The sequence below is a fragment of the Myxocyprinus asiaticus genome, chromosome 19, assembly GCF_019703515.2.
Source record: "Myxocyprinus asiaticus isolate MX2 ecotype Aquarium Trade chromosome 19, UBuf_Myxa_2, whole genome shotgun sequence".
In the NCBI taxonomy this organism is placed as follows: domain Eukaryota; kingdom Metazoa; phylum Chordata; class Actinopteri; order Cypriniformes; family Catostomidae; genus Myxocyprinus; species Myxocyprinus asiaticus.
In genome coordinates this window covers 46,768,459-46,840,547 of record NC_059362.1, presented here as the reverse complement: position 1 = coordinate 46,840,547, position 72,089 = coordinate 46,768,459, and the positions used below count along the sequence as shown (strand labels likewise).

The following is a 72,089-nucleotide window of genomic DNA, read 5'->3' as shown; positions in this document are numbered from 1 at the left end:
CAATAGTTTGGGTTCCCTCGCAATAAGTTTTGCGTTCTCTCGCAATAGTTTGGGTTCCCTCGCAATAAGTTTTGCGTTCTCTCGCAATAGTTTGGGTTCCCTGGCAATAAGTTTTGCATTCTCTTGCAATAGTTTGGGTTCCCTCGCAATAAGTTTTGCATTCTCTCGCAATAGTTTGGGTTCCCCGGCAATAAGTTTTGCATTCTCTTGCAATAGTTTGGGTTCCCTCGCAATAAGTTTTGCATTCCCTCGCAATAAGTTTTGCATTCTCTTGCAATAGTTTGGGTTCCCTGGCAATAAGTTTTGCATTCTCTTGCAATAGTTTGGGTTCCCTCGCAATAAGTTTTGCATTCTCTTGCAATAGTTTGGGTTCCCTGGCAATAAGTTTTGCATTCTCTTGCAATAGTTTGGGTTCCCTCGCAATAAGTTTTGCATTCTCTTGCAATAGTTTGGGTTCCCTGGCAATAAGTTTTGCATTCTCTTGCAATAGTTTGGGTTCCCTCGCAATAAGTTTTGCATTCTCTTGCAATAGTTTGGGTTCCCTGGCAATAAGTTTTGCATTCCCTTGCAATAAGTTTTACGTTCCCTCGCAATAAGTTTTGCGTTCCCTCGCAATAAGTTTTGCGCTCCATCACAATAGATTGGGTTCCCTGGCAATAAGTTTTGCATTCTCTTGCAATAGTTTTGCATTCCCTAGCAATAAGTTTTGCGTGCCCTCGCAATAAGTTTTGCGTTCCCTCGCAATAGATTGGGTTCCCTGGCAATAAGTTTTGCATTCTCTTGCAATAGTTTTGGGTTCCCTCGCAATAAGTTTTGCGTTCTCTTGCAATAGTTTTGGGTTCCCTGGCAATAAGTTTTGCATTCTCTTGCAATAGTTTGGGTTCCTGGCAATTAGTTTTGCATTCTCTCGCAATAGTTTGGGTTCCCTCGCAATAAGTTTTGCGTTCTCTCGCAATAGTTTGGGTTCCCTCGCAATAAGTTTTGCATTCCATCACAATAGATTGGGTTCCCTGGCAATAAGTTTTGCATTCTCTCGCAATAGTTTGGGTTCCCTCGCAATAAGTTTTGCATTCTCTCGCAATAGTTTGGGTTCCCTCGCAATAAGTTTTGCGTTCTCTCGCAATAGTTTGGGTTCCCTGGCAATAAGTTTTGCATTCCCTCGCAATAAGTTTTGCATTCTCTTGCAATAGTTTGGGTTCCCTGGCAATAAGTTTTGCATTCTCTTGCAATAGTTTGGGTTCCCTCGCAATAAGTTTTGCATTCTCTTGCAATAGTTTGGGTTCCCTCGCAATAAGTTTTGCATTCTCTTGCAATAGTTTGGGTTCCCTCGCAATAAGTTTTGCATTCTCTTGCAATAGTTTGGGTTCCCTGGCAATAAGTTTTGCATTCTCTTGCAATAGTTTTGGGTTCCCTCGCAATAAGTTTTGGGTTCCCTCGCAATAGTTTGGGTTCCCTCGCAATAAGTTTTGCGTTCCCTCGCAATAAGTTTTGCGTTCCATCACAATAGATTGGGTTCCCTGGCAATAAGATTTGCATTCTCTTGCAATAGTTTTGGGTTCCCTCGCAATAAGTTTTGCGTTCTCTCGCAATAGTTTGGGTTCCCTGGCAATAAGTTTTGCGTTCTCTCGCAATAGTTTGGGTTCCCTGGCAATAAGTTTTGCATTCTCTTGCAATAAGTTTTGCGTTCCCTCGCAATAAGTTTTGCTTTCTCTTGCAATAAGTTTTGCGTTCCCTCGCAATAAGTTTTGCTTTCTCTCACAATAGTTTTGGGTTCCCTCGCAATAAGTTTTGCGTTCCATCACAATAGATTGGGTTCCCTTGCAATAAGTTTTGCATTCCCTCGCAATAAGTTTTGCTTTCTCTCACAATAGTTTTGGGTTCCCTCGCAATAAGTTTTGCGTTCCCTCGCAATAAGTTTTGCATTCTCTCGCAATAGTTTTGCGTTCCCTCGCAATAAGTTTTGTGTTCCCTCGCAATAAGTTTTGCGTTCCCTCGCAATAGTTTGGGTTCCCTCGCAATAAGTTTTGCATTCTCTTGCAATAGTTTTGGGTTCCCTCGCAATAAGTTTTGCGTTCCCTCGCAATAAGTTTTGCGTTCCATCACAATAGATTGGGTTCCCTCGCAATAAGTTGAGTTCCATCACAATTGTTTAATTGTCTGATTCATGAACAAATGACTCTTTTGAACCGGATGAATCAATTAGAGTGGTTACTAAATCAACATTTGGCTCACTTACTGAACTTGTGATTACTTTCAGAGCTGTTTTGTAAACTTAAGATTCGTGAAACTTAAATCAGTATCACTGACCAGTCGTTCATATGACAAAAAAACATTTGCAGTAAGAATGATTTAATTATATTTAATTATAATTTTAACTAATGTTTTATTTTCTATTATTAAAACAAAAATTATATTGTAAAGTTTAAATGTAATAAATAATATTTTAATAAAAACAAAATATAATGAAGCAGAAGTCTGAAGAGAATCTTGCAAGTTAGCTGAAAAGTAGCTCGCTGAATAATAACAAATGAGTTGGGTTTCGATTATAATGACATCACAATACGTAATGGCATTGTAATCATCACATCTTTTGGCCTTTAAAACTGCTATTGGGTGATTGAAATGCACTGTTGACACTGAACAAAGTTTTAGACTTTAATTTCTAAAGTCTAATCTTAATGCTGAGCTTCTTTTTATTAATTATTATTTCTGTGCTGCATTTCTGGTGCAACATCCCACTGATATTTACCAGTTTTTAGTTCGGCAAATGAAAGAGAGCACTTGGATGAGATAATTTCAGTTATGTAAAGTCCTGCATTTGCTCTGTCAGATGCAACTGGCTTTCCCATTGGGAGCTCTTTAGCATCTATTCAAAGCAACAGCATTTGTCTCTTCTGTACGGAATAAAGTAGCTCTTCTAATGGAACCGGCATGATGCCCATAATCAAGACACAAAGCTGGCAGCTCTCCTCAAATCTGTATCTTTGCTCTCCTCCCACATGCCCAGAGGTTGCTTTGCATAACTGTGACGCATTTCCTGCGGCAGCTGGCTGGGAATCCTGTGGAGGTGGAGAATCCCTGGAGACTTTGTGCTGCAACATGTTGTAGACGAGCACACTCGGCTGTCTAACGGCTTTAATGCACTGAGAAAATCTGCTTATCTCCTCTGATGACCCCGGACATGACCCCTGCGCCTCTGCATTTTATTTTCAACCATCTGTAGCACTTCTTCCTCGTCTGGGCAAGCCGTGTGGATTATGTGCCACCCACCCGTGGGAGTTAATGCCGAACTTCCGCCATACGGTCACGGTATGAAGCCGTGAGCAAACTGGCCTGGTGTGAGGCGTGTGAAGGTTGCATGGTTGCGCGCTAAGCACACCTGGGGCTTTTACTTGGCACGGCTGACAAAATCCTGTGTCCTTACGTGACTTCGGCTATGCTGCAATGACTCACAACAAGAGTAAACAGGTTCCTGGCATCTTCAGTGTACTGAAGTTGCTGTTTCACTGCGATGCAATCAAAACAGTGACGTCATTATAATTCAACCTTTTCCTTTTATCCCATACTGCAAAAAAATAATAAAAAAAAAAAATCTGATCAATATATGTATATACAGTATATATATATATATATATATATATATATATATATATATATATATATATATATATATATATATATATATAAAAATTTGATTTTTTTTTTTTCACACCTTCAAATGTCAAAACATATTATACAATGTATTCCCCGGGCAAGAGAATACATTTCCTTTATTAAAATACATATTAGATATAAATGGAAATGTATGTGATTGTGAAGTAGAGCAAACTGTTTTCCCACTTTATGTGTGTGTTTCCACCCTTTAAAGAATAAAAAAAAATAAAAATCTACAATATGAGGTACACAATGTACAATGACTATATATAAACTATCTTACAAATTAAACTCAAGCCATATGAAGATTTGAAAATATCCCAAAAATTGCCAAAAATGAATCAAGAAAAATATCTAAATATATTCTGAATACTCTTATATACATTTCTTTTCAAATCTATATTTGCAGTATTTTTTCCTAATACATTTGGAGCACTTTTTTGGATATTTTATAATCTTCACATCACTTGAGGTTTCAATCTAAAATAATATTATATTTTTTTTATAAATAATTTTTTTAAAAAATTTTTTTTTACATACTTTAACAAAATATAATGTTTATGCATATATACTCTATTGGATTCCTGGGATAAAATGAATGCAATTAATGAGATCGCTCCTTTCCATGGAGTTACGCATTGGAAATCCGGTTCACTGTAAGCTGTAGTGTAACATATGTTTGTTTGTTTTTTTCTTCGTTCAAAGAGAGGTTCTGTGAGGTTAACCTCGTTTATACCGATAACATCCATTAATCCAAAAGCCACAGGGAACATCACAGCAGATTTAAGCAGTAATCCAGCTGTGAGCACGGGAATCACACTTGATCCTGTACTCGCACAACTCCTCCTGCTAACCTGGAAGTCACCTAATAATACCACTGGCCACTGAGGTCACGACCTTAAACACCATCTACACTCAGTTAGCTTTACTAATATGTCAAATGCACCGTCTTTGAATGATAATAGCTAACGAGTCTTCTCTTGCAGTTCATGGGGGTAGTTTGTTAGTCACACTTGTTTCCAACAAGCAGAACAAGCCTCCTACACGAGCAACTGAAAATTAAGAATCAAAGACAAAGAGAATTTATGCTTCTTGAATTACAGGCTAAACAGACACGGCTTCTCTACGGTGTGAAATCGCAACAGAGTGATGAAGAGCTCACGTTCAGACACTTGCATGCTTTTTTTTAATTTAAGTTATTAAGAAACTGTATGTCAGCATGTGTAGACTATATTAGGCACATCTTATTTTGTGGTTTAATTTATTTAACCTGTACAGTACGGTGCTATTATAATCAATAATCGAATATGGAGCCGTGTGCCACCCTAGAGAACGCTGCAACACTATAATACAAGTCCTCAACACATTTATTACATTAATTTACAAATCTATACATTTTATAATGTAGTTGCACAGGGCATTTGAAGTGTACAGATGATTTGACCGATGGGGTGAAAACTATTTTACTTTGATAGTGGATTGCAGAAATGATAAGAAATAGGCCGATAAATTACCAGAAATATGTTTGACAAATTGTATGTCAGTTTTATCAACACATGTGATTAATAATATGTTATTCATTTATAATTTGAATCATTTCAGCTTATTATTAGGGCTGTCAATCGATACCAATTTTTAATCAAATTAATTGCATGGTTTGCCGATTAATCGAATTAATTGCAATTATTCATATAAAATCGTATAAATATTTGCTGAGAAAGCCCCTCAAATAATAATTCAATTTAGAATGATTAAATAATTATAAATATATAAATTATAAATAAAATACTAATATTATAAAAAATAATAATACAGATAATTAAAATGCATTACATTATTGTGGCACACGAGTAATGCGTTAAAAAGACGGTAACACTTTACAATAAGGTTCCATTTGTTAACATTATTTTACAACATTAGTTAACATGAACTATCAATGAACAATACTTTTACAGCATTTATTAATCTTAATGTTAATTTCAACTTATGTAATCAAGTTGTGCATAGTTAATGCAATATGAACTAACAATATTAATAAATGCTGTAAACAATATTTTGTTAATTGTACATTCATGATACCTAATGCATTAATATTAACGATTGTAAAGTGTTAACAAGAAGACAATATAAAAAGTGGCTTTAGAATGCAATATATTGTTTATTTGCATATTATTGAACATAAACCAATCATTAGCCTACAGTTCACAGCAGGGCCGGAGTGGGAAACATATTCAGTCCGGGATGTCCAAGTCAGCTCATACCCAAAAGGGGGGTGGGGGTTGGCGGTGAAGATGATAACAATAAAACTAGATCACAGAAAAAATTGCAATATATACAATTACTTAAATTATTTAAGCTCACCATGTCATTATACCACACACGGCATTCACTACGATTTTCACTTTCTGATATAAGACTTCATTGTATGTGTTGTAAAAATAAGTGACTGTTAAAGGGATAGTTGACCCATCATTTCCTCACTCTCATGCCATCCCAGATGTGTATGACTTTCTTTCTTCTGCAGAACACAAATGAAGATTTTTAGAAGAATATCTTGGCTCTGTAGGTCCATACAATGCAAGTGAATGAGAAGCGGTGAGAAACAGATCAATAATTAAGTCATTTTTGTCTATAAATCTCCACTTTCACTTTCACAAGTGCTCTTCTCTCTTTAGAGTTCTTCTTCTGTTTTTGGTGATTTACATATTTCATGCATATCGCCCCCTACTGGGCAGGGAGGAGAATGTATAGTGAAAAATATATTGCTTCTGAAGACATGGATTAAACCACTGGAGTATAATGGATTACTTTTATGCTGACTTTATGTGATTTTTGGACAGTTTGAGTTCTGGTCACCATTCACTTGAATTGAAAGGACCAATAGAATTGAGAAATTCTTCTAAAAATCTTCATTTGTGTTCATCAGAAGAAGGAAAGTCAAACACATCTGGGATGGCATGAGGGCGAGAAAATGATGAGACATTTCATTTTTGGGTGAACTAAGTTGTACAGGCTCACACTTTAAATGGTCAGTGCTTTGTATTTTAGATCATTAAAACAGCAACAGATCCAGTGAAACAATGAAGGTTGAGTGATTGTTTTTACATTTTTACATGCCACTCAAAAACGTGCCAATTTACAACAATAAGAGTGAAATAAATAGGCTAAAAATAACACATTTGCACTTTGCCTTTGTTCAGGACAAAGGCAAAATGGTTACTGTCCCTTTAAGAGGGTTTTATCGCATGATACAATATTACATTGAGTTTAATCTTTTGATAGCCGTAAAGTCCCGTTATTTTCATACCATGTCGTGATCCCTAAATACCGGATGTTACAGTGTGTTGGCAACTGTTATGCGACACATGATGAAAGTTTGTCAATCAACATGCGGACATATCCAGCCCAATTTTTGACCGGCCCAGTGGGAATTCTCCCAATCTTCTCAATTAGCCACTCCAGCCCTGGTTCACAGCAATCAGTTTTGCAACTGAATTCGTCAATCAGTCCGAAATGTATTACAAGGGTTTTTCTAAGGACGCATCAACGTACACCTGCGTCAGACGGACGCTTTTGGAGCGTCTCGGTTGCGTTGCGTCACAAACGTACCTTTTTTTAGGTCACTGTGTCGAGTTAAACATAGTTTGATACTTAGAAAAACACGTCTTGAGATCCCTGTGTTCGGATTTGCGTTCCATAAAGGAAGAACGTGTTCTCATCTTGTGTTTTCTGCTGAACGGTTGGTTTGCTCTCTGGATAAGCTGCGCATTGCCTATACAGCTGGAGTTTCGCTTACTGCCCCCTGGAGAAAACAGGTGGTACTCCAAGCTTGAATCGCTCCATGTCAGGTAACAAGTAACCACCAAATTATTTTTTTTGAACCGGATACTTTAAATTAACTGTTCGAAAGAACTGATTCTTGAGCACCTCTGTAATCAGGCAAAGTTAAATAAACACAGAGTTCCCGTGTCTCTTGCCCCCCTCTTTCCTCTGGCATTGGCCGTTGCCTTCAAGACAGCTGTTCTGCCTGCCCTGTTGATTGGATTACTGAAGAAGAGACGACAGAGGCTTTAGTGCTTTTCTGCTTCCTTAACTCACCCTATTCCTGACCCATCCTCACCTCATTAAGACAAATACCTCACCTTTCCCTGACCTCCATTATTTACGTACTCATCAACAGATTCCCTCCTTTTCAGACATCAACACTCTTAAAAATAAAGATGACTATTTGTAGCACCCAAGAACCAACACCATTTTCAAAAGGATATAGTGTTCTTGGGTGGACTACTTGGTTCTTCGGAGATTAAAGGATATTTGAAACCACCCCAACATATGCCAACAGGGTAAATACACTGATCCAACAAAACAACCGTATGCAGTGTGAACTAACCTTATAAAGTTCCTGATGTTACATTATGAGTTCTTCAGATCTGTGTATTGGTTCTAGGTATCAAACAGTACATCAACAGAGACAAAGAGAAGCCCTCTTGGGTTCTTTAAAAGCACCATTATGTGCTTCATTGATGGTATTCTAAAACAGTCGGTTCTCAATAGCTTTGCTTCAAAACAAAGAATCTACAGTTGCCAGCCTGATCTCATGAAATGTACGTGACAATGGCAATATTTTGCAAAACGAAATGACATGCTTCATTACACGTTTGGCTAGTGGGGGGCGCCAAAAGCGAGTGAAATGGTGTCGTAATCAGACGATGTTTTTAAGGTGTTTTGCTTTCATGCACAAAAGGGATGCAAGATAATTACAAATGAAATCTTTTTTAAAGAGAAAATAAGGCTTTGATGTTTTAATTACATTTGTGCTCATCCACTAATGACTCGAGAGACTTCAGAAGACATGATGAAGTTTACAGTAAGGGAACATTGTGAGCAATGTAACGCCGTGGTTTTTGCAGTGTGTTTTGGGAATTTTTAAGGAGAGAACTGGAACGGTTTTGCGAATGGGACAGCCCTAGAAATATCCGACTCCCTGGCCAGCTGGTTAAGACGCACCCACTGCTGTTCACAATCAGAACAGACCTGAGACCCTATTTTGGCTCGCGACCTACCAGTTAGACACAGTTCTAAAGAACCATAGAAATTAAAAGGTTCTCATGTGTCATCAAGCTGTTAAACAAGTTCAGGACCTTTATTTCTTAAGGATGTCCTTCACTGCATACTCCCCCACACAGTCAAACAAACCAAACTGGACTGTTCGATACTCACGTCTCGAGTCATCCATCTGAAGCTAATTTGGGATGTAACTTCATGACCTCCATCATAAGGGGAACCAACAGGGCAATACATAATGCAGCAATCAGCCATAGAGACATAAATAAACCAATTTACAGTCGGCTCACTGTTGCCTACCTAGTTCCACATTTACTACTTGATCAACCCACAGACCTCCCATGATGACTTTGCAAAACTTCTGGGAAGTTTGTGCATTCTGAGAAGGCACATCACAAGTGCATTGCAACAGGGAATTTGCAACATTTGGGGAATGCACGTCACATTCCAAGATTCCCACTCTGCTTGTCTTGGTTTTGTATTGCAATGGATGGACCTCTAAAGCGGTGCACCAAAGTTCCTTTGCTGAAAACCTGTAGGAGATTTTACAGGAATATTTTAAATAAAGCAGCACTTCTGAACAGCAGGTAACCCAATAAAGAGCTGAGCTCAGAAGGTATAAGCGGAGCACCTCCTAGTGGATACAGCAGAATTAGCCTTCACCGTCCAGTGCTTAGCGTTTCATTTAAAATTTATGTTGAGGTTTTTGATCTCTCCTTGATCATTTTCAGTTGTTTTGAACACCTCTTCAAAGGCCATCCTTTTGATAGCAACTGTGCAAATCCTTTTGAATGATGATGACTGGGCATCCAAGGACTTTTTTTTTTTTTTAACAAACTCCCTGCCTTGAATCAGGGTTCCCAAACTTAAAATACAGGAGATATAAATGTATTTTGTGAAATGAGCTGTGGTGCATGAAATTAGTTAGTTGAATGGAAATAATCTGAAAATGACAAGTGATTTAAGAGGAAACAAGTCTGCAAGAAAAAGCTACACGAGTGCATTTAAAAAGTGTTGCAAACCTAATCTGACATTATGGAAAGCCAAAATGTGTCGGTTCAATACTGTTTTGCACTATTGAAACTTAAGATTTCTAATGTGTACATGAATGGGGCACAGACTCGCAGAGGAAAGCGTTATTGCTCTAAAGTGTGGTCACTTTTACCGTACATGTCCACTGGCACGTGGTGAGCGAAGGTGAGCGAGAGTTTTCGATTCATTCCTATGGGGATCCAGCGGCATGCTCAGCAGGGGATTGTGGGATTACACAGGCATGCTAAGAAAGTGTTGAAAGTTTCTCAAAAAGTTGAGACAATTTCAGCCTTATGCAAATGAGGAATGGAAAACGCCGGGCACCAGCCAATCACTGTGAGCCGAAGCACTTCAACGTCTGAAGATAATGCAAACGTTTTTGCTTTAATCACAAACGGACTTCAAATGATGATATCACGCATTCATTGTGGCAATACTGTGGCTGGGTAAAAAGCAGTGTTGTAGCCAAGTCCAAGTCCAGTCCGAGACCAAAGGAGGTCGAGTTTGAGTCAAGACGAAGACCGGAGAGGGCCGAGTCCGAGTCGAGACTGAGACCAGAGTAGGTTGAGTCTAAGACAAAAGTTTTTATGAATGTACTAAATGTATAGTTTAAAGAACTAGTGAAACCATTCAATTCTGATGACATTGAGAGACGTATTTTGACATTTTCTTCAGTATGTGTAGCATTCATGTAACTAGTGGCTGAAGCATTTCTAAAAGACTTGAGGCCGTTCAGACCAACGCAGTGCAATGAACCCAGATGGCACATGTACGTCTCAGAGATGTCTGTTTTAGATCTTTTCATCTGGAAAGCATCTAAAATATACAAAACATCTTAAAAAGATCAGATTTACAATCATTCTAAATCATAAACGTCTCATTTGCTGAATGTCTTATTGACATCTCAGACATACTTATTGACATACGTCTTATAGATGTTTTTGCAGATGAGCAAACAACGTAAAATAGACGTCTTCCAGATGTAAACACACACACACACCAAATAGACGTCTGGGTATTGTGCATGTGCAATCAGGGAATAGAGGATAAAGGTGTTTTGAGACATGTTTTTAACAGAACTTTTTAAAAAAAACTGCATGAGATGCCAAAAACAGAGCGATATGCGGTGCAATGGACAACCATCCATTTTTATAAAGAAAAACAGCATGGATGGATGCAACAACGCATTTGGTGTGAACAGCCCCTTATTAACAAGGCACAACACCAATGGAAGTTTCTCAAATTTACCTCTCAAAACAGTCTTTTGTTGACTGTTGGTAAATATCCACTTTATCCAACGATTAGTTCGATTTCCGTTTTCTAAATATCCCAATGCTGTTTTAATGAGTGAGAAACAGATAGCAGTACGAATTTTGGCCAGTTCGCTGAAAAGAACCGAGACAATAGAATGATTTATTTGTGAACTGGGCATCACTAGTTCTGATTCTACACAGCAGACTGAAATGCAGGAGAAACGTCAAGATCTCTGATATTGTCAGTCACAAAGGTTTGTCAGATAAGTCGAAGCTTTCACTGAATATTTTTTTTAAAAGGGACTCGACGGGATGTCTGGGTAGCTCAGCGAGACTATCACCCCTGGAGTCACGAGTTCGAATCCAGGGCGTGCTGAGTGACTCCAGCCAGGTCTCCTAAGCACCAAATTGGCCCGGTTGCTAGGGAGGGTAGAGTCACATTGGGTAACCTCCTCGTGGCCGCGATTAGTGGTTCTCGCTCTCAATGGGGCGTGTGGTAAGTTGTGCGTTGATCGTGGAGAGTAGCATGAGCCTCCACATGCTGTGAGTCTCCGTGGTGTCATGCACAATGAGTCACGTGATAAGATGCACGGATTGACGGTCTCAGAAGCGGAGGCAACTGAGACTTGTCCTCTGCCATCCGGACTGAGGTGAGTAACCGCGCCACCACAAGGACCTACCAAATAGTGGGAATTGGGCATTCCAACATTGGGAGAAAAGAGGATAAAAAAAAATATATATAAATAATTTCTTCCCAAATATATTTAACATTTGTATTGCACTGTATCTGAAATGTATAAATTCACTATGGGTACACTGAAATCTTTTAATGCATTTTCACAATTATTCCTAATTTTAGTAAATGTCTGACTAGTTCTTCTGCTGTTGTAGCCCATCCGCCTCATGATTCGACGTGTTGTGCATTCAGAGATGATATTCTTCTCACCACAATTGTACAGAGTGGTTATCTGAGTTACCGTAGACTTTGTCAGCTCAAACCAGTCTGGTCATTCTCTGTTGACCTCTCTCATCAACAAGGCGTTTCCGTCCACAGAACTGTCACTCACTGGATGTTTTTTGTTTTTGGCACCATTCTGAGTAAATTCTAGAGACTGTTGTGTGTGAAAATCCCAGGACATCAGCAGTTACAGAAATACTCATGCCAACAATCATGCCACGCCCCAAATCACTGAGATCACATTTTTTCCCCATTCTGATGGTTGATGTGAACATTAACTGAAGCTCCTGACCCGTATCTGCATGATTTTATGCACTGCACTGCTGCCACACGATTGGCTGATTATATAATCACATGAATAAGTAGATGTACAGGTGTACCTAATAAAGTGCTCGGTGAGTGCATGTATTATATGTATAAATGATGTATATTTTTAAAAATAAATCTGAAAGAACAACTTAATATCACCACCAAAACAAATATGTCAATACCAAAACAACCATAGCTTGTTCGGTAATGACAAAAAAAACAAAATGTTCAAGCTAATCTTGTCCTTATATTAAAATGTCAGCACAGCAGAATTCTAGACATTACTCATTTGAATGAGGAAAGTCATGAAATTTTGCAAGATTGGTAATGACACTTTTTAAAAACACATCCAGGTTTCCTGAATTTACAACACTATTATTTCAAAATGTTAAAATACATCAGCTCACCACATGGTCCAGGGAGGGGAGATTGCATCATTTGTCTTCCTGGTCACATAGTTTGTGGTATAGTTAAGTTCTGCTTCAGTCCAGAGAGACTTTTTGAGTTTGTTTCGGTATTGACAAAAAAAATGGAGGAGAACCATTTTTCACTCTAAATAAATTATTATTATTATTATTATTTAAAAGGCAGAAAACTCATGTCAACTAAATTTCAGTAGGACACTTATGTTTAAGTGTTTAAAAAATATGAAAAATCATGTAGGTGTTTAATTTTTACATGTATTTTTCGGGGTTACACTGGGGGACATGTGCCACCCAATAGAAAAGAACATATATAAACCACTATTTTAAAAGATTTGTAAAGTTATTACATAAATTATTTCTATTGCTTCTTGTAGAACTCAACTTGACCTTTTTATAAATGTGTCAGTTACCTATATATGTCCTTTTAAATATACGTATATACTATATATGTGGGGGTCAGTATTTTGCACCACTCCTGTAGAATGACCCATATATCATATACAGCATCTACATCAATGAGCATATATTTACAAGAACATTAGTGTTAACATCTTCCGTATTTCATGACGAGCAAAATGCAGATAAACGCGAATATGTTTTGAGCGATGACGTGTCACTTAATTGCGTGTCCCCTGATTTTTGCAAAGCTTTATGAGTCACCAAAAGAGTATTGACTGGAGGCATGTAATCTTGCACGTCTCTTAATCAGTGCTTTTTTCTTGTTTTCCAGTAAAAACATTAAAACATCTTATAATTATGTATCTTGAATTAAGTAAATTTTTCTTACCCCACTGACAAATTTGTTCTTGCTTTACCTCTCTACATTTTGTTCGATTTATGCTGCAAGACGAGAAAGAAGACAATTTAATTGCTCTGAAAACACGTCTTAATGTCTTTTTGTGCTTCAAGTAAATGTATCTTATTTTTAAGGATGCTTAGATAGGGCCTGGGTAGCTCAGCGAGTATTGACGCTGACTATCACACCTGGAGTCACGAGTTCGAATCCAGGGGTGCTGAGTGACTCCAGTCAGGCGTCCTAAGCAACCAAATTGGCCCGGTTGCTAGGGAGGGTAGAGTTACATGGGGTAACCTCCTCGTGGTCGCTATAATGTGGTTTTCGCTCTCAGTGGGGCACGTGGTGAGTTGTGCGTGGATGCCGCGGAGAATAGCGTGAAGCCTCCACACACGCTACGTCTCCACGGTAACGTGCTCAACAAGTCACGTGATAAGATGCGCAGATTGACGGTCTCAGACGCGGAGGCAACTGAGATTCGTCCTCCACCACCCGGATTGAGGCGAGTCACTACGCCACCATGAGGACTTAGAGCGCATTGGGAATTGGGCATTCCAAATTGGGGAGAGAAAAAAAAAAACCTGGAAAACAAGACAAAACACTGATTAAGAAAATGATTTTTTTGTGCAGTACATTCACTGTATCTTTCATGGTTCCTTCCTGTCGCCTCTCTGAAATCACCTCATGAGTTAATGTCAAGGTCTAAATAAGTGCATCTAAAAGCCATCACATAAGCGACAAGCAGAAACTAGGTCAAGATATCCTCGGCTGACTGAGATACGCGGCTCTCCGCTGGTGATTGTGCAGGTCTGGGTCACAGAGACCCGAGGCAGAGTCACGTTTGTGTAACCTTAACTGAACCTTCAGTGATACAGAGACTCCTCGGCTTTGTCTCGCTCGGTCTCTCTCCTCCAGGGATGCTGTCTCGCTCTCCTCGCTTTCATCTGGATGTGGAGTGTGTCACGCTGAGTCACCGAGCGATAGGAGAGAAATGCTCTCAGATGTGAGAAAAGGGGAGAGAGGATAAAGGAGACACTGAGATGGAAACAAAGCCATTACTTGCAGCCTTTTTGCAACTATTCAACAACAGTAATGTGTTGGGAGATCTGATTGGTCAAGCAGGATTCTGATGCTTGCTCTTGACTAGGGGGTCAACCAGTATGTGTTGTTTAATGGCGTATGCTGATATAAAGTTAATAAGATTTAATACATTTTACTGATAGCAAATGAGATGCACATTAAATAATTTTTCACGCATTTTCTAACCCTAACCTAACCTTTTTTATTTTTGCCAAATTCACTAAAATTAACATTTAAAAATGGAAAAATATGCATAGGCAAGGCTAGTGGTAAATCTTGGAACTGACATTAATCGGGCACAGTTTTAGCCGATGCCAATAATCTCAAAGTTTTAATTGTAAAAACTGACTGTACAACTTAGTTTGTACATATTTTGTGTACTTTTGATGAACAATACCAAAAAAACCTAGAAGACATGGCTTTGAAAAAGTAATTAAATTCAAATGCAATATATTTAACCCTTGTGCGTCAATAAAAATAAAAAAAAAGGTATTTAGAGGTTCTTAGAGGACAAAAATGTCCACGTCAAAAAACTGCCATAATAATATTATATATTAATATTATTTTCCACTTTCAGTGAGTTAATTTTTTTAACCAACATCAGTCCTGATCATAACTACCAAATATTCATTCATTTTCAGGATTTTAACCCTTTAAATGCCAGTTTGTTTACATAACGTCACTGTTGTTTTTTTTTACACACACACACACACACACACTTCTCAATACACATGTACAAAACACACACGCACAATTTTAGCCGCCATCATTTATTCAATTGTCCTGCAGTGCTCTATAATACAGCAAACAGAGAATAGGGGAAAAGCTTGTATTTGCTCCATAGGCTAAACATGAGAAAAATGGCGCCATCTGGTGGACAATATTTAAATGTAAATGTTGAAGACAGGGCTCTTGAATGAAAGCATAATATCATAGAATTCATGATTTTATGCTTTAATGGCACTGGGATCAAATATTGCAGTTTTAATGGGTTTCAATGGGAACATTTTTGTCCTGAAGGTCCTGAGTGTAACTATTTTGTGTACACAGTGTATTATAGATGTATTATAGGAACCGAGGTTGAAATATCAACATTCCCCCAAAAATACACACCTTTGACCAAATTTATGCCGTTTGCATTAACACAACAAAAATGATCGAATAAACAAAACTGAAAAAGACAAAAATGTCCCAAAGGTCGCACAAGGGTTAGTAATAAATTGAGGTTGCAAAAAGAGACACAGGTTATAATTAGTGGTTGACCGTTACGGGTTTTTCAATGGCCGATATCTAGACGATATAAATGCCGATAAACATAAAACAGCAAATCAAGACGTACTTACAATTTCTAAAAGTTAAACAACCACTTATTGTTACTCAAATTTGCATAAACTTGAAAAGAAAAAAAACCTTGAAACCAGAAAGCGTTGATTATCCATTGACAAATCTATTGGTAGATTTTGGAACTGACACAAGCGAAAGTTAACACTTCTGTAAATCGGCCAATGTTGATATTTCGGCCGATATATCCGTCTATAACTAGTTATGAAATACTAAAAGGAAACATGAATAATTAAAAAAAGTAAAAATATGTGGGTAGTTATTCTGAGCTAAAGATAATCAACTGGAGGGGGGTTAACAATTAAACTCTAAGTGTTTATCTTCATGTGTTTTCAGGTATCTTGACTTGGTAAGTGACTCTAAGTGGCCCTGCAGAACCTCAGTGTTGTCTCTGTTTGTGTCTAAAGTGCTTCAACACAAATAAGTGCTTTGTGTCTTCAGTGAACAAGTTCTTATCTCAAGTGGTTTCTGTTGCCCTCAGGCCTCTTTTAGATCAACGTCCCACATTACCTGCTTTTTCTTCCTTAGAAACTCAAAGCACAAACCCTTTCACAAATCACTTTTTACTACTTTTAAAATAAACTATGTGCAAACAATACAAACATAACTTAGAAGGGGGGAATATATAATCCAAAGAGTTAATTGCCATTATTTTATTTGTTATTTTTTCTTTCAGAAAGCCTCAAGTTTGTGATGTCCACCGACCTTCACCTGTATATTTCTGTACATATTCTGTACACTTGGGGCAAAAGGCCCCTAGGGGGTTATAGTGATATCATGTGATATAGGGGCAATAGTTATAGTGCTCAATTTGTGCATTAATGCAAATAATTTTGAGACAGCAAGATGCTTTTTTTGAGATAAGATAACAACTACTTCAGAAAAGGGTGCAAGATTTCTTGTTAATTTCAATCACATTTGACATTTCGTTACATATCTAGCATTCTATAATCAAATGAATCCCCATTGTGATTGGATCAGTCAATGTGAGCCCACTTTGAACAAATCTGTTCCCCTCATTTAAGAAAAAAAGATTTTATAGGGGCCTTTAGCACCTGAAACAGGGGGGCGTTTTACCCCAAATGCAATCCTGTCACTTACTGGACAGTTATCAAAAAAACTTTTGCTTTAATGATCTTGAACAAAACTGAAAATGATAAATAAGTATTTTTTGTTCATTTCAGGTATTTTCATTAGCTACATAAATTCGCAACATTTTTTAAAATATAAAAAAATGAGTTCAAATTGCCTAAGAATCAAACTTTAGACACTGAACACAAAGATCTTATGGATCAGGAATATTTTGTAGTGTATAGTGACAAACAGGTGTTTAGGAAAGTTCTGTGGCACTTTTTGTTGCTATTTAGTATTTTTGGAGAAAATAAAATCAAAGGAGCCTTTTGCCCCGTTGAACCCTACATGCAATTTTACAATAAAATTCATTTTAGAAGAAAAAACAAAGTACGATTTTATCATATGGCCTATAGTTTACTATGGTGATTTACAGTACACTAAAAGATTTTTTTAGGTCCAGTACGTTGGTATATTAGCATTATATATATATATATATATATATATATATATATATATATATATATATATATATATATATATATATGGTAACTTTCCATAATGCCTGAATTTTTATGATGAATTTCTGGTACAGTTGCCAGTTTTCCACATGAACATTAAATTGAACAGGAACCACAATTATTCCTAACGTGGTAGTTTATTTATGGACATTAACTTCACCTGAGCCGAGACAAAAGAACCATATGATTTAGGTTTTGATAATCACTTTGAATGGTGGAAACTTGTTTTTAAAGACGAGACTGTCTCTGTATCTTTGTAGTCTTGAGGCTCCATCTTGTGGCACAATAAAGAACAAGAAATTATGCAAAGATCAGTCACTAATCTTTACTGTATCTCCAATTTACATGTTCCTCCAATTCTATATTGCATTAATCCCAGTAGTGGCCTCCGGGGGGTTAGTGCGGGCACCCCGTGCCGCCCCCCGTCAAGGTTTTACTGCCCATGTCGCCAATGCATAAATCCGCCCCTGATTAATCCAAAGATGTCTTTGGGATACAGTAGTTCATATCTCAAATTCTGTACATTCTGGCTGTATCCAGAATGTGGTGTTTCATCTGTGAATCAAATAAAATATATATATGTGGCGTAAAACTTGTCCCACACTGCTACAAACATGAATAATACCTCAAATCATGCGGCTTGTTTACGAGAGGTGAGCTGTCACTTTTCTAAGCAATCAGACTTCTCGCCTGTCAGACGATAAAACAAATAAAATGACAGATTAACATTGAAGAATGGACCCAAGCCATCTCTGAAGTCCAGAAAACCACTCAGAACACCTTAGCAACGCCCTAGCAACCACCAAAATCACCCTAGCATGCCAGCGGGAAAGCACCGTTCTCATTTTGTTCAGACAATGTAAACCCTTTAGACCATGGTCTATATATTTTTCTGTGTAATACTTGAAAATGTATTTGGGGAAATATAACGGTAAATGTTGTTTAATTATTAACATATATTTAGTTTAATCCCCTTCATCCACAGGTTTAATTAAAAGATCTTTGTTTTCCACTCTGAGAGTACATTTTCCTTTCATTTAGCCTGATACGTAATTTCAGTTGATTGATTGTATGACTTGAAAATGTGGTTTGATTAATTCGCTGTTGTCTGAACAGTCACGGTAGATGTACGTTTGATCTCTGAACTGTAATAATCAGTTATCTTTGCTAAGACGGTGAATGTATTCTTGAGGGAAATCAATACAATAAGCTACACTGAATCTGGATCAGTAAAGTGGATTGTGGAGATGCATTACTTGTTTCTTTGAAGATGGATGTCTAAGTCTTGGACTCGTGTTCTTCCTCTGGGGTTCGGCTTCCTTGAAGATGGATCTTGAAGTCAAAGACTTTTGTCCTTGTTCTGTGGTTCTTCCAGGTGTCTTGAGGTTGTGTGCTCCATCTGTGGGAGAGTTGCTTTGGCAGAGCATCCTTTTTACCCTTTCAGTCTGATCTTGTGCATTTGTTATGAGTAGACTTCTCTTGTTTTTCTTTTTGTTAGTTTTGCTAAAACCTCTTTCAGAACAAAATCAAATTAGAAAATGGATACTGTCCATTGTGTTTTTGTTCCCTCCTCGTTATTATAAGCAGTTATGTTTTGTATTACAAACACTTGTAGAAAGTCAGGGACAAAGAGGGCACTAAAGAAACAACATTTTTTATTTTATCCCCTTTTCTCCCCATTTTGGAATGCCCAACTCCCACTACTTAGTAGGTCCTCATGGTGGCGCTGTTACTCACCTCAATCCGGGTGGTGGAGGGCAAGTCTCAGTTGCCTTCGCTTCTGAGACCATCAATCTGTGCATCTTATCACGTGACTCGTTGTGCATGACACCGCGGAGACTCACAGCATGTGGAGGCTCATGCTACTCTCCACGATCCACGCACAACTTACCACACGCCCCATTGAGAGCGAGAACCACTAATCATGACCACGAGGAGGTTACCCCATGTGACTCCACCCTCCCTAGCAACCGGGCCAAATTGGTTGCTTAGGAGACCTGGCTTGAGTCACTCAGCACGCCCTGGATTCGAACTCGCAACTCCAGGTGTGATAGTCAGCGTCAATACTCGCTGAGCTACCCAGACCCCCACCACCCCCCTTTTTTTTCTTAAATTATTAACTATTTATGTAAAAATATATGCTAAATAGATAGGATATCTCCACTGACAAAGTACCTTCAAGTAGCTAATATGTATGAATATTCAGTACGTACATACAATCACTGTGTTACGGTACTGACAAAAGTCTCCGATTTTGACACTTATTAACAATGAAGGTGATTTGTGGAAGAAAAAAAACAACCTATTGAATTCAGTATTGTATTGGGGAAAAACATGACTTAATGTCTTACACTTTCAAACCTCCTGCTTTTCAGATGAAGATCAATTCATCTCATTGGAACAGTTCTTTGAAGATGAAAGACCTGACAGTTTCGCTAATCAAAAATCGATGCAAGCGTTTGAAAATCACTCTCTTTCTCCTAATAATTTAATATCTATTCACATTCAAAAGTCGACATATTTGATCTTGAGATAAAAGTGTCTTACCTCAGTATTCGCGCCATTTCTGTCAAAGTCGCTGTGCGCACGTTCTGCTGGAGTTAAGCGTAACTGGTCCTGCTCGACCCTCTCCGAGCGGGATTCGAACCGGGGTCTCCGGCATGGGAGGCAGGCGTGCTAACGAGGAGGCTAAAGGTAGCGTCAGTTGCAAGTGTGCCTCTTGAGGCCAGGTAAGTGAGGTTTACACACTGCACTGCTACCTACCAGCTGGCTCCCGTTACACTCACCCCCCTAAACCTCACTCCCATCCGGGTCACGGCACCACTGTAACCAGTCCTGCTCGACCTGCTCCGAGCGGGATATGAAGCGTCATCTCCGGCACTGGAGGCGGACGCGCTAACGAGGAGGATAAAGGTAGCATCAGTTGCAAGTGTGCCTCTTGAGGCCAGGTAAGTGAGGTTTACACACTGCACAACTACCTACCAGCTGGCTCCCGTTACAAAAGCACACAAAGTCACGTTTTCAGGTGGGGGGGGAGGTTTGACATTTACGTGGAATCATTTTATATAACACCAAGATTCTGTCATTTAAGGATATAATCAATCAATACAAATTGCATTGCCTTGCAAATTGGAAAAATAAATGAATAGCCTAAATCTCTCCTGCATACACACACACACCGCGTGGGCTTGTTTGGACTAAACGTAAATTTACATAAATTATTTTTAGTTATTGAATCATTGTTTAATAATTTGTTTTAATTACAGATCTGCTTCTCGTTCAAAATCCAGCACCATCAATTTTGTTTTAATGCATCATATCTAACAATAATTCAGTGAAGACTTGGAAACTGAGGAATGTACATTTACCTCAATATTTTTTCTTGCATTTGAATGAATCGTGAATGTAGTAATTATATATAGTTGCGAAAAGGTCTTCAGCATGTCAGAAATGTGTGATGCAGCGGTTTCCTTCAGGATCAAAGCACGTTTATCGTGTTCAACTAAAAATAATGAAGATCCATTTTTTTGGGCAACAAGAAGTGGCGTAATTCCGAAAATGTACTGTGATAAGCCCTTTGGTCATTGGTTTCATGAAAAAAAATTATCGGAACAAAAAAGCATTTAAAAATAAAGTTTTCACTCTGGAACATTTGAAAGGGACTTTGTTCCCATTTTCGATTACGTTCTGCCAAAAATTTCGTTTGTTTTCGGTTTTCGTTCATTGAACGATTTTTAGTGCCTGAAAGGAACTACAAATATTGGTATAAAAACTTGCTAAAAGGGTGAATCTCACGAAACCTGTCAAGAACATGTCCACATCATATTTCATTCAAAATAAATTTTTCCTTTTGATTTGGGGGTGAAATTAACTTTTTTGTTTTTAAGATTCACCTAAAATGTCAAAATCAGGCGAATACAAAAAAAAGCGACATAAAATATTCTCCACATACTTTTATTTTCATTCTTTCCAATTATAAGGGAATATTTCCTCTATAAAAATAATTATATTAATTTTTTTTAATTATTTTTAGATTAAATTAACCCTTTAAGCTCTGAAGGTGTTTTTAAAGATTTCCTGTTTCAGTGGCAAATTTTTGTGTTGATACGACAAAGCAATAAAAGTTATAACATTACAAAAATAATTTATCATAGTGTCTAAAAACATCTCCAAACAAATAAAACATAATAATTGTACATAAGAACTAATTACTCAAGCAAACACAACAATGATTAAAGGTTTGCATAGCATGCAGACATGATATTAGTAATGAGATTTCACAGAATGAGTTTCATTCTGTGTCATTTGAGTCATCATTGAGTCTGTGTCATGTATTTGGCGCCATCTCCTGGTGGTCATATGTAACATTGTGCTTCATGTGGATTATCTAATGATCTATGCATCTGATTACCTTGTGTGTGGACTCGTTTGAAAGATAATCACCTCCTCTAAATAATGTTATGTGATTATTTATGTTCCGTTTATTTTTCATTAAGTTATAAGCGAAAACGCGGCATATAAGCAACAAACATAATTGTCAAATACATATATTTAGATATTACTCGCTATATTTTGGTTTGTGAGTAAAACAAAGAGGCTGGTTGTATTCATCTAGCACAGTTTTGGTCATAATGTCTACATGCATTGGAAAGTAGAGCTTCAAAGCTTTCAAACGATACCTATTTTGTGTTATTCAAGACTGTAGTTATTAATATTTTGACGATTATTTTTGTTTTCCTCATGGGCCCATCCGAGCTTAAAAGGGTTAAACTCTAGGTACTTTACCAATAATTCTGAAATTGCATGACAAGCATTCATTTCAAACAATACATTAATACTTCAAGCTTTTTGTGTCTAAATACTTTGCTATTTTGTACTGCACACAACGTACGGCAAATGAAGCTTTCATAAAGATCGGCAGTACTATACATACTATAAAAAACACACAAATGCAAACACAATACAAAATGCAATTAACTCGTTCTAAGATGAAAATATAAAACACGTTTTCTTTATTTCCTGTATATAGACATATACCACTTGAGAATTGGAGAAAAGTACATATGAAGGCTATTTTATGATGGATTTCATCAGACAGCTGAATGCAGAGACAGAATTGTTCTGAATTACAGATTAAAAAAAACAAAAACAAAAAACATTAGAAATTAAATTCTAAACGTTTCTAACGCAGTTACAGAAGTCTGTCAAATACCAACGGTCTGCAAGTGGCTAATAACTGTTTTCATCTGTACACAAGAAATATTTATACAAAATAAGAGATCTACCATTCAATAATAGATGGACCATAACAGTACATAATATGTACAATATCAGATGAAGCCATTTAGTATGGGTATGCGTACTAAAGGACACTTTGCCGTTTTATTTTTCACTCATGAACTGAAAACAGAAACGGTGAGTGAACCACAATAGAAGCTTCTAGCTGGAAAACAAACGAGTTTTAAAGTTATTCTATTGACACTGGCAAGAAAAAATCATTTTAAGAATATATTTTTAGATTTTATCACTACATTCAAAATATAAGAGGGAGAAACTTAAATTAATAACAGAAAACAAGTTAGAGAGGCTGGAATAGAGAAAAATAATGTGTTATCTATATCTATTTAAATGTGCACATTCAAATCGAACATCAATACGTTTATCTGGGCAGAGAATAAAAAAATAATAAAAAAAAGATTAGGGTTAGGGTTAATCTTTAAATCACGTCACAGACATACGCAGAAAGAGAACTGCATGTAGTTCCAACCAGGCGAAACATAATGGATGTTCAAACAATGGTTTATAGGAAATAATTATAAAACAAACGTAATGAAAGCAGACACTGAAAGTTGTTCAAGTTTATCAGGAAATGTTTCTTTCTGTCCTTTGTTGGGCTTGTCCAGGTCCCAAAAAAATCCACCACGAAAAATCGCTCATTCTTACGTCATTCTCATGTGTACAGAAAGACGGATGCGAGTAAATGTACAAACAGCAAGTAACGGATTTTCCAACGGAAAATGTAATATAGGTAACACTGCTAAGCATGACAGCACGTTGTTTAGGTTTTCCTAAAAAGGCACTCTATGCAAATGAAGGCTTAGTCGAAAAATGCACACGTAACTGGGTAAAGAAAACGTTTACGTTAAATATTGCCCATTCGAAAGCTTAAACTATACTGTATTTCTATCTGCGATTATGGAAAAACAAAGTGGATCGACAATAAAACCATTATAAGGCCATTCACCATTGTTTGAACAACCAATATCTACTTGGACAAACTTATTGCCAACTGTAAAAATATTAACATTTTAAAATTATTCCGAAAAATGGAAGGGTATTTGCACTGGTTAATAATTCGAAAGACAGACCAGCACGTTTTGAATGCAAAATACACATACACGTAGTCGGTTTTCGTTAAGACTAAAATGACAGTTCCCACAGCGGAAGTGAACATGAAACGTCACACATAAAAAGACACGGACCACCGAAGACCGAGGCCGAAAGCTAAGACCGGCTGTCATGGCGTCTGGGCTTTGACATTGGCCCAAAAACGCTGTTCTCTCGGCCTCCGAACAACCTGAGAATCGCTCGATCACTCTGGACACAGTCGACAGCTACACTTCAAGTGCTCTTTGTCAAAAATGACCTGTCCCAGTGCCTGAATCGAGTCGGTACAGGCACGTAACATCTTAAAAGAGAGAAACAAACAAAACAGAAAAGAGTCGAGAATGGAGAGATGACTAGACTAGCAGGGGATTTTGGACGGGCACTGGTGCAGTTCTGGACGGCAGAACTGGGCGTGTTTGTGTGTCACACCAGGGCTTGTCCAGTGCCACTGGCATCAGTGCTGTATGGGGCCGGCTCTTGCGCGGCAGAGTGAGACTGGGCTGGTTTTGGGCATTTGTGGTCCTCTAGTGGCCGTCCTGGGCAATGATCATCTCTTCAGCGCGCCGGTGCGTCTCCAGAGCTTTCACTGTGGAGATATCCTGAGGCAGCTCAGACTTGCGTCGCATCAGGGGGCGTTCCTTACGCTGTTCTCTGTGCAGCTAGAAACAGTTTAAATACAACTTAGTCAACATTATAGAGCATTTTCAATGCATTGAACTTTAATGAAGTGGCCTTGGTTACATCAGCAGAAAAGACTTTCTTGGAATTTGTTTCAAAGGTTAACTTATTAAATGTTGGAGAATAGGAAAAAAAAAAGTGAATCATGCAAACTAAGACCCGAGATAAAGTTAAAAGTAAATTTTATAATTACTGTTTCATGTCTTTAAATTAGAATATTAAATAATTATGTTCTGTAAAGTGGCTGAATCTCAAGAAAACATGGTCACCTTTCAAAATCGAATTTCACGTAAAACTATTCAAAATAGTAAAAATCATTTTGATAAAAAGCCAATTTGCTAATTAATAATTTAGACAAATTAATTTATTGAAACCGCTCACAAATTGGAGGGGGGAAAACGGCTTTTCCAGGACTTTAAACCACCTGCCTAATATTGTGTAGGTCCCCTAGAATAGCATTCAGAGATGATATTCTTCTCAGCACAATTGTACAGAGTGGTTATCTGAGTTACCGTAGACTTTGTCAGCTCAAACCAGTCTGACCATTCTCTGTTGACCTCTCTCATCAACAATGCGTTTCCATATAATATACAATATAACATAATAGGGTAGCTCAGCGAGTAAAGACGCTGACTATCACCCCTGGAGTCGCGAGTTTGAATCCAGGGCGTGCTGAGTGACTCCAGCCAGGTCTCCTAAGCAACCAAATTGGCCCGGTTGCTAGGGAGGGTAGAGTGACATGGGGTAACCTCCTTGTGGTCACTATAATGTGGTTCTCGCTCTCGGTGGGGCGTGTGGTGAGTTGTGCGTGAATGTCGCGGAGAACAGCGTGAAGCCTCCACACGCACTACGTCTCCGCGGTAACGCGCTCAACAAGCCACGTGATAAGAAGCGCGGATTGACGGTCTCAGACGCGGAAGCAACTGAGATTCATCCTCCGCCACCCGGATTGAGGCGAATCACTACACCACCACGAGGACTTAGAGCACATTGGGAATTGGGCATTCCAAATTGGGGAGAAAAGGGGAGAAAAAAAAACAAAAAAAACAAAAACAAAAAACAGTATAATATAAATAAATATTTGTTAATTTTCATAAACCCTCAACTGCAATAATATATAAATATTTATTAGATATTTAGATATATATAATAAATATTATAATTATTAATATTAATATTATTATTATTATAATAATATGAAAATGAAAGGAATATATTTACTATATATATTAATTATGGGAATTACATTTTTTGGTAAAACTTTACAGTACGGTTCCTTTTGTTAACATGAACTAACAATGAAAAATACTTTAACCAAGATTAATAAATGCTGTAAAATGTTAATTTCAACATATACTAACATTTTTAAAATCAAAGTTGTAAATGTTAACATTAGTTAATGCATTAGGTTATAAACTACCAATGAACAATTATTTTTTTACTAACATTAACAAAGACTAATAAATAAAGATCCAAATAACTTTGTTTCTTTTGATTTTGCCATGAAATAATGCTTTCTTTACTGTTTTCCTTAGTAAGATGTTTGTTTGGTAAAAGGCCTGTAAACCTAAACGGATTTAAACGCAGTGATTTTAATCCTTTATAACAGGTGAGGATATCGTGTTTACCTGAGTGGCTTCTTCTACTACGGTCTTTTTTAGCATCATGACATCATCGATCATCGGTCCATCTGTCTCCATATCCATTGGACTGCCGAGGCTGCCGGAGTCAATGTACATCATGAACTAAAACATAAAAGTGATTTTAGGGTCATTTAAAGGGATAAAAATTGTGTATAAAAATGCACTTGCATTGGAAGTCTATGGTACAACTGCTGTACACTTACCCCACAGACGTCCATTGAAAGTGCATAACTGTCCATGCATCTTTAATTTTTACATCATTTTAATGTCCATATAGCTGAACTCGGAACATTCCTTTAATATTTATAATATAAATCGCATTCAAACGGGAATGCTGATGACGCAAGTAATTGAGATGGAGAATGTTTCTGTTCTAGAGTGTTGATTGACATATGTTTTGCATGTCTACATGAGTAATACTGCACAGTATCAGAGCCGTTACCTGCGGGTTTGATTTGGCGAGACTCTCGATCTTTATCCACGCCTCCTCGCGCTCTTTCCACTTCGCTTTCTCTCTAACGTTGACAGAGATAGAAACTATTTAGTAACACAATGGAGAAAACAACGATCAACATATGAAAGGAAGTCTGTGAAAAAGTTTTGTACTTGTTCTTCTCGGCTCTGAACTGCTGTGTGCAGTCATCAAACAACTTCTGATTCATCTCCATAAACAGCTTCAGTGCGTTATAGATAAGACCATGAATCGTCCTGACGACCAGAAGAGAGATTCATTATTGATCACAACATCAGACTGACACGCTACACACTCGACTGCACATACTAGCACAGAAACTGACTGCATGGAGCAGTGCATGCTTATTACACACGACACATTTTAACGTGTACATATTTAAATCATTACAATACACTGATGAGCCAAAACATTATGACCACCTGCCTAATCTGCTGTTGGTTCTCCATGTGCCACCAAAACAGCGCCAACCCGCCGAGACATGGACTCTACAAGACCCCTGAAGGTGTCCTGTGGTATCTGGCACCAAGACATTAGCAGCAGATCCTTCAAGTCCTGTAAGTTGCGATGTGGAGCCGTCGTGGATCGGACTTGATGGTCCAGCACATTCCATAGATGCTCAATCGGATTGAGATCTGGGGAATCTGGAGGTCTTAAACTCTTCATCATGTTACTCAAACCATTCCCGAACAATGTGTGCAGTATGGCAGGGCGCATTATCCTGCTGAAAGAGGCCACTGCCATCAGGGAATACCATTGCCATGAAGGGGTGTACCTGGTCTGCAACGATGTTTAGGTAGGTGGCACGTGTCACTGACGTCCACGTGAATTTCCAGACCCAGGGTTTCCCAACAGAACATTGCTCAGAGCATCACAACATCTCTGCACAGTGCTTCCTGGTGCCATCACTTCCCCAGGTAAACAGTGCACACATACAAGGCCGTCCATGTGATGTAAAAGAAAACAGGACTCATTGGACCAGGCGACCTTCTTCCACTGCTCCAAAATCCAGTTCCGATGCTCACGTGCCAATTGTAGGCACTACCGGCGGTAGACAGGGGTCATCATGAGCACTCTGACCGGTCTGCGGCTACGCAGCAGGGTACGATGCACTGTGCATTGTGACGCATTCATCCCGTAACCATCATTAAAATTTTCGGTGACTTGTGCCACAGCAGACTTTCTGTCGGTTCAGACCAGACGGGATAGTCTTTGTTGCCCTCACACATCGATGAGCCTTGGGCACCCAACACTCTGTCACCGGTTTGTCCCACTTCAGACCACTGTCGGAAGGTACTCACCACTGGTGTCCTGGAGCACCCCACAAGCCTTGCCATTTCAGAGATGCTCTGACCCAGTCGTATGGCCATAACAATTTGGCCCTTGTCAAAGTCACTCAGGTCTTTACTCCTGCCCATTTCTCCTGCATTCAACACATTGACTACGAGAACTGATTGTTCGCTTTCCATCTAATCTACCCAGACCTTGACGTGTGGCCTTGATAGGAGATGATCAATGTTATTCGCTTCACCTGTGAGTGATCATAATGTTTTGGCTCATCAGTGTAAATGATGTCTATGATGATGCATTTAATCAATGTATTAATACAAATTCTCGAGATTGAGAATATATTGACTAATACCCTTAAAATGAAATTAGCATCAAGTGATAATATGTATAACAAGGACTACAATAGAATATATTAAAATTAAAAAGAGAAGAATTTCACTTTTGGATTATGGGGGCATGTGTCACTTTTTGTAACATTTTTGCCCCAAGCACCCCTTAATTTCAGACCCAGATAATTTATGTATATATATATATATATATATATATATATATTTTTAGGGATGCAATAATATATTATTGGTCGACAACCGTGAAAATTATAATGGAATTACCACCAATATTTTTGCCGATCATTTGTTACTGATTATTAGCTTGCGGCTGAGAATCTGATTGCCTACGGCTTCTTTCCTTCAGGCAGAGACTCGGGCAGCCTCAAGCAGAAGTGTGCCAACTAGAGCCAGACTGGTGTTGCAAACCAACCTTGCGTCTCTCTGTGAGGATTCTTTCATCCTCGTTACGTTATTTTCAAACTGCTTTTAATCGAGATCATCTGCTATAAGTAATGACATGCCATTTCCCATATTCTGTTTGAGTTTCATGAAGAAAACGTGACAAAAACAATGCATGTTATTGGGGGCAATCATTATCGCATTAAGAAACATCAACAGAATATTAAAAACAGCATATTCGGGGCCTGGGTAGCTCAGTGGTAAAATACGCTGGCTACCACCCCTGGAGTTCGCTAGTTCGCTAGTTCGAATCCCAGGGCGTGCTGAGTGACTCCAGCCAGGTCTCCTAAGCAACCAAATTGGCCCGGTTGCTAGGGAGGGTAGAGTCACATGGGGTAACCTCCTCGTGGTCACTATAATGTGGTTTGTTCTCGGTGGGGCGCGTGGTGAATTGAGCGTGGTTGCTGCGGTGGATGGCGTGAAGCCTCCACACGTGCTATGTCTCCGTGGCAACGCGCTCAACAAGCCACGTGATAAGATGCGTGGGTTGACGGTCTCAGACGTGGAGGCAACTGAGATTCGTCCTCCGCCACCCGGACTGAGGCGAATCACTATGCGACCACGAGGACTTAGAGCGCATCGGGAATTGGGCATTCCAAATTGGGAGAAAAAGGGGAAAAATCCCCCCAAAACAAAATGGCATATTCTTTCTTACAGCAAAGGATCACAGTTAAAACAAGCCCAAACACAAAGTAACATGGTGCATAAAACTTGAAGTAATCCTCACAGAGTGACTTGATGGCTAAAAATGCTAGTTTGTGCTAAACATAACTCAATCGACATTTGATGTGTATGATGGTTTTACCAGTTTACATTTACACTGAAGTTCTACATTGAAACTGCCACAGATAAGCGTCTTTGAATTAGACATGCGTGTCCATATTGCGCACATACATAACACACACACAAACCAGCGCTAGCATAAATATTACACCACGTATACAGAGACCAGAGGCTTGTATTGTGCGTTTTGTTGTTGCATTTTCATTACATGCTGTTGATTGCCTCATTTTGGTTTAATGGATTACTACATCTCTTAGAAGTTCATTATTTGGTCTCTAAGTGATTCATCAGGATCACTGTAAAGACTCATATAAATGGGCACCATAATGCAAGTGTATTGTTAATGATTTCTCATTCAAATCAGCATACATCTGCAATATAGGCACATTTCTGGTTCATAGCAAACCTTAAATAGCAGCTGTTTTTCAAATGAGTAGCTTTTAATGAATTACCTAGCAGTTCCAGGTTGAAATATTACAAATTAAAGCTTAAAATATTTTTTTTAATTATCGGTATTGGCCACAATGACCTGTAAATTATCAGTTATCGTATCAGCCCAGAAATTATTTATATTTTCATGGCCATTTTCCATCCTCTCGGAGCATTACAATTAAACGGGTTGTTTTTGCTACTGTACCTTTAAGACTTCTATATGTAAATGACCTCTGTTATGAACAGCTATCCTCTCCACGTGTGAAATTTTAGCATGTTTAACGGTGTGACTCACTTGTTCCAGTGGGTTTTGGAGTTTCGGTACAGTGATGGGAACATGATGGGCAGAATCCTGGCAGCGTTATCACTGATTAAACTCATGATGTATTCATTATTCCAGTAGTAGAGGGCACGCTCTGCAACCTGGGGACGACATCGGTACAAATCAGGACATTTGATAACAGACAATAAATAAAGACATTAAAATCTGAATACTAGTGTAGTCTTAAATGTTCACACAGATTTGTCCAAACAATTGCTCTCTAAAATCAGAATGTCTCTCCCTCTGAATTATTAATACCACCTGCCTCTAGCTATATAAATGAGCAAATCACTGTGCATGGCTGTGACGAAAACAAAAGCCTATAAACGAGAGACTCAGACTTCCTGTTTCAATAGGAAATACATCATCGAGGAAAGAAAACCCCTCATCAAGTCTTTTCATGAGGTGTTTAAACCAACTACTTTCATGGGCACTCTAGAGATATATTAGTCAGGGTGAATGAACCTGGAAGTGCGGGCTGGAGACACATTTTGCGAGCTGTCTGAAGAGCGGCTCCATCACTTTCACAAACTCTGACGGCTCAATGACGTCCAGGATCTCCTCCAGCTCATTCAGGAACATCACTTCCTTTGGACTGTGAGTCTTTGGCCAGTACTTCAGCAGAGCCATCACCACCTGAAGAACAAGCAAACATCAAAACACCTCAGAAACTTAAAAGAACATTGAAGCAATAATAGAGCACAATCAAATGGGTCAAGTGGTCCAAAAATTGTAAAGTTGGTTGATTGACCATTTTTAATTGTCCTATCTTTTTTTTAAGTGATTACCTCTATGTATTGGTATTGCAAAACCATCAGTTTATTTTACTTGGTTTAAATACGACAGCCATCTTTGTGTCATAGCACAGGACAAATTTTGATTATACAGCTGTTTACGGAAACCTCAATATCTCGGCTCAGGATGGTCCTAGCTCCTTGGAACAAAAACTGATGTCTAGAGCACATGACAAGGTACATTCTTGTTCTTAAAACTTAGAACTTAAGTCCTCATGTAATGCTCAAGATTGCTCAAAGTTCCACGTTTGGGGTTTATAATGGGAAGGGTTCGAATCTCAGTCCTAATAAATACATTTTTAGGGGGTACCTAGGTAAGTATAGTGTGCATGCAGAACATTTCAGGTTAGGCTAGATAAGGCTAGTAGAACCCATGAATAAAGTAGACTTTTCCCAAGATTTCTACTAGCCCTAGCTCTGTAACCAGTCGAATCTCAAACTCAATTTTTACAGGAGAATGCGACTATAGAGGACTTATTTCTGTGATGATTTCAGGTTGCTATCTGGTCATCCACCAGAGATAATCAACCCGAAAGTGAGGGGAGTTTAAAAAAAAAAATTGCACTTTCTCGCCACCATAAAAAAAAAAAAAATAAGACTAATAAAATAAGAAGTCTCAAACCTGAAATGTTCTGCATGCACACTATACTTACCTAGGTACCCCCTAAAAATATTTTAGGACTGAGATTTGAACCCTTCCCATTATAAATTGACCCTAAAAGTGGAACTTTGAGCAATCTTGAGCATTACATGAGGACTTAAGTTCTAAGTCTAAGGAACAAGAATGTTTATGTATATGTACCTTGTCATGTGCTCTAGAGATCAGTTGTCTTTCCAAGCTGTATAACATACATTTGTTGTGTGCCAGGACACAAAGACGTCCGTCGTGGTTAAACCAAGTAAAATAAAAATAAACTGGTGGTTTTGCAATTCCAATACATAGAGGTAATCACTAAAAAAACAAAATTGGAAAATTAAAAATGATCAAGCAACCTATATTGGAGACACTTGAGATGGACTGACCCAAATGTAAAAAAACAACAACAAAACAAAAACACTGACATGCAGCTTTAAAAGAGGTATAAATGAACACATGGTGGCGCTGAAACTCACCGGCTCAGTCAGTGTGCTATCCTTCTCTAAAAACTGCACCACACAGTATGCCAGCTAGAAAGACAAACATTCACAACATTAGTCACATTATCAATGTTATTATTCATATAGACATTCTGGTGATTCAATATACAAAAATTGGGTGAATAGTATTATGTATATGAATGATGTTTTAATATAATTATATTAATGGCTATTAATTATAAATAGTAAATAGTAGTATTTATGGGAATGCAACCACGTTGACATTTGTTATAGTATTATTTATATGACCAGCGTTAATATGAATACTGTTATAACTATATCAATGGCTATTAATTATTTATAAATAGAAAATAGTAGTATTTATAGGGATGCAACCATATATACAATATTTTTTATAGTATTATTAATATTATTTATATGAAGTGTTAATTATATTAATAGCTATTAATTATTTATATAAAAAAGTAAATAGTATTTATTTATATTTTTTATATGAACAGTGTTTATATGAAGAAATTTTTTATAGTATTATTTATATGAAGTGTTTATATGAATAGTTTTATAATTATATTAATGGATATTATTTATGAATAGTAGTATTAATAGGGATGCACCCATATAGACCTTTCTTAAGAGTTTTATTAATATTATTTATGAAGTGTTATAATTATATTAATAGCTATTAATTATGAATAGTAGTATTTATAGGGATGCACCTATACAGACATTTTTATAGTATTATTAATATTATTTATGAGGTGTTACAATTATATTAATAGCTATTCATTATTTATAAATAGTAAATAGTAATATTTATATATTTTTTATATTAACTGTTTATATAAATATTGTTATAATTATATTAATAGCTATTAATTATTTATAAATAGTAAATAGTATCTATAGGGATGCACCTATATAGAAATGTTTTATAGTATTATTAATATTATTTATGTGGTGTTATTATATTAATAGCTATTAATTATTTATAAATAGTAGTATTTATAGGGATGCACCTATATAGACATTTTTTATAGTATTATTATTATTATTTATGAGGTGTTATAATTATATTTATAAATAGTAAATAGTAGTATTTATATTTTTTTTATATTAACTGTTTATATAAATATTGTTATAATTATATTAATAGCTATTAATTATTTATAAATAGTAAATAGTATCTATAGTGATGCACCTATATAGAAATGTTTTATAGTATTATTAATATTATTTATGTGGTGTTATTATATTAATAGCTATTAATTATTTATAAATAGTAGTATTTATAGGGATGCACCTATATAGACATTTTTTATAGTATTATTATTATTATTATTTATGAGGTGTTATAATTATATTTATAAATAGTAAATAGTAGTATTTATATATTTTTTTTATATTAACTGTTTATATAAATATTGTTATAATTATATTAATAGCTATTTATTTATAAATAGTAAATAGTAATATTTATATATTTTTTATGTTAACTGTTTATATAAATATTGTTATAATTATATTAATAGCTATTCATTATTTATAAATAGTAAATAGTAATATTTATATATTTATGTTAACTGTTTATATGAATATTGTTATAATTATATTAATAGCTATTCATTATTTATAAATAGTAAATAGTAATATTTATATATTTTTTATGTTAACTGTTTATATAAATAGTTATAATTATATTAATAGCTATTAATTATTTATAAATAGTAAATAGTAATATTTATATATTTATGTTAACTGTTTATATGAATATTGTTATAATTATATTAATAGCTATGAATATTGTTATAATTATATTAATAGCTATTAATTATTTATAAATAGTAAATAGTAATATTTATATACTTGTTAACTGTTTATATGAATATTGTTATAATTATATTAATAGCTATTAATTATTTATAAATAGTAAATAGTAGTATTTACATATTTTTTATATTAACTGTTTATATGAATATTGTTATAATTATATAATTATTTATGAACAGTAGTATTTATAGGGATGTGCCTATAAAGACATATTTTATAGTATTATTAATATTAACATGAACAGAGTTTATACGAATAGTGTTATAATATAATTATATTAATGGATATTAATTATTTATAAATAGTAGTATTTATAGGGATGCACCCATATAGACATTTTTGATAGTAATATTTACATTATATGACCCGTGTTTATATGAATAGCATTATAATTACATTAATGGATATCATGAATAGGGTGAATATATAATGTTATACAATTTAATGATTGCACACAAGATGTACATAAAAATGCTGAAATTAAAATTTGAGCATTTTACTCCATGTTTATTCAAAACTGACAAAAAAAAAATATTAGAAAAAGAAAAATGTTTATTATACATTGACAAGCTGTTAGTAGGTTTTGGAAATGACACAAAAAGGAACTCCAACTTGTGTTAAATGTCCAAGCAGGAACATGTTATTGTCCGATGTCAATAATCTAGAAATCTTTGATATTAGCAATAAAGCGCAACAGTTTGGTTCCGTAAGTAAACGGCAAATTGGTAAATTGATGTTTAACGATAAACATCTTTAAAAGGAAGTCCTACCATGAGCTCAGAGGTTGTTAATCGATGGCATATGCTTCTGTGGAAGCCACAGTGTGCATTATTTCAAGTTTATTTTAACAAAAGTGTGCTTATTAGCAGAGTTCCTGGTGGAAAACTACACTACCCATGATGCAGCTGAGAAAGACCTGTCAGAAGAAGTCCCACTCCCTACACTCTCAAACTACTTATGTGTATATATCTGAATATTTTGCAACAAACTTCATAAATCAATAGTTTTTAATATTTCCATAGTTTTTAATTCGGCGTGAAGTACACAGTCTTGTATCTTTGTCTTTCTGTCAGAATTTCAAAATAATTTTTTTGCTTCAAATCAAAGTTTGTGATGTCGTGATTCTCCTCGGAGCTGGTTGGTTTGGTTCATGGTGCACAACTCTTTTATGAAGGATTTTATGAAATCCCAATGGAAGAAATGAATGGGAAAAATACTTCCGGAACCAAGACGGCTGAAAAAGCGGGTGCACACTGTTACACTCTATTAATTGGTCTGGCCGTATTTCACAACTGAGGACTAAACTCAGTAAGACATATAAGATAAGATATAATCATAGTGTTCGTACCTGTGGGTGATACACACTGAGCGACTTCACTTTGTGCAACGGTAACAAAACTTTTAGCAGGAAGATTTTGTGCTCTTCTTTCAGTGGTAAGGCAAAGCCGTTAATTATGCTAGTGAACAAGAAAAAGATGTGAATCACTCTAAAACAACCAATAATTATATTGAAACACTTTAAGCACAGACAGCTGTCAGATCGTGAATGAACGTGCTGCCTCCACAGTAAAAATATTCACCACAGTAAAAGGTCAAAGTGATTTACACAACACTGTGAACACTAGTAGAGTTTGAAGCTGACACAACAGGTGGGAGAACAACAGAGGATTATATATAAAAACCACACAATGCATTCTTACCTTCCTAATATTTCCAGTAGTTCTGCTATTCCATTATGATGCTCCGTTTCATATATGAACCTGTATGGAAATAATATACAGCTGACTGATAATTAAAACAGAATGAAACTGCATTCACAATCAGTTTTATTTATAATAACAGATTTTTGAGTGAAACAGGATATTTAACCCTTTAAGCTCTGAAGGTGTTTTTAAAGATTTCCCGTTTCAGTGGCATACCCAAAATTAAAGACTTATAATTCTACAAAAACAAGGATGGTCAAGTTTTCGGTATCATTGTAAAGAAAACTTTTCAAATAATTTAATGATATAGATGATGCATTCTGAGTCTCTCAGCCAAAGAGAGAAAAAAAAAAAAAAAAGAGCCAAAAATGTACTCTCTTATTTTTCTGATTTGGCATTATATATTTCTGGATGTAAATAAGGTTGCTCCAAAAAACTGCTTGTTTTATTCCCAAACATGTCAACTGTTTCTCAGAAAAATGTTGTGCTGATACGACAAAGCAATCAAAAGTTATAGCATTACAAATATAATTTATCATAGTGTCCAAAAACACCTCCAAACAAATAAAACATAATTATCATACATAAGAACTAATTACACATGCAAACACAACAATGACTAAAGGTTTGCATAGCATGCAGACATGATTTTAGTAATGAGATTTCACAGAATGAGTTTCATTCTGTGTCATTTGAGTCATCATTGAGTCTGTGTCATGTATTTGGCGCCATCTCCTGGTGGTCATATGTAACATTGTGCTTCATGTGGATTATCTAATGATCTATGCATACTAGAACTGCTAATCGATAATTATCAATAATGAAAATCAACGACAACGAATTTTATTATCGATTAATTGGATATCGATTAGAAGTTCCGTCAGCGATGTCACTTAACCCGGTGAAAAATGAGTTGCATGATTAAACTCGTTTGAAAAATTGAGACAAATTGAAGCAGAAAAAAACATGACCCAAGATGTCCATCGCACGACAGCACTTTATAAACACTTCATAGAAGATCATAATAAGTATACGGTTTAATGTGGCGCGGTTGCTGTCTCAGTTACGTTGACAGAGGGCGTGTGCTGTTTGATGTGCTTAAGGGTTGTTTCTCTCCAGCGCATAACTTGCATTTTACTGCTATTTTCTGTGTTTTATAATATAAACGTTATGAATTCAAAATCAGGCGCATATTTCTACGTGTTTTGCAAAACTGTTTGTCTTTACCACAAGCGGGTCTCCGTTAAACTTCACCGAGCAAATGAGCGCGCGCATCCACGTCATTGAAACCGATCACAATGGAGAAAGGGAGCGCATTCATAACTCGTACAACATCATACCACGATTTCAGTTTCAATGCAATCAATCATGCAGCTTTCTTGGATGTCACACCAATGTCTAAGAGGTCCATGTGTCCCGGTTTCTGAAGTGTTTTAGATCGTTTTTCATCATGTGAGCACATGTAATTCAATAAGCACCACCCGGATGAGACTTTTCAGCGCGAGAGTGAATCTGCACTGCGTTTACAGATGCTTGTTGTATATTAAACTGTATATAATGCTGAATATAATGTATAATAATGCTAACGGTCCTGATAATGCCAAATGTAATGTCTGATTTCACCAGTAAATTGATGCTATGGCAAAACATTATTTTACTGGATAAGCATACACTACCATTACGAATTTATTTTTGAAAAGAATCCTTTAGAAACATGTAAACAGTGACAATAATATTGGAAGTTTTAAGATATTAAAGTACTTAAAATGTATGTAATCAGTGACAGCACAAGTGTATGTATCATATGAACATATGTATCCCCGATGGATAAGTTTACTCTTTTCTTTGTTTTTTTTTCTCCCAAATTTGGAATGCCCAATTCCCAATGTGCTCTAAGTCCTCGTGGTGGCGTAGTGACTCACCTCAATCCGGGTGGCGGAGGATGAATCTCAGTTGCGTCTGAGACTGTCAACCCGCACATCTTATCATGTGGCTTGTTGAACGCGTTACCACGGAGACAGCGTGTGGAGGCGTCACGCTATTTTCCGCGGCATACATGCACAACTCACCATGCACCCCACCGAGAGCAAGAACCACATTATAGAGACCATGAGAAGGTTACCCCATGTGACTCTACCCTTCCTAGCAACCGGGCCAATTTGGTTGCTTAGGAGACCTGGCTGGAGTCACTCAGCACGCCCTGGATTCAAACTCACGACTCCAGGGGTGAAAGTCAGCGTCAGTACTCGCTGAGCTACCCAGACCCCCAGATCATTTTACTCTTAAACGAACAGACCTTTTTAAGTTTTAAAAGTTAAACTTAACGTTTCATGATTCAGGCTTTGTTAAAGTTTTGTGAGAGCACAGAATTGTGAATTTAGTACAGTAAATCAAACTAAATCCTTACGCCTTATATCGTTTCTGTTTTAAAAATAAATAAAAATTACTTTAATAAAATACAGAAAATAAAATTCCTATTTATCCGATTAATCGAAGAAATAACTGAAGATTAATCGATTATCAAAATAATAGTTAGCTGCAGCCCTAATGCATATTACATAGTGTGTGGGCTCATTTGAAAGATAATCACCTCCTCTAAGTAATGGTATGTAAAATCTTATGTTCGGTTTATTTTTTGTGAAGTTATAAGTGAAAACGTGGCATACAGAACAGAACACTTCTGATTTATCTGCAAATTTCAAAGTACTTGCTCAGTTTTGGTCATAATGTCTACATGCATTGGAAAGTAGAGCTTCTAAACTTTCAAACGATACCTATTTTGTGTTGGTCAAGACTGTAGTTATTAATATTTTGATGATTATTTTTTCATCCGAGCTTAAAGGGTTAATGTGAAAATAATGTAGAGCAGGATTTAATTTTATCCATGAGGAACTGATGAGATGGTGAAAAGTTCCTAAGGCAGAGCAATGAATAATTACAAAAACATTTTTTCTTTGAAACGATGAATCACACGTTAATAGTGTAATCTAGACTCTCACCTATAGAATATATTATTAATCTGTTTTCTGATGTACGCTCTGAGACCCAAAAACTTCCCGTAGATGCGATGGAGAGTGGTCTTCAGGAAGTCACGTTCACGAGGGTCTTCACTGTCAAACAGCTCCAGCAGCTGCAATCAAATAACAGATCATTTTTTACCATTCTCATTCACACAAAGACAAATTAAGCCTCAACTAAAACACATGTGAGAATATTATACTGACATACCTGTAACACAAACTTCTGTTCTATGTATTTCTTGGCTATGTTTGGTTGAAAGTCTGGTGACTCTAAAAACCGCAGGAAAAATTCATACACAAGCTGCGGAAAGAAAAATAGGTGTTTGTTGTGCAAGTAAACAGTCGTTTAGTGGACACTTATCCAAAGCAGCTTACAATCACTTATTACAGGGACAATCTAAGGTTGAGTTAACTAAGTTTAAGAGTCTTGACTAAGTGGATGAATCTTATGAAAACCTGTCTGGTCCTCATTAAACTCCAAAATCAACAGATCAAATACAAACATGCAGTATATTGAAGAAAATGAAGCTTATTTTTAAGACCATTCAGATTATTTGCATTGTGACATTATTTTCATGACCATTAAGCACATTTCTCACTACAGTAATGCATCCTGACATTTTTTTTTTTGTTATTCTCATTATTCTCAATAGAGAATAATGAGTCAGTCTGAGATTAAAGAGACAGAAGCAATCGAGACAGCCGAAATATATAGAAGAACTGTGGTGAATTCTCCAAGAAGCTTGGAACATCCTATCTGCCAACAACCATGAGAAACTGTGTCCAGGTGTATCTAGGAGAATTGGGGCTGTTTTGAAGGCAAAGGTGGTCACACCAAATATTGATTTAGCTTCTTTAAGTTTACTGGACTTTGTATGATGTTAATTGATAAACTATTTATATCATTATTTTTGAAGACATCCTCACTATGCATCATTTTTCCGAAGTGCCTAAAACTTTTGCACAGTACTGTACATACACTATATTGCCAAAAGTATTCGCTCACCCATCCAAATAATTGAATTCAGGTGTTCCAATCACTTCCATGGCCACAGGTGTATAAAATGAAGCACCTAGGCATGCAGACTGCTTCTTCAAACATTTGTGAAAGAATGGGCCGCTCTCAGGAGCTCAGTGAATTCCAGCGTGGTACTGTGATAGGATGCCACCTGTGCAACAAGTCCAGTCGTGAAATTTCCTCTCTACTAAATATTCCACAGTCAACTGTCAGTGGTATTATAACAAAGTGGAAGCCATTGGGAATGACAGCAACTCAGCCACGAAGTGGTAGGCCACGTAAAATGACAGAGCGGGGTCAGCGGATGCTGAGGCGCATAGTGCGCAGAGGTCGCCAACTTTCTGCAGAGTCAATCGCTACAGACCTCCAAAGTTCATGTGGCCTTCAGATTAGCTCAAGAACAGTGCGTAGAGAGCTTCATGGAATGGGTTTCCATGGCCGAGCAGCTGCATCCAAGCCATACATCACCAAGTGCAATGTAAAGCGTCGGATGCAGTGGTGTAAAACATGCCGCCACTGGACTCTAGAGCAGTGGAGACGCGTTCTCTGGAGTGGCGAATCACGCTTCTCCATCTGGCAATCTGATGGACGAGTCTGGGTTTGGCGGTTGCCAGGAGAACGGTACTTGTCTGACTGCATTGTGCCAACTGTGAAGTTTGGTGGAGGGGGGATTATGGTGTGGGGTTGTTTTTCAGGAGCTGGGCTTGGCCCCTTAGTTCCAGTGAAAGGAACTCTGAATGCTTCAGCATACCAAGAGATTTTGGACAATTCCATGCTCCCAACTTTGTGGGAACAGTTTGGGGATGGCCCCTTCCTGTTCCAACATGACTGCGCACCAGTGCACAAAGCAAGGTTCATAAAGACATGGATGAGCGAGTTTGGTGTGGAAGAACTTGACTGGCCTGCACAGAGTCCTGACCTCAACCCGATAGAGCACCTTTGGGATGAATTAGAGCGAAGACTGCGAGCCAGGCCTTCTCGTCCAACATCAGTGTCTGACCTCACAAATGCGCTTCTGGAAGAATGGTCAAAAATTCCCATAAACACACTCCTAAACCTTGTGGAAAGCCTTCCCAGAAGAGTTGAAGCTGTTATAGCTGCAAAGGGTGGGCCGACGTCATATTAAACCCTATGGATTAAGAATGGGATGCCACTTAAGTTCATATGCATCTAAAGGCAGATGAGCGAATACTTTTGGCAATATAGTGTATTTCAATTAGTCAACCTCCCATTTACACTTTGGAAAACATTTAATGTTACTTGAATTGGTGCTATTTTAGTGCATTTATACTGTGGAATACTTTGTATGGAAAATGTTAATAAAACTGTTACATATTGTTTTCTTTTATAAGATGAAATTAAATGCATTTTGACAGGAAAAGTATATAAAGAGTCACATTTCAGCACTTTTAAAATCTGATTAATCGCTATTAACTATTAAAAAAAAAATCATGTGATTAAATATGTTAATCGACTGACAGCACTATTTTCTATAGGTAAACTTTGTTTGTCGTTCTTTAGGTTTTAACCTACAACATTTCACTAGAGTCACACAATCAAATAAATAATCGAGATTACAATTACAGCTGCCACAACTAATCGTGAAAGCGTCAATTATTGCAGTTCATGTATGTCTACTCATGCTGTGGTAAAATTTTCTATTTAATGTGTGTTTTTGCAGCGGTTGAGCACTGTAACCAATCAAAGACAAGTCCGTTACTCGCTTCTGTGTATAATTTAAGAACAACTTTGCTTTTGATGATTCTAAGAAGAAGGCCAATGTGAAGTTGACTGTTTGGGCACTTCGTGTACTGATAAATCAGCTATAAAGTCATTCAGAAACAGTTCTCTGCTTATTCAGAATGTGTTGCCTACATTACAAAATATGGCATACTGCTGATCCACACAAAGTATTTTAATGTAAACTGTATTCATTGAAATTATTTACGCTTATAGTATCAAGGGAAATAATCAGCAATTATGATTTGTCATAATCGTACAGCTCTAATATACACATTCCTCATGTGTATGTGTGCAATTAAAGTGTGTGTTTGTGTGTGGACAGGTGTGTTCACCTGTAGGTGTGGCCAGGCCGCCTCTAAAGTTGGCTCATCCTCCTCTGGGTCAAACTCAGCCCCAGTCGGGTTCGATGATGGGGGTAACGTCCTAAACATGTTCACTGCAAACTGAAACAGACAACCCATTAAAAACTTAACATGACAACAATATACCTTCGTCAGAGTAAAAGGCAAGTTCTTTTTTAAATGAGGAACCACCAACCAAAATATAAGTGGCTATTCATTGCTCATTTTCCCATGTCGTAGTTCTCAAAATAGCGTATGTGTTACCACCCCTGGAGTTTGCTAGCTCGCTAGTTCGAATCCCAGGGCGTGCTGAGTCACTCCAGACAGGTCTCCTAAGCAACCAAATTGGCCCGGTTGCTAGGGAGGGAAGAGTCACATGGGGTACCCTCCTCGTGGTCGCTATAATGTGGTTCGTTCTCAGTGGGGCACGTGGCGAGTTGAGCATGGATGCCGCGGAGAATAGCACGAAGCCTCCACATGCGCTATGTCTCCGTGACAACGCGCTCAACAAGCCACGTGATAAGATGCGTGGGTTGACGGTCTCAGACGTGGAGGCAACTGGGATTCGTCCTCCGCCACCCGGACTGAGGCGAGTCACTACCACCACGAGAACTTAAAAGCACATTGGGAATTGGGCATTCCAAATTGGGAGAAAAAGGGGAAAAATAAAAAAATTATTACAAAAAATAGCGTGTGTATAATCAAACCTGTGTGCAAGTAATATGGACTACTTTTATGATACTTTGATGGTGCTTTTTTTGTCCTTTTTGGAGATAGACAGCCCCTGGTCACTGCACGTTTTCTTTATAGAGCACATGTCGTCTTGGTTCTGGAAGCATTCATTAATTTCTTCCAAAGGGATTTCATTCAATCCTTCATACAGAGAGTTGTGCACCATGAACCAAACCAACCAATTCCGAGGTGAATCACAACATTACAAACTTTGATTTGAAATCGAAAGGTACAAGACTGTGTATTTAATGTCTTTAACGAGGGAATGAACTACAATCCAATGAGTTGCGTATGACATAAACTAATTAAAAACATGAAGCTGTTGATTATGAGTTTAGAAAGTTTATTGCAAAATATGCAGATACTGTAAGAAGTTTGAGAGTGTAGGGAGAGCGACCAGTTTGCATCATTCGCAGTGCATGATTATTTTGTCAAGGAGTGAGATCCTCATTGATCCGTTCTTACCGTACAAGAACAAGCTCTGCTGATCATCTCACCTATTTGTCAACTAGAAAAGTGGCACCATACGCACAAATTAATCATAAGAAAAGGTTTTAATCCTCCCCGATTGGTGCACTTTGAAGTTCTTGGCTTTAATCATCAAAGTGTACGTGTGACGCAGGAACTGCGATTTAGAATATATTATGCATATTTCGCATGGGCTACAATCAAGAGAATGAGTCCATTTGCACTTCGATGGACTGCAGTTTCCTGCTTAACATGAAGCGCGGATTCTAATAAATATCAAAGACAAGCAATTGAGTGTTGGACTATATACAGCTGGCAGCAGCACTGAGGGCAATGCCAGGTCAACCAGCACTCTGCTGCTAAATGCAACGCTCTTGGCCAAAATGGCCCCTTAAAAGGACGACAAAACAACAGAGGAGCCTGCAGGTTTGCTCAAGCTCTCGACATAACCTTGTATGGATGAGTGATGCTCTATCAACCGCATCTATAGATCACTTCCATCTCAAAGAGTAGAAGACGTGTTTAAAGACAGTAGTGAAAGCAACAGAACAAAAGACTTCCCACTACACCAAGAGGTAGTTTATTTACCTGTTAATGGTACTCAAAGATTGGTTTACACAGCATACGAATATGATTTGGTAAAATCAGATCAATTTGTTCAGACATTATAGTCAATATCTGGTGTATATTCATTGGTTGCTATACATTTTACCTCGTTTCATGTTCACAAGTTGTCAATTTCCTTTTGGTTGCAACTTGAGGGCCATGTTGCCTTCTTAAAAATGCCTTCTGAATGTGCAACTGTGTGTAGGATGCTTCATAATGTCATTTTCAATTTTATCTTTTAAGATGTGCATTTTGGGGGCCTGGGTAGCTCAGTTGTAAAGACGCTGACTACCACACCTGGAGTCGCGAGTTCGAATCCAGGGCGTGCTGAGTGACTCCAGCCAGGTCTCCTAAGCAACCAAATTGGCCCGGTTGCTAGAAAGGGTAGAGTCACATGGGGTAACCTCCTTGTGGTCGCTATAATGTGGTTTGTTCTCGGTGGGGCGTGTGGCGAGTTGTTCGTGGATGCTAAGGAGAATAAGCGCGAAGCCTCCACATGCGCTACATCTCCGCGGTAATGCGCCCAACAAGCCATGTGATAAGATGTACGGATTGTCACTCTCAGACGTAGAGGCAACTGAGATTCGTCCTCCGCCACCCGGATTGAGGCGAGTCACTACGCCACCATGAGGACTTAAGAGCGCATTGGGAATTGGGCATTCCAAATTAGGGAGAAAATCTAAAAAAATATTTTTTTAAAAAGACGTGCATTTTCACCCAGTAATTGGACTCAAATGTGGTAGGAATTTAGGAATTTATCTCAAGGTTTATTTTGATTGGTTTGTCAGCACCAAGATTAAAGGCCAAAGTATATTTTGGTTTTGCACGTGTCAGAGTTTGCCGGCAAACGTGTCATGGAATTATAAAGTTTACCAGACAAATTGGAAAAAATCCAGTCAACTAATTTCGATGTTTATTTTGCGCTGTAACGCAATGGAAATGCATAATATGCGATACACTACTGACACAATCAAGTCAAATGAACAATAAAAATGTGTTCATTATTGATGCGTTTCCATTAAAAAAAAAAAACATCTGTCATGGAATTAGCATCATAAACAGAGGGCAAAGCAAAAAGCTAAACTGCAATTTGCCACATATCTTTTTGTTCACAAAGAAATATTAAATGAACAAAAATCGTTATGTTATTGTCATTTAATTTTTCACCTTGCCTAATTTCTCTATTTTCATGTTAAGAGGAATCAAATTTTCCTTGATATTTTGACATATAAGAGGTCTTTCTACTATAAAAAAATATACTGTAAAGTTCAGAATGCAAAACTCAATCCCCAATGCAATAAAAGCATTGATTGACACCAAGCTGCAAAAATGTCTCATTCTCTACTTCCGTGACTTCCCTACGTCGCTAGGAGGCCCATTAATTTATGACCGCCTCTACAGCAACATCATCAACACCTAGTTTAAATCATCGCAACTTTGGCTCCACCCACTGTCACTCCGTTTGTACATAGAGAGAGAGCAGAACAGACAGGCCTAGTGTGGCCTCACTATTCCTGAACACCGAAGGAGACACATCTGGACTATTTTGAATTATTTTTGCATATAAACATGCACTACACAGACATCTTTGACCACTGTCATGTATCTTGTGCCGCTTTTAAAAGACACTGTGTCAAGTTACAACTCTGAAAAGGAGATACCATTCTGTTTCATCAGCTGCTGCATATCGTTGTTTTAAGCACAAACGCATCCTGGACACCTTCTTGCACCCATCTGCGCTATTTTTAATTGTTGGTGTATGTTAACATGCACTAGATGGATGTCTTTGACCATTTTGATGCATTTCTGGTGATGTGCACCTCAGTGCAGCATGATACTGTATGTGTGTATGTCTTGTTTCATCATGCTTTGGACTGTGTATGTGCAGTTCAGCTCATATCAGCATGAACTGCTTGTGAACAAGACATAACACGACTCAAGCTTCACATTGAATCTGCCGGTGTGAGACAGTCGAGTTTGTCTACTCACCATGTGAACAACCTCAGGATAGATGGGCTCAGTGATGACATTCCTGTTATGAGTGATGTACTCCACCATCTCGCTGAGCGCCGCCCGTTTCACCTCCTTCCATTTCAGGTCGCTCAGCGGGTCAGACACAAAGTCAAAGAGCACGCAGCACTGACGCAGCTTCTGTACGAACAATTTCTCCTGCTCGGCAGGGGGGACATCTATACAAAGACATAATACAATCAGAGGGTCACACTCATTCATAAACATGTACAAGTTACATATTTATGTGCACAGAAAAATTCACAACAATACGCACTTAAATTTGTTTCTTTCTAATGTTAATGAATCCGGATTATTCTAAATGAAGGAGCAGGTGTCCGCAGTCTGTAATTTGCAAAAACTCGCCTGAACAATTGTTTGTGTCATCAGTTTAGTTCAAAGTGATCAGTAAAGGTCATGTTGAGAAACTGAACTTACAGCTCTCTTTACAAACATGGGGAGCGGCAGCTGTGGTCTACATGTGAAAAACCACTGTGATGACACTGACATTTGAACCAACATTAAGACTAGTCATTGTGTCAACACAGAGGCCGGACTGACTGGTGAAGGTCAAAACTGATGAGACTACACGATTGACAAATTATTCAATCTGATTCAAAAGGAGAAGATTCAATTGACAGTTCAGTAAATACAAAAACACATTTGAACTAAGACTAAAACAGCTAAAGGCTGCTACATTTTCAGTATGCATGGAATACCTGGATGGCGTACTACTACGTTTGCTCAAATGTTCAGTATACAACAAGAGCACACTGTGTAAGGCGCTGTATTGTGGAATGGGACACTTCCTCACTATTTACAGTGCAGCGCACACACTGTCTACTACTGTAATAATAATAATAATAATAATAATAATAATACGTGAAACAGTTGGCATTATTCCATGATAGACATTTAAACAAAAGTCTGTTACACTGAGTTTGTTTACATGAACATGCTTAATAAGTGAACAATGAATAAGACTGGCGTTCCTTTATCATTGCATGTAAACACCTTTATCTGCATTCTTACCGTTGTACGAATGATCGTTGACGTTTTGACGTCAAAAGCAGAGAATAATCCCACAATTTCAAATCACAGTTCTTGCGTTGTCTGATTTTTTTAACAAGATGATTTTTGGTAGTTATCAGCATATCAGTGTGCATGGAAACGCACTCATTAGCCACGTTTCCACTACCGGGCCAAATGAGGGCATGCTAGTGCGTGCCAGGGCCAGCTGCTTTCCCACTGTCACTTCCAGGGCTTTCTCCGCCAATGGCCTTTGGCCTGCCGTTACCCTTGGGCCAAACAAGGCCAACCGGGGATTGAGGTGGGTATAATGTCAAAGGCGGAGTTTTGCCGAACATGTCAGTTTATGTATCCAGCGCACAACGTTACAGGTTCGGGAAAAAAAATATACAAATAAAATATAAAAAAAATGCAGGCACAGTACAAATCCGTTAAAACACCCAAAGAAACATCGTCCCGCTGTTAGTGGAGAGACACCATGGTAAGTTACAAACTTATCTTGCTAGATAGCTAAAGTTTACATTCTATATAAACTTGATATATAACTAGATAACATACTTCGAGCTTCCCTCTTGCTTGTGACATTGGCACCAGAGCGGCGTATTAAGAGCGGGTTTTAGGGCAACGCTGTGGGGTTATTGGCCCGATGGTGGGAACGCAGATCGATTTTGGTCTTGTGGCTCGAGGACCGATAGTGGAATAGCGGCTATTGTTGTCACATGACCTCACAACATTGCATGCAAGTGGCATCCAGTTTTCATCTTGAAAACAAAAACTTATCCAACAAAAACTCTGCCAAGGAAAGTCAGTGAAGGCCATAGCATACTTCAGTTTCCCACAGGGTGACGCAAATTTTCGTTAATAGAACAGTGCGCACTAGGGCTGTGTCGATACAATATCTATATATCTTGATACTTTTTCTCACAGTATTGTATCGATACTTTAAAATCATGTAGATCTCTCACACGTTTGAATCTAGGGCTTGGCAAAATATAGATTTTCTGCCTAATTGCGATCTTTATTTGAACGGTCCCGATGCCGATTCATAAAATCCCAAGATTGCTCTTTTACTCTATGCCCAAACCTCTACAATGCACGTAAATCACTCGTTTGTGCAACTAAAAATGTCTGTGATTAGTCACTGGTTGGTAATTTAAGAGATTTCACTCAACAGTGTTGAAGACCTTTTCACATTTTGGTGTGACTCTCTCCATGTAATGTGCGTTCAAACACGAGATCCACCCATTTGCCCATTTCTCATTGAATAATGTCTCTTAAAATCCTTTCTGTTCTTTAGTCAAAAGAAACCTAAATTTAATCCTAATCACACGCAGAATCTATAAAGAAGCCATTCGACCAAAACACACACTTTTGTCAAATCCCTGCCGCTGGTCTTAAAGAGATGTCGTTTTACCACTTGTTCTACATATGAATGTAAATACTTATCATGCATGTAAACAAAATTTTTTGTAGGGGTGCACCGATCGATCGGTCTCCGATCTAGATCGGCCGATCTTCGTCTTAAATCTGTGATCGGCGATTGGCCGATAGTGGCTAGAATCAGGGCCGATCTTTTTTGTAGCACGCAGGTAATCACACATACACTGCTCCTTTAATGATTGAGCGCTTTTTTTAGCCCTTGATCATGAGCACTTTCAGCTTCACTCTCTTTAACATGAGCGCTCTCGGTTTCAATCAAACACGCGCACTCTGCAGGTGCTCTCAATATCTCGTCATCATCAGTCACTCATCTCAGCGCTATTCTGCGAGGAACCCAATTGAAATCAGATTAATGTTGGTCACATTACCACTAATAACAGATGTAACCGTTTAACCTTCAATAACGGCACCGCGTCTTCACGCATTTGCTTAATAATTAGTGATTTGCGTAACAAGACGCCAAAGACAGTAAACAAATCACAGATATTAATGATTTCTCACTGGAGCAGTTTTAGAACTTGTAACGGATATATTTTTCTTATTTTTGAACGTTTCTCTACTGTGTGTGATGCTCTCATGGTTTTTTACCGCTTACCGGTATGTCACAATGACCTTTTGATATTGACAGCAGAACTATTCATAACTGTTTCAAAACAAATAAATGTAAGCAATTCAAAATTAATGTAATTTTGGTAACTTTATAAAAAGGTTCCATTCGTTAACATTAGTTAATGCATTAGGTATCATGAACAAACAACGAACAATATATTTTTACAGCCTTTATTAATTGTAATCTTAGTTAATAAAATTGTTCATTGTGCATTAAATAATGTTAACTAATACAACTTTTGATTTTAAAAATGTAATAGTATATGTTGTAACTAACATTAAGTTTATTAGTTCAAGTTAAACTACAGTAATGTTGTTAATGTTAACAAATGGAACCTTTTTGTAAAGTGTTACTGTAAATTAACTGTGTGGGGCATAAACATAACTGCGCAATATAACTCGCAAACGTGTGGCAAAGGGCACTTAAAAAAAAAAAGAGAGATCGGTATCGGCCTCAAATTTCCTGATTTTTTTGTTTTTTGTCCCCCCAAAATAATTGCTACAAATAAATAAATAAGTAAATCGTTTAGCTAAGTTTTTAATGGCAGCAAACTTGGACTATTTACTTATTTATTTGTAGCAAGTTGTTGTTCACCATGACGTCACGGTGATGTAATTTTGTTGTTTACAAAAAGTCGTAAAAGTACGCCAAAAATCGTGCAAACGCCTTTATGCATTTTTAAGATATGAGCAATCAAACATAATGGCCCCGTTTTTTTTTTTTTTTTTTGGCCACATGATCGATCGATAGACAGATAGATAGATAGATATGTAATATAATAAATGCAATTTCAGGACATCATATTTATTGATAGAATACATGGAACTTGTATATTTTTAAAAAGCTCAAATGTGACAAATGCTGAAACACTGATGATAAAATGTGTAAAATTTATATTTCTATAATTTACCAAGTTAGAATTCCCCTGTAAAATTAAATGAAATTTCTGTTATACTGTATGTAAACAAAATGGACATTATAACTGAAATACACCAGACTTGGAATTGAAATCTTGTGAATTCAAATCATGATATTGTGATGTATCGTAATATGAATCGTATCGTGAGGTAGCTGGCGACACACGGACGCTAGTTTGTCTAGACAAGCAGACAGTCTGCATCTTTGTGCACAACACTGACGGTGCTAAAAGCAGTCACAGTGTGCATGCTTCAAATGTGTCCATATGGGCTTGCCGTCAAAAGAGTATACTTTGAAAGGCTGAGGCTCGGCCGTGCATGAGATGAACAGCCCATGGAAAAACCAAGTATACCTTAACTCCTACAACCCAGAAATCCAACTACATGTCAGCAATAAACACTATTCTACCAGACTTACGTTTATAAACAAACCTTAACAATAACTCAATCTCCAATTCCATCTAACTTTTCCACGAACAGAAATGCATAATTTAACCACAACAAAACATGCCAAACCAGCATAGCCACGGATGTTACAATGCATAAATATGACGAGCACTGAAGGAATATCACTTGTGTGTCTTGTGCACTAGTTCATGTCAGATGGGGCCTAGTCAGCTGGTAAATCACGTTCTCTGGCTGCACGTGACACAACAGAAACATACAGCAGAGTCAGGCCGTGTATCCACTGTGCAAGCAACCAGGATGCAGTTTTTAGCAAGCTCTGTGGCTTTCAGCAAACACTTACTGTTCCTGAAGCTGTGACCTCACTTCCTCTTACATCACTGGTCTTGGTTGGTGCTGGGGGATGGGAGGGCAGTTAAACAACCCCTCCTGTAGTAGCACTGTAAACACAGCTTGCCAAATTTACCCGGGCAACACTGAGTATTCTGAGATATCCTAGCCATGTTCGTATGCGCCTATGATGCTAAAAAATGCAGCCTAGGTAGGCAGCTCCCTACCTAGACAGCACAGCCTTAAACTCCCTCCTAAATTATAAAAAATAAAAATATATATTTTTTTGTTTTAGATCAATAATGTCCAAAAATACTGGACAAGTCTATGATGCCTAAAAATGCTGTCTAGGTAGGCAGCTCCCTACCTAGACAGCACAGCCACAGTCTTAATCTCCTTCCTTAAAAAACAACAACAACAAAAAAAGAATTTTAGATCAGCAATGTCCAAAAGAAGCTGGACAAGTCCATGATGCTTAAAAATGCTTTCTAGATAGGCAGCTCCCTACCTAAACAGCACAGCCACAGTCTTAATCTCTCTCCTTAGAGGAGAAAAAAAAAAAAATTGTAAATAATTTTTTTTATTTTTTATAATTTTAGATCAATAATGCTGGACAAGTCTATGATGCCTAAAAATGCTTTCTAGATAGGCAGCTCCCTACCTAGACAGCACAGCCACAGTCTTAATCTCCCTCCTTAGAGGAAAAAATAAAAATAAAAATAAAAATAAAAAAAATAAAATAAAAACTTTTTTTTTTTTTTTTTTATAATTTTAGATCAATAACTGCTGCACAAGCCTATGATACCTAAAAATGCTTTCTAGGTAGGCAGCTCACTAGGTGTTGAAACATAGCCACAGTCTTAAACTCCCTCCCTGAACACAAATGCAAAACCAATAAACCTAAATCAATATGCCAATCACTGCGAATCTAAAACAAAACCAATAATGAAAAGTGTTTAAGCTTTATTAACAAATTAAACAGGCCTGATCCGTGAAAATTCTTCTCTCTTCGCAACAGCGGGCACAAATCATCGCATAGCAACCTTCCCCTGCGCTCCCTTCCTCTCCGGACACAATAAGACAAACGTCTCACCTCTAAAGTGCATCAGGACCACCGGCTGAAAGGGCCCGTTCGAGCTCGGGGCGTCCACGACCATCCTGGTGTCTTCTTTAGAGCATGTCAACATGAATATGTCCAAACGGGAGCTAAGTTGAGCAGTTAGACTCCATTTTAGCACAAACACTCAACAGAAAATGAAGCTCCGCTGCTGGAGGGAACCAGATAGTTAGTGACGTCACCCATCAAAGCAGGACTGCAGATTGGCTGGATGAGGTCACATGACGTTAACCAGCAGAGGCCAGCTAAAGGAGGTTGCTGATTGGCTGGTGGGAGCCAGAGAAGGCGGGGCCTTTGAATTTGATTGGTGTTCGGTTTTCAGTGCTGACCACATGCAGATAACAGGATATTCACACTGGAAGTCACCAGTTGTCCTCTTAGTTATGAATAATGTTTTCCAAAACAGCAATACTGATACTTCTATAAAACCGATTTTTTTTTTTTTTTTGATTTCTTGTGATAAAATGGGTAATTTAAAATATAATTTTAGTCAAAATTCAAGTCATTATTATTATTATTATTATTATTATTATTATTATTATTATTATTTACATTTGTGAGCCTAAACAGAAAATTATTAGACTTCTGTTTTTTTACCCTTACAAAAATGAACCATGTTTTCACTACAGTAACTATAGTTTAACCATGGTATTTAGTTAAACCATAGTTACCACACAATTAACCATGGTTACTATTACAATATTACTTTGGTAAAACCATGGTTAACTTTTTTGTAATTACTTATTAACAACAATTACTAGATATGTTGTTATTTTAGTGTGAATTTACTCCAGAAGCTGTTTGTCTGATTTTCTATCATTACTCTACAACACACTAATCCCTCTTGTTTGAACGAGTCTTGTGACGGCGCGAGCGCTTGTCTGCTTGTGTCTTTCAGCATGTGTGTTAAGATGAGCGGAAGAAGAAATAGTTCCCATCCTGCACAAGTATTTGATTATACAGTCGAATCCTTTTTATTTCACTTTGAAACATATGATTATTGTTCATGGTAACCAAATAATAATAATATCTCTAGTTATTATTTCTGATACAACATCAGTATCGGAAGTATCGATACTTTAGGATCGATCCGCCCATCCCTGGCAACAATTTAGACAACTATTTATGTAAATTGTGCACCTAATTTTAAGTTACTCTCTTTTACAGTTGTAAGAAAGTGTCTGTATCTGCTGAAAATATTATATTGGGTCATTCTGTGTCAACTGCAAATACCAAATACTGTAAAAAACACATTTTCTGTTGTTTTTCCAAAGTTGGAGTGTGTCTAACTCCAGACGTTTTAAATGTATCTTAATATCCTTTTAGATTCTGAACAAACTTTCCTTGTTGTTTCTTCATTTTTAATAGTTGTTGAATTTCAGAAATTTGCAAAGCTCTGAAATGCATCACAACAAAAGTAGTTTTAGATGCATTCAAGCATTCAATCCCCAAAACTGTTTAGTCTTTAGGAAATTCATACATTATTTGGGTATTTTTGTGTTTATAATATTTTATTAGTGAGCCAATACAACTGAAAATCATAATTTATGAGATAATATGCATAACTGGGCCTAAAATAGAATATTAAGTATCGGGTAGAAATACATAAATAAAAGAAACAGAGCAAATGCATTATGGGGCAGTTTTTCACACGCACATGTTTTGAAGGTACGGGGCATTTTTTTCAATTGTGTTGCCATTTTGGGTTAATTTCTGACCCTGGTGTGCAATTAATTTTCGAATAAAAAAACAAAAAAAAAACAAACAAAAAAAAACAAAACAGAACACCCTCAACACTAAAAACCACCCATAACACCCTATCAACCAACTAGCAACATGCTAAAAACCATCCAGAACACCCTAGCAACAATAAAAACAACACAAACACCCTAGCAACCAACTAGCAACACGCTAAAAAACCATCCAGAACACCCTAGTAACAATAAAAACAACACAAACACCCTACAAACCAACTAGCAACACGCTAAAAACCATCCAGAACAACCTAGCAACCAACAAGCAACATGGTAAAAACCATCCAGAACAACCTAGCAACCAACAAGCAACAAAAACCATGCAAAACACCCAAGCAACCAACTAGCAACACACTAAAACCATCCAGAACACCCTAGCAACACTAAAAACCATCTAGAACACCCTAACAACCAATTAGCAACATGCTAAAAACCATCCAGAATACCCTAGCAGCAATAAAAACCACACAAAACACCCTAGTAACCAACTAGCAACAATAAAAACAACACAAACACCCTAGCAACACTAAAAACCATCTAGAACACCCTAACAACCAATTAGCAACATGCTAAAAACCATCCAGAATACCCTAGCAGCAATAAAAACCACACAAAACACCCTAGTAACCAACTAGCAACAATAAAAAACAACACAAACACCCTAGCAACCACCTAGCAACATGCTAAAAAAACCATCCAGAACACCCTAGCAACAATAAAAACCATCTAGAACACCCTAGCAACCAACAAGCAACAATAAAAACCATGCAAAACACCCTAGCAACATGCTAAAAACCACCCGGAACTCCCCAGCTACACTAAAAACCACCCATAGCACCCTATCAACCAACAACCAGCACGCTAAAAACCATCCAGAACACACTAGTAACAATAAAAACCACACAAAACACCATTGTAACCAATTAGCAACAATAAAACCACCTAGAACACCCTAGCAACAATAAAAAAAACACACACAAACACCCTAGCAATCAACTAGCAACATGCTAAAAACCATCCAGAACACCCTAGCAACCAATAAGCAACAACAAAAACCATTTAGAACACCCTAGCAACCAACAAGCAACAAACAAAATTACACTAAGCTCCCTAGCAACCAACTAGTAACAAGCTAAACACACTAGCAACACTAAAAACCATCCAGAACACCCTAGCAACCAACAAGCAACAATAAAAACCACACAAAACACCACAGCAACCAACCAGCAATATGCTAAGAACCATCCAGAATACCTTAGCAACACTAAAAACCACCCATAACACACTAACAACCAACTACCAACAATACAAACCACACAAAACATGCAGAACACCCAGTCAACCAACATACAACTTGCTAAATACCATGCAGAACACCTAGCAACCAACATACAACTTGCTAAATACCATGCAGAACACCTAGCAACCAACTAGCAACACTAACAACCATCCAAAACACCCTAGCAACATTAAACACCGCACAGAACACGCTAACAACCAACTAGTAACATGCTAAATACCACCTATAACACCCTAGAAACCAACTAGCAACATGCTAAAAACCATTCATAACACCCTAGCAACACTAAAAACCACCCATAACACCCTAGCAACCAACTAGCAACAATAAAAACCACACAAAACACCCTAGTAACCAACTAGCAGCATGCTACATACCAAGCAGAAAACCCTAGCCACCAACTACCAACACGCTAAAAACCATCCAGTACACTAGCAACCAACTAGCAACGCTAACAACCATTCAGAACACCCTAGCAACACTAAAAACCACCCATAACACCCTAGCAACCAACTAGCAACAATAAAAACCACACAAAACACCCTAGCAACCAACTAGCAGCATGCTACATACCATGCAGAAAACCCTAGCCACCAACTATCAACACGCTAAAAACCATCCAGTACGCTAGCAACCAACTAGCAAAACTAACAACCATCCAGAACACCCTAGCAACACTAAAAAACACCAAAAACACCCTAGCAACACTAAAGAAACTCACAGAACACACTAGCAACCAACTAGCAACATGCTACATACCAGGCAGAACACCCTAGCAACACTAAAAACCAACCATAACACCCTAGCAACCACCTAACAACACTAAAAACCACACAAAACACCCTACAAACCAACTAGCAACATGCTAAATACCACCCATAGCACAATAGAAACCAACCAGCATAACTGAAAACCACACAAAACACCATTACAACCATTTAGCAACCACTCTCAAGTTTTGGCAAACACCACTTTAAATGTTTTCTTTGTCAAAAATGTCACTGTATCCCATCTGTTAGAGCATGGAGGTAAGAATGCCAAGGTTGTGGGTTAAATTCCCAGGGAACACACAAAAGAATAAAATGTATACTTTGAATTCACTGTAAGTCATTTTGGATCAATGCATCTGCCAAATGCATAACTGTAAATGTTAAGTAGCTCCCTACAAGGTTTAATTAGTTTACTAAAGTACATCCTTTGCGAGAAACATCAGAGATGATCTCTTGGCTCAACCTAAGCTTTGCTTTAGCTGGAAATAAAACCACCGAACCACTGATGATAAACAAAGAAAAATGATGACATAACAGTTTGACACAACAGTACTTCACAATATCTTCTGAAATGCATGATAAACAGTGAGTGCAGATATATTCTCACAGGAAACCACATTGCAGACCTGCAGCTGCTTGCCTGAGCTCACAGGAAATGCCCACTCCCAGTTTATCATCACTTTCCTACTAAATAAACTTAATATAATGGCGTAAACTGCCAAAATGATAATTGATCAATATTTCTACACTATATTCTGCCAGTTATTGGCAGTAAAAATGAAGACGGAGGTCAATTTTACATAAATGTATGACTAAACTCATTACAATTTTTATGAGCAATCTGTGGGTGTGTCTTGCTGGTTACATTCAGAATAGCATATTACCCACAATACTTTTGTAATATGCAATTTGCATACTGTGCATTGTATGACATTTCTGTATGCATGGAATTAAAGGATGACAAACTACATTTGCTACAATGTGCAGTATATACCTTCCATTTCCATTGTGTTGAATGAACTAGAAATAATATTATTAAGCACAATTTTTAACATCTCTTTCTTGATTCACTATCTAATATGACTGCCTAAAGTTTGACAGTTTTACACAAAATGTATTAAAAAAAAATTTGTAATAATTGGACGCCACTCACAAGCAATATGATTTATCACAAATTAACTGACTCAAAAATCACTCAAAATGAAAAGTGAGGTTTATAAAGCTCAAGACAGTTCTCTGTGGTTAACCTGACCATTAATATCCTACATAACCCAGTGTGCTGCACTAAACACCCAACCCTCTCCAAACAAGTTGGAGAAAGAATCGCCATTGGCTGTTCACAGACTTTCAAAGACATATAAGAGTAATCCAACTGAAAACTGAAAAAGTTATGAGGCAAACCAAGAAGGTGGCATCTTCACATATATAAAGTATTCATTAGGGCTGAGCGATAGGACGATGTTATTGGATATCGACGATGTCAAATCTCCTGATGCTGATTTTGACACTCATTGACAGTCGATGAGCGACAAGTAAATGGCAAAACCATGGATCTGGGAAGTCGCCAGATATATTAAACAATAGCCCAGGGTGTGAAATTTGCACCCGCCAACCGTTGCAATGCAACGAGGCTGAATGCAGCTCCTTATTCGCAAGCACCTCGTCATCTCATGAGCGGGTAAATTTGCTCATCTAGCCGCAACAATGGTGGGCGACCTGCAAGACATCTCTGAGTAAAACTGCTGTTAAACACAAAGACACGTGCTTGAAGAAACACACTTTATTATATTTTTAAGAACAGACAAAAGAAAAGCCATCAATGCCTGTGTCTGATGTGCTGTTTGTTCAGAGGCGTGCAGCGTGAGTGTCTCACGAATCACGTGCATGTAAAAAGTTCTCACTCTCTCTTCTCTGTTTCAGTCATCTGAAAACTGTTTGCAAGAATAGTGTTGTGTATGAGAATGCTGCAAATGACCTCAGACCATCTCAGAACACTTATTAGCCAGTGGCTAATAACAGACATATTTTAGTCGCATAGCGTGAAATTTGGTCACATATGTGAGTAATTTACTTGCAATGTGGAGGGCTGACACCATATACCAGTACAAACTAGACTAGATTAAACACAAACACTGGTTCTGTATCTGCATTAAAAAGCCCTGAACCAAATTCAGTTTAGCAAATATCATCTTCCCTTCAAAAGCATGCATCAATGCAGTTTTGGTTTAGGAGAAAGCCAATGAATAAATTAAACAACACAAATTAAGCTTTTAATTACAAAATTACATGGAGGCTCTATGAGTCTAATCACTATGCAAACATGTTTGGTTAATATAACTAATACAAGCTACAATAAGCAAGGCCTCGTGTATACACAAATGAACATTTACAGTAAATAACCTATAATCCTCATGTTTTGATGAAACTGCCATAACTTCCTCATTTTTGTTGCCTGAGAGCCCAATCCTGTAAATGATGAAGTTCCTCCCCTTCAGATATTTTTCTTTTTTTGTCTGACCAAATAAAAACCAAGTAAATATCCAAACATCCCCAGGACAAAAAGGAGTAGAAGTAAAACTGAGAAAACACAAGACCGATTTTGGATTGTTGAGAATAGAATAATTGAGATTTGTGCAAAGCAGACACAGGCGACAACGATAATGTTTAAGCATGCAAACTGACATTCAAATGAGTTCACAATGCTGGTTGTACCATAAAAATACATTACTACAGATTGGCAAAGACTCACTGATCATACAAATCACTTAGACTTTGTTCAGAATGGAATACGAGCAAACTGTGTATTATATACTGTATACAGCCTACATTTAAAACATGTGAAACGGGGGGCCTGGGTAGCTCAACGAGTATTGACGCTGACTACCACCCCTGGAGTCACAAGTTGGAATCCAGGGCGTGCTGAGTGACTCCAGCCAGGTCTCCTAAGCAACCAAATTGGCCCGGTTGCTAGGGAGGGTAGAGTCACATGGGGTAACCTCCTTGTGGTCGCTATAATGTGGTTCGCTCTCGGTGGGGTGCGTGGTGAGTTGTGTGTGGATGCCGCGGAGAATAGCGTGAAGCCTACACACGCGCTGTGTCCGCGGTATCGCGCTCAACAAGTCACGTGTTAAGATGCACTGATTGACGGTCTCAGACGCGGAGGCAACTGAGATTCGTCCTCCACCACCCGGATTGAGGAGAGTCACTACGCCACCACAAGGACTTAGAGCGCATTGGGAATTGGGCATTCCAAATTGAAAGAAAAACAAAAAAAACATGTGAAACAGTATGCATGCATTATGCAACGCTAAACATTAACCAGTTGCCCGTGCGGCCTTGGTGACTACAGCCGAAAAGCCAAGTCGTTTTAGAGGTGGTGCAACTCATTTCATTTTGATGAAAGATTACGAAGACGGAATTAAGGCCCCAATATCCTTCATACGAAATCGATGAACGCATGGGTGTGACGTCATTTAGAATAAAATCCGTCCAAAAATTTTAAAAAATTGCGTTCATTTCATGGTTGTAACAGCTCGCCTGGGCAAGCTTTTAGGAAAATGTCTAGCCGGCTGCTTAACACCGTCTTACTGCCATTGATTCACGTCATCGGTAGGTGTGACCTGGAGCTCCACCTATCTTGAGGCCGACAGCTAATTCTGTTTATCTTGTTCAGCCATTGGTACAGTTATTAGCGAGCTGGTGCAAATTTACCTACATCTGTACGATCGTTCGCATAGAGACATTTTCCAAGACCATGTCATGCGATTTTTGTTTTGTTTAATTAGTCTACAAAAGAAATCAAATACTCTCAAGTGCCCATTCACTCATGTGCCCAAAGATATGCCTCTCTTATCATCATTCTTTTGTCTTTATTCTGCACATTAACACTCTTTTATACACCCATCTTTGCAGTAGTATCAGTGTCATCATAAATTACAATAACAGAGTATAATCGGTGCATATTATGGCCGCGTATAGCGTGTTAGCGCATTAACGTCATGAATTCAGAATGTAAACAAGACAAATTAAATATTATCTCTTGCATATATATTACTTTACATTAGGGATGTCACAATACCATGTTTTTTTAGAACGAGTATGAGTACCGATACTTTAATTTTGGTACTCGCCTATACTGAGTCCGATACCTGTTTTTTTGTTTTTTTTTCTGAAATCCATATCAACAGTTTATTTAAATGTTATCATCAAAATGGTGTTTAAATAAATGGATTCTTTAAAACTTTAATCGAATGAAAATTTGACAATTACATTTCAAAATTATATTGTATTATTTTTATCAAATGAAGTGCTTTTATACAGCACATTCAAAATACAACATTGGAGTTATTTTTGTCAAACAAAGTGCTGCACATTAACAGAGCATCACAGATGTGAGATATTGCTTAAACTCAGCAAAAAAAGAAACGTCCTCTCACTTTCAACTTTTTTTCAGCTTTTATTTTCAGCAAACTTAACATGTAAATATTTCTATGAACATAAAAAGATTCAACAACTAAGACATAAACTGACAAGTTTCACAGACATGTGACTAACAGAAATGGAATAATGTGTCCCTGAACAAAGGGGGGGTCAAAATCAAAAGTAACAGTCAGTATCTGGTGTGTCCACCAGCTGCATTAAGTACCGCAGTGCATCTCCTCCTCATGGACTGCACCAGATTTGCCAGTTCTTGCTGTGAGATGTTACCCCACTCTTCCACCAAGACACCTGCAAGTTCCCGGACATTTCTCGGGGGATTTGACACTAGCCCTCACCCTCCGATCCAACAGGTCCCAGATGTGCTCAATGGGATTGAGATCTGGGCTCATCGCTGGCCATGGCAGAACACTGACATTCCTGTCTTGCACAGAATGAGCAGTATGGCTGGTGGCATTGTCATGCTGGAGGGTCATGTCAGGATGAGCCTGCAGGAAGGGTACCACATGAGGGAGGAGGATGTCTTCCCTGTAACGCACAGCGCTGAGATTGCCTGCAATGACAACAAGCTCAGTCCGATGATGCTGTGACACACCGCCCCAGACCAAGATGGACCCTCCACCTTCAAATCGATCCCACTCCAGAGTACAGGCCTCGGTGTAACGCTCATTCCTTCGACGATAAACGCGAGTCCGACCATCACCCCTGGTGAGACAAAACCACGACTCGTCAGTGAAGAGCACTTTTTGCCAGTCCTGTCTGGTCCAGCGAAGGTGGGTTTATGCCCATAGGCGACATTGTTGCTGGTGATGTCTGGTAAGGACCTGCCTTACAACAGGCCTACAAGCCCTCAGTCCAGCCTGTTTCGAACTTCTTTTTACACCTGAACGAAGAACGAAGAAGAACTTCTCCGGAAGTATATTGGGGCCTTAATGTGTACACATGAAACGTTCACAGTAAGACCAGGAACATATATTGAAAAAGAGTCAATGTTGACACTACAGAAAATAAATCTTCCAATGACTAAACAAATTAACTGCTAACCAGGCAGGAAAATTCAATAATCTGCCATGAAACAGTGACATAGTCCATACGCTTCTTTCCAGAGAGAACACTAGCGCGCTGTTTTGGTTCTGTGTATTGCTATTGATGTACTGGCCAGGTAACATCAGAGTCATGAAAGGGTTCTCTAAGGATTAATCAATTAGTCTAACGAGTGGAGTTAAATATATGGTGAATCTCGCTTAATTAACTCTCAATTTCTAAGGACAGTGTGGCAGAATGATCCGCCCCTTCGGCTCGTCATCATCCCACCGCCTCTTAGGGCCACCCTTCAGCCAGATTTAGGACGGGAGCTGGGCAGGAGAGTGAGAAGAGTTGCATAATTAATAAGCCTCGTTTTGACAGCGGAGAATGAAGCACACCTGTTGTGAATAATGCTTCATCACTGCTGTCTTTAAAAACGCAGAGCGCACCTCTTCTCGGGGAGCCGGCTTCAAATCTCCATGTGTGCACACACTGGCATCCTCGCACGCCCAGGACCAGAGCTGGGAGGGTTTGGAGTTGGACGCGCTACCGGTTCTGTTCCCGGACCCCCGGACGCATTAATGAGTCACCGGGGGTGAATAGCTCACGTTGCTGCCGACGGGCTAGATGCCGGGCCGCCTTCTCCTCACACCTGCCGTGGGCCTGGGAAGATAGGCCGCCACCCCTCACGCCGTGGACCCTGAAGGGGAGCGTGAGCGGCCGACGGACCGAGCTCATGCCTGGGCCATTCTATGGACACTACCCCACCCTACCCGCCCCGTCACACCGCGAGGATGCCAGATTCCCCCTTTATTATTAACACTATTTCTCCTTGGACACTTTATTACTCCTTTATGGACATGTTATTTTTATTATTATTTTCAATAAATGCCTCTCCGAGGCTTGAAGCCACACCCACTGTGTCTGTCTCTTGCTCACCCCGCCACAACAGTAAAAGGTGTCAAAATACTGTTGTTGAGACATTTAACAAAGTTTAAATCTTTAGTGCTCTAATAACAACTTCTATGCCTTGAGCAGTCCCAAAAACAGGTCAGATCTATTGGGTTATTAAGTAAGATTCACTGGCGCTGGTTCAGTTTATTTGTAAAGGCCAAGATTTATGATGCATCAATATTCAGGTTATTATAATAATTTTTTATAATAATTACACCCTTATTATCCATTGGATTGCATTAAATGCATTATATTCTCTCAGTGCTAAACAATTCAAGAAAGCAGGTTTTGATTCATAAAATCAAAGTGTTTTCAACAGAATACAGAATATGCTTTTGTAAGGCAGTGTAAATTTATTTAGAACTGTTTTTAGAAATTCGAGTGAATTTTAATCAAAATATAATCACATCCTCTGCCTTAGAAATTACTTTTCTGGGGGCCTGGGTAGCTCAGTGGTAAAATACGCTGGCTACCACCCCTGGAGTTCGCTAGTTCGCTAGTTTGAATCCCAGGGCGTGCTGAGTGACTCCAGCCAGGTCTCCTAAGCAACCAAATTGGCCCGGTTGCTAGGGAGGGTAGAGTCACATGGGGTAACCTCTTTGTGGTCGCTATAATGTGGTTCGTTCTCAGTGGGGCACGTGGTGAGTTGAGCGTGGTTGCCGCAGTGGATGGCGTGAAGTCTCCACACGTGCTATGTCTCCGTGGCAATGCGCTCAACAAGCCACGTGATAAGATGCGCAGGTTGACGGTCTCCGACGCGGAGGCAGCTGAGATTCGTCCTCCGCCACCCAGATTGAGGCGAATCACTATGCGACCATGAGGACTTAAAAGCACATTGGGAATTGGGCATTCCAAATTGGGAGAAAAAAAAAAAAAGAAATTACTTTTCTGCTGTAATCTAGGCCACTTGGGCAGGACAAAATTATATAAACCAATAGATCCAATCATTCCCTACAGATTAAATCAAGTCCGCCCTACATTATTTCCAGTTGAAAATTCAGTTTCACTCTGAAATACGCCACTTTATGAAAGTTAAATGTGTTGTCTCATTTCAAGTCTTTAGCAGCTGATCCAACGTCTCACCTTTAAATGCAGGGAGTTTCTGGAGTTCTCGATTGTTGCTCAAGCTGAATCTGGACGAGCTCTGTCTCTTGTCTTTTTTAACGGCGGACTGAGATCCGGACTGTTTCCCCTTCAGCAGCTGCGTGGTGGGAGGAACGCTGTTCTTATTGGATCCCTGATGGGAAAAGACAAGAATATTTGTTATTTCTATTCTCATTTTACATTTTATATAATCATATTTCAGCTTTCTGCTTCAACACATCAAAGTATAAAAGTCACAACAAGTCTAAATGTTTAATACAGGATAATGTTTTTAATCATTGTTTACTCACCCTCAAGCTATTTCAAATGCACGTACTATTCGAAAGATCTAAAACGTCTCTTTTTCATACAACAAAAGTTCTGAGAGAGTATAATAAAAGTATCATCAACTGTAGTGGCAGCCCTGGTGTGCAGCCCTCTTCGTGTGAAGACGTATCTCGGGTAAAGACCTGTGAGTCTACCTGCGCAAGTCCACCGAGCAAGGACACCGGCAAGGCGCAAGCCACTAGGCTAAGTTTTCTCTTCCTTTTTCACATAGTACTTCTGTTTCTTTATTATACTTAAATTATGTTTTTTCAGTACATTCCTGTTGTTTCATGACTACGCACTCCAGAACACCAAAGGTCACCTAGCACTGCCTCTCCACAGCCCCTCTACATCTCTGTTGGACTGTGGAACTGCCAGTCAGCTGTCAACAAAGCTGACTTCATTCCGGCCTTTGCCAGTCAGTCAAACTCGATGTTTTGGCTCTGACTGAGACCTGGATCTGCCCAAACGACACTCCAACTCTCTCTACTGACTTCACTTTCACCCACACCCCTCGTCTATCTGGGTGGGGTGGGGGAACTGGGTTGCTCATTTCCAACTCGTGGAAATTCACTCTGCTCTCATCTTTCTGCAATAACACAACTTTTGAATATCATACCATTTCTGCCACTAATCCTACGAAAATTCACTTTTTGGTCATCTATCGTACCCCAGGTCAACTAGGCAACTTTATTGAAGAGCTAGATGTATTGCTGTGCTCATTCCCTGAGGATGGCACTCCACTGGTGGTCCTTGGGGACTTTAACATCCACCTGGACAAACCTCAAGCAGCTGACTTTCTGACCTCATTTGACCTTACAAGATTGGACACCCCTGCAACTCACTGAGCAGGGAAACAGCTAGATATCATTCTTACATGTAATTGTATCACCACTAATCCCCTTGATACTCCTCTACATATCTCTTGGTCCAGTTTTCTCTCTCTCCTTTCTTCCATAGTCTCTGCATCCCTTCCCTCCACTAACCATTTTTCTTCACTTGATTTAAATGAAGCTACAAATGCTCTTTGCTCAACATTAACTTGTCTTAATAGTGTTTGCCCTCTTACCTCCAAGCCAGCACATGCCACACTCTCCAGCCCCTGGCTGTCAGAGACACTTCGTGAACACCGCACCGAGCTGAGTGCTGTGGAGAGAAAGTGGCACAAGTCAAAAGACCCTACGGATCTGTGCAAGTATCAATCACTTCTCTCCTCTTTTTCCACCAGCGTTTCTAGTGCTAAAATTGATTATTACCAGAATAAAACTTCAGATTCATGTAAACTATTTTCAACTTTCTCATCTCTTCTCTATCCTCCACCACATCCTACTACTTCACGAACTGCTGATGACTTTGCCACATCTTTTAATGACAAAGTAGCAAGCATTAGCAGCCAGTTCTCTACACCTAACACCCACAGCCACTCTCTTCCAACATCCCATCCTCTGTTCTCTTCTTTCTCCCCTCTCTCCGAGACTGAGGTCTCCAAAGTGCTTATTTCAAACCGCCCTAACCACCTGTCCACTTGACCCTATCCCCTCACATCTTATACAAGCTGCCTCCCATCGATCTTCCATACACTCACACACATTATCAACACATATCTCACAACAGGAAACTTTCCCAATACATTAAAGCAGGCTCGAGTAACCCCACTGCTCAAAAAACAACACATAACCTGACAGTAGTCAACAACTACAGACCAGTCTCTCTCGTTCCTTTCCTGTCTAAAACTACTTTGAGGGATATATTCAGTTGTCTGCTTTTCTCTCACAGAACAACCTACTCGACAGACATCAGTCTGGCTTCAAAAAAGGACACTCAGCAGAGCCCTCTTGTCATTGGCAGATCTTTCAAGGTCTCCTGGAGAGCATAGGTGTCCAAGTCACACCAGCTGACCACTGGTGTTCCTCAAGGATCAGTGCTTGGACCCCTCCTCTTCTCGATATACACATCACTCGGACCAATTATTAAGGCACATGGCTTTTCCTACCACTGCTACACAGATGACATACAGCTCTACCTGTCGTTCCAGCCTGACGACCCTACTGTCTCAGCTCGTATCTCTGCCTGTCTCTCTGACATTTCGGCCTGGATGAAGAAATGCCACCTTCAGCTCAACCTTGCCAAGACAGAACTACTCGTGATCCCAGCCAACCCATCTGTTGACCACAACCTCACTATTCATCTTGGTTCAACTACACTAACACCAACCAGAACAGCTCAGAACCTGGGAGTGATGGTAGATAACCAGCTTAATTTTAATGCCCACATCTCATCAACTGCCCGGTCTTGCAGATTCGCGCTCTACATCATCAAGAAAATCAGACCATTTTTGTCTGAATATGCTGCACAGCTCCTGGTCCAAGCTCTGGTCATTTTGAGACTGGACTACTGTAATGCTCTGTTGGCTGGCCTCTCATCTAGCACAATTAAGCCACTGCAGATGATCCAGAATGCAGCAGCGTGTCTGGTCTTCAATCAGCCAAAAAGGGCTCATGTCACCCCACTCTTGATTTCACTCCACTGGCTACCTGTAGCCACCCGCATCAAATTTAAGGCTTTGACTCTGGCCTTCAGGACAGCCAATGGAACCACACCCTCTTATTTCAATTCACTTCTTCAGGTCAATGCTCCAACTTGCTCTCTGCGATCTACGAATGAGCAGCGCCTGGTAGACCCATCACAAAGAGGCTCAAAGTCTATTTCACAATCTTTTACCTTCTCTGTTCCACTGTGGTGGAATGAGCTTCAAACCTTCACACGATCTGCTGATACCATCTCAACATTCAAGAACCAGCTGAAAACACATTTGTTCCATGAGCACTTAACAAATCCACACTAACTGCACTTACTATTGAACTTAACTTACTGTACACAAAAAAAAGACGTATGTCTCTTTCTTCTGCGCTGGCACCTTTACTACTCCAGCCATCTTGAGATGGCTGGAGTAGTATCTTGAGCAACTATCAGCAAACTTCTTTGCCGATAGTTGCAGATAGTTGTCTTTTGTTTCCTTATCAATAAACTTTATCTGGTGAAATACATTGTAGCAAAATCCTGAGTTCCATGGAATGAGGAAGCGGGAGACGGCGATTCCAACACAGGAAAGTCTCTTTTATTCAGTGCACACACGTTCGCTTCAATGCGCAACGGTACAGCTCACACTCAAAATAACTCAAGGTTTTTTAATATAAAAACAATAATGGCAGAGGCCAACACACGCAAAGCTTGTCAGCTGGGCTCTCTCTCTCCCAACTGCCGCTGTCTCCTCTCCTTAAAAGCCCCCGTCACTCCTCACTGCAACACAAGACAGGTGTTATGCACAGGTGGAAATCATTCACCACTCATCATCCCCCGCTTCACTCTTCACAGCACGGTGCTCGGCCACGCCCCCAACCCCTCGTCCGATGCGTCCGTCTGTAAAACAAAAGGGATAGAGAAGTCAGGGTAATGCAACAGTGGTCCGCCACAGAGTGCAGCCTTTACTTGTAAGAAAGCCTGTTGGCACAGCTCCGTCCACTGGACCGGGTCTGGTGCTCCCTTTTTAGTGAGATCAGTCAGCAGGCTGGTGACATCCGAATAATTAGACACAAACCTCCAATAATAGACAGTCTCACCCCCTTTTTTGGACTTGGGTTAGGGTTAGCATTGGCTGCTGTCTTATCAATTTGGGGATGCACTTGTCCGTGACCCAAGTGGAAGCCCAGATACTGTACCTCCACCCGCCCAATTGCACACTTCCTTGGATTTGCTGTGAGTCACGCTCGCCTCAGGGACCTCAGGACAGCCCTCAGATGCTGGATGTGCTGCTGACAATCATTGCTATAGATGATATCATCCAGATAGGCAGCGGCATACGCAGCGTGTGGGCAGTGAACTTTGTCCATGAGTCGCTGAAACGTCGCCGGGGCTCCAAACAAACCGAACGGAAGAGTAACAAATTGGTGTAAGCCCAACGGAGTGGAAAAGGACGTTTTTCTCGGGACATGGGAGTCAAGGCAATCTGTCAATATCCCTTTGTTAAATCCAGTGTTGAATATAAACGGTCGGGGGCGGTATGCGACACGTCGGGAATCTGGACTGACATCCCCACATCCATCACCGGGCACTGATCCTGGAAGTGGCCCGGCTCCCCGCAGCACCAGCACACTGGCCCAGACCTTCCCCCCGCACCTGCGGCCCCAGATTCTCCAAACTGGCAGGAAAGGGAAACAGACAGAGAGGGGGTGGTAGAAACACCCGGATCCACCCAGGTCTACGGAGCGGGTTTCGGGAAATGAACCCCCGCCACTGAGGACCAGTGACAAGATGGGGGGAGAGAGAGAGAGAGAGAGAGAGAGAGAGAGAGAGAGAGAGAGAAAAGGCTTGGCCATCTCCCAAATACACCGTCAAGTGGTCCTCAGCCAACCGGACTTCAAAATCCAGCGGCATCGGGCGGTGGCAATGGACCCACTCCGCATTTTATTTTGGCAGCCAGTCGATAAACTGTTCCAGTACCACCAAGTTGACAATCCCCCCGGCGTCGCGGTCTTCTGCTAGCAACCTCCTCCGGCAGGCATCCCGGAGCTGCTGGGCGAAGGCAAAAGGGCGGGCAAATTATCGAATTTCCCGACACTGCAGCGGCCTGCTCGAACCACTCCACAAATGCTTTGGGGTCATCCCAGGGGCCCATCTTGGCCAGGGTGATCTGAGGTGGGGGCCCCGCAGCCGGTGTCATTGCTACTGGCAGCAAGCTCTGAAATGCCCGCCGGTCCTCTGCCTGGGCCCGCACGAGTGCCTCGAACCGTTGCTCCTGTTCGGTATGAAGCTCCAGGAGGGCCTGGTGTTGTGTCTGGTGGATGCCAGCGAGTGTCTTGATAATGTCAGCCAGCGGCGAGGATTCCATGACGGCTATCTCCCTCACTCCTGGGTTTCGTCACCAGTGTAGCAAGATCCTGAGTTCCAGGGAATGAGGAACCATGAGACGGCAATTCCAACACAGGAAAGTCTTTTTTATTCAGTGCACACACGTTCACTTCAATGCGCAACGGTACAGTTCACACTCAAAATAACTCAAGTTTTTTTAATATAAATAACAATGGCAGCTCGGCCAAGCCCCCGCCTCCACATACATATATATATATATATATTAAACAAAACTCTTTATCTGGTTAATATATAGGCTATTAAAACCTTCATTTGGTAAATACTTACATGTCATGCATAACAGAACCAAGCCCCTAGTGTATTTGGGGCTTGACTATAGTTAAAAGTCCCGCATTACGCAACAAATCGTAACCAAATTGGGATTTTGGTTGCACAATAAACTGAGTTTGGGATTATATTAATTTGGACTCTTGTAGCCTCAATGTCTGTGCCCTTCAAAGTAAGTTAAGACTAAAAAAAAAATGTTAACCTATAAATCGCTTAATAAAAAAAATAGGTAAATTACCGATTATCGGCCTTTACCACCACCTTGATTATCGGTATCTGCAAAATCCACAATCGGTCAACCACTGTGAACTGTCATTATATGGAAAAGAGCAGTGTGAAGAGTCTTCCAAAATTCTCCTTTTGTGTTCCTCATATGAAAGAAAATCATACACCACGAAGTTGAGTAAATAAGAAGAGAATTATAATTTTTGGGTGAACTGTGCCTTTAAGTGATCAATCCTGGAGTCCTAATGATTAGTCCGGCCCTAAAGAGATTGACCAAATAAAGACCTTTAAACTTGTTATTTGCTGTTTTGTGTTGATCTGGGCAGAAAGGTGACTTCTTGTATTTACTGATTTGCCCCTACTGAGGATTAAACCTGTAACCTCTGTGGAAGCAGCTATGATCTATAACCATTAATCTACTATTATATCACTATAGTGATGGTGAGATGTATGTGTGTGTTTATATGAAATCACAGCTAAACTGAATGAGTCCATGATAGTATTTTTCTTAAATCCACTTCAAAGCATTCATGCATAAACAGCGACGTATTATTTATGCATGCAGAATGACACATTTCTCCCTGTAACCTTTCATCTGTGACCAAATTTTAACCAAATGTATTTAAAGAGACAAACCAAGTAGCCATTCTCAAGAAAATATCCCAGTTCAGTACAAATAAAAAACTAAAACCTGCTGGTAATGTTGCACTAAACTACCTCAACACAATAATTAAGCATAAAGAAGTAAACATGATAATAAAAATGTAAAAAATAATGTACATTTAGAATTTTATTTTATTTTTTAAATAGAAGTATTACATTATTGCAACATTATTGCGGACAGGGCGGGATTTTTTTTTTTTTCTGAAATACTTTTGCGTGTCCTCGCTATAGGTTTTACGTTCCCATTTTAACCATGATATTCATAGTGAAACCATACTGATAATACAGGAAACAAAAACTATGTTAATAAAAATAATAATTTTGTGATTATTATGGTTTTACTATACAAATACCGTAGTTTAACTATTTGGAGAAAATCATGGTTTTACTATAGTAATATTGTAGTAACCATGACTGTTGTAGGCTAATAAAGTATACAGTATCCATATAGTAACCATGGTTAATCTTATGGTTACTATGGTTTTACTACAAATACGATGGTGTTTTTGTAGTAAAACCATAACAACCACAAAATTATGATTTTAATTAACATAGATTTCGTTTCCCTGTATTATTACTTTGGTTTCTATGGTTTTACGTTCCCTCGCAATAAGTTTTACATTCCCGCACAACACGTTTTACATTCCCTTGCGATAAGTTTTACGTAATATATTTTTCTAAGTTTTACATTCCCTCGCAATAAGCTTTACGTTCCCTCACAATAAGTTCTACGTTCCCACGCAATAAGTTCTACGTTCCCACGCAATAAGTTCTGCGTTCCCATGCAATAAGTTCTGCGTTCCCTCGCAATAAGTTCTACGTTCCCACGCAATAAGTTCTACGTTCCCACGCAATAAGTTTTGCGTGCCCTCACAATAGTTTTCAGGTTCCCTCACAATAAATTTACCATGGTTTTACTACAGTAACCATATTTTAAACATGATATTTGTAGAGAAACCATAGTTGATAATACAGGAAAACTAGTTTAACTATGGTTTTACTATAGTAATATTGTGGTGACACTTTTAAAAAAGGTTACATTTGTTCCCATTAGTTAACAACATTAGTTAACATGAACTAACAATGAAAAGCCTACTACTTTTGCAACATTTATTAATCTTGGTTAATGTTCATTTCTATATGATTTTTCAAATCAAAAGTTGCATGTTAGCATTAGTTAATGCACTATGAACTAGCATAAACTAACAATGAAATGTTTTATTTTTATTAACTAACATTAACAAAGATGAATAAACACTGTAAAAAAAATAGTTTGTTCATTGTTAGTTAGTGATACCTAATGCATTTACTAATGCTAACAAATTTAACCTAATATTGTAGACTGTAGTAACCATGGTTTTACTATTGATTAATCATGGTTAATATTGTGGTTACTATGGTTTTAATACAAATACCATGGTATTTGTATAGTAAAAACCATTATAACGACAAAATTAAGATTTTAATTTCCAAAGTTTTCGTTTCCCTGTATTATTACTATGTTTCGCTACGAATATCACGGTTAAAATATGATTGATATAGTAAAACCGTAAAAAAAAAAGTATTGCGAGGCGACGCAAAACTATTTCAGAGAAAAAAATTCCCGCCCTGACCTCTGAGGGGCTCCGTATCATAACAATCATTTGCACTGCATAGCAACTATTTTGGTAAATAATAAGAGCAAATTATATATATATATATATATATATATATATATATATATATATATATATATATATATATAAAACATCACTAATACAAAAAAATATAACACAAACGTGTTTTATGATTACCTCATGTTCTGAGTTCTCCTGTCCTCCTGTTTTACCCACTTTTGCAGATTTTGGTGGATCCTTTAAAGAACATAAAGATTATAAAACAGTTTGCTCTTATATTTCTCATATAAAAAGTAAAAGTATATTATTATTATTATTATTATTATTATTATTATTATTTGAATCATTAATTGATTAAAAGAGAGCACCTCACTGGCCAGCTAATGTTAGCAATGCTAAATGTTCAAACCTGAACTACAACAACAAACATATAAAAATACATGAGCTTATTTATTTTTATTAAGTATCTTTGGACATATAAATAGTCATTTACGGTTAAATATATAACTATAAACTATCATTATTAAGCATTTAGCTGGCTAAACTTAGCTACGCTAACCTGCAGCTTTACCATGCAAACTGTGTAAAATGACATACAATGCCATTAAAGTTATATTTAAGTGCTCTTTTTAATGTCTAGGGGTGTAAATCTTTAAACCTTGACAGCACAGTGTGTAACCGACAGTAAAATCCGATTTATGATGTGTAAAACTGGAGTTAGCATGCAGGCTAATGTCTGGAGCTGAGAGATTTTATTCAAAAATAAATATACACGATTTCACACTTAATCTGATTTACAAACCGCCAGAAACTGTCACTCACCTTGTCTTTCTTCGGTTTATTCGGCATGGCATTCATATATGTGTGTTTACAGCTTTCAGCCTGCTGTCAGTGTGTGTGTGTGTGTGTGTGTGTGTGTGAGTGTGTGTGTATGTGTCTGTGTGAGTGTGTTTGTGTGTGTGTAAGTGTGTGTGAGTGTGTTTGTGTGTGTGTGTGTGTGTGTGTGTGTGTGTGAGTGTGTGAGAGTGTGAGTGTGTTTGTGTGTGTGTGTGTGAGTGTGTGTATGTGTCTGTGTGAGTGTGTTTGTGTGTGTGAGTGTGTTTGTGTGTGTGTGTGTGTGTGTGTGTGTGTGAGTGTGTGAGAGTGTGTGTGTGTGTGTGTGAGAGAGTGTGAGTATGTGTGTGTGTGTGTGTGTGTGTGTGTGTGTGTGTGTGTGTGTGTGTATGTGTGTGAG

General features: G+C 38.4%; 1 protein-coding gene across 6 annotated transcripts; it reads right to left on the bottom strand.

The window, feature by feature from the left end:
* Positions 1-22,490: 22,490 nt before the first annotated feature.
* LOC127409649 (serine/threonine-protein phosphatase 2A 56 kDa regulatory subunit gamma isoform) lies at positions 22,491-71,824 on the bottom strand. 6 transcript variants are annotated; one of them, XM_051644354.1, is made up of 18 exons: positions 71,678-71,824; positions 71,033-71,092; positions 66,500-68,092; positions 64,225-64,301; positions 62,829-62,982; positions 45,636-45,835; positions 41,832-41,942; positions 38,947-39,039; positions 38,718-38,848; positions 35,716-35,796; positions 35,364-35,472; positions 32,204-32,257; positions 30,762-30,932; positions 30,270-30,397; positions 26,816-26,917; positions 26,652-26,724; positions 26,195-26,311; positions 22,491-24,547 (listed from the first exon to the last, which is right to left on the bottom strand). In XM_051644354.1, the coding sequence occupies exons 3-18, from the start codon at positions 66,507-66,509 to the stop codon at positions 24,413-24,415; spliced, it is 1,746 nt and encodes a 581-aa protein (XP_051500314.1). In that variant the 5' UTR covers positions 66,510-68,092; positions 71,033-71,092; positions 71,678-71,824; the 3' UTR covers positions 22,491-24,412. The 6 variants fall into 6 exon arrangements, with proteins under 6 accessions (XP_051500314.1, XP_051500313.1, XP_051500312.1 ...); XM_051644353.1 differs by having other exon boundaries at positions 66,500-66,575; XM_051644352.1 differs by lacking the exons at positions 64,225-64,301; positions 66,500-68,092.
* Between the last annotated feature and the right edge of the window lie 265 nt (positions 71,825-72,089).

Bases quoted from the DNA above. Each gene is read 5' to 3' on its own strand.
- LOC127409649 (XM_051644352.1), bottom strand. From the start codon at position 71,713: ATGAATGCCATGCCGAATAAACCGAAGAAAGACAAG. The intron at 32,258-35,363 runs GTACGAACACTA...TTGTCTTTCTAG, and splicing joins TCAGTGTGTATCACCCACAG to CTGGCATACTGTGTGGTGCA. The intron at 30,933-32,203 runs GTGAGTTTCAGC...CTTGTTCTTCAG, and splicing joins ATAGCACACTGACTGAGCCG to GTGGTGATGGCTCTGCTGAA.